Source organism: Pelophylax lessonae, assembly GCF_965119305.1.
Source record: "Pelophylax lessonae genome assembly, chromosome: 2".
In the NCBI taxonomy this organism is placed as follows: Eukaryota; Metazoa; Chordata; class Amphibia; order Anura; family Ranidae; genus Pelophylax; species Pelophylax lessonae.
Genome location: NC_138769.1, coordinates 292,457,548 through 292,529,636, shown reverse-complemented (window position 1 = coordinate 292,529,636; position 72,089 = coordinate 292,457,548). Strand labels below are relative to the sequence as shown.

Sequence of the window (72,089 nt, the reverse complement as noted above, 5' to 3'; positions counted from 1 at the left end):
GAACTAGATGAACCTGTGTCTTTTTGAATGTAACAAATTTTATTTTAGAACATATTTCCTTTAGGGCTTGTTCACACTTATTCAAAATACTGACGCTTATCTAACGTGCCTATAGCATTAATGCAAAATAATAGGTGCTGTTGATAGGCGTTTAATGAGCATTAAAAATTCTCCCCCAAATGCTCTATACATGTTTGGGGCGCCGTTGACATGTCAACTTGGCATGTCAAAACTGCACCACAAACACCTACAATAGCTGGTTGTTAAGGAGCGGGCCAGGAAGCCGGCCGCCATGTCCTTAACCAATGAGTCATTAGCTGTCAGCAGGCTTCCACACTGACAGATCAATGTAAAAATAGGCATTTCCGGCACAAAAATAATCAGCAAAAAAAGGTGTTTTGGGGGGTGACCCAATTCATACTAGGCCCTTTTCTGAAGCCCATCCAGGCCAGTCTCCAGCGGAGGCTGCTGTGTACCGAGAGAAAGCTGAAAATAGCTGCGAAATGCCTGGGAAATTACGTCACTCATAAATGGGCTATGGGGCTTCCGTTGTCGGCTTTCTCTCCTGCACACTCCCACACACTGAAGCCACCCCTGACAGCTCAGCGTGGGACCAGATCAGAGCGGCTGTAGAATAGGTAAGTATTAGTGATTTCTTCTTTACAGGGCTAGATAGATTAGGTTTAGAATGTGGCTGAGAGTAGATTTAGAGTTAGATTATGTTTTGGCTGAACTTCCACTTTAATGTGGTGGTTTGTAAGCAATTAGCAAATTTACTTCTAAATATAAAAGATTTTTCCTTCAGATAGCCACAAGGGCATACTGGCACAATCATAGGTGCTAATTCTGAGAATCATAAACAATACATACAGTATGAGCACTTTCACTGTTTCAGCCAGTAACACACTTCTGTCTTAGTGCGGGTTCACACTGGTGAAATGCGGGAACCCTGTGAATCCACTGCGGATTCCCGCATCGCACCCTACTCGCAGGCAGTTCACACTGCCATATGTGAACTGCTGGGAGTGTCAATACAAAGTTACTAACACCCCCAGATTACTGTGCATATCACAGTGTGAACTTTCAATTGGGACAGGAATCAAATTGCATAGGTGTGAACACCCATGCAATATGATTCTGGCGCGGACCAAAAAAAGGGTCCTGCATGACTTTGGTTCGAATGCGATGCAAATTCAGCCATACAATCTGTATGGCTGAATTGGCATCGCACAACAATCACATGTGATTTGCAGAGCAGTGCAGAGTGAATCACATGCAATGTCTGACATCGCTATACTGTGAACTGGCACTTAGGGTGGCTTCTCTATTAAGGAGCAATTGAGACAACCTTGGACAGCAACACTGTCTGGAGAAAGTAGTGTAAAGCCCCGTACAGATGGGCTGAATGTCGGGTAGCATCGGCTGATTCAATAGAAACAGGCTGACATTTGGCCTGTGTGTACTGCTCCCGTTAAAGAGGAATGACGAAAAAAAGGCTGTTAGTTTTTTTTTCATTAAGCCCGCTGGGTTGAATGGAAAAAGATTTAGATTGACTCTACAGAAGGGACTAACAAATTAAAGCCAAACTCCACTTAACCCTCTTTTAATCAATTACATCATTTTTTTTTTTTTTTTTTTTTTCCTTTTGGGATAAAGTTTTTAAACAAATTAAAAAAACGAATTGTTGTAAGCACCCCTGTCAATGGTAAATGTTTTTTCTCAACCCTCTAATTTCTGCTTTTGCTTTACAGCTTGGTCTGGCAAAGGATCAACCATTAAAATAACTGAAAATTTCCTATTAAATACCTACCATAATTTTCCTTCCCTGATGGTTTGTTAAAGACTAAAACAACTTATAAGAGTTTGAAGAACATGCAGGGAGATGTTGAAAGCCTAAATGGTAGCGCTGAAGACAGTCTTGACCTACGGTGAACAAAAGGAACTTGTGGAAGATTTCCACAATGGGCAAATGCATACATAGTTACATAGTAGGTGAGGTTGAATAAAGACAATAGTCCATCCAGTTCAACCTGTGTAGGTGTGTGTGGCTGTAATCATCTCACATAGCCCTGAATGTTCTGATCCTTGAGATGTAAGTCTAAGAGTCTTTTGAAAGCCACCATATCTTTTGAAAGCCACCATAGATGCAAGTAAGCATCTTCACGTATATGGAAACGAGCCAGTCACCTGGCTTGACCCCCTATGAATTAGGGACAATGTCTCCATATTGAACTTCTCCTTTTTAAATGAAAATGGTTTTAGGTGCGTGAGGTCTAAACCTGACCTCTGCAAATCGTTCTTCTTCTTCATGACCATAAATAGGGGCAAGTACATGCCATTAAATCTTCCGCATTCTGGGACTGGCACAGCAGCACTTTGCGACACCAAAGACTTTATGTAATACAAGAGTATATGCTTCTTTACCTCGGAGTGAGTCAAATCTGTGGAAACGCATCTGAGATGAGGAGGACATCTGAAGGACCATGTGTGTCCTGAAATGACCACTTTGACGTTCCAATAGTCTGAGACCCCGGAACGCTCTGAACTTTGTCTTCTAGTGTCATCTTCTGGCCTAGAAGGTGCTGGTCCTGAGGAAAAATCCCATCTTGCTAACTGGTGCCCGGGTTATGGTGCTATTCAGCTTGTTGCCAAAAGATGAAGCTCCCTCCAAGGCATCTTACACTACGCCTGCTAGAGGCAGGATCAACAAGCCAAAGCCACAGCCATAGCGCTTACTAAGCCGTAACTAACGAGAGCATAACCACTATGCAGATGATGTTAATTGAAGCCTCACCATGGAAACTGCCACCAGCTCCGGCTTCTGAACTACCAAGTTTCTGGCTGCTTCATGTGAAAACGCTCTTTAATACTGTGTGCCCATTCTCCTTCCACATTTTCAACACTTTAAAACATGGCTACAAGAGCCCAAGCCGACTTTCAGGCCATTCACTGCATCTTCCAAGGAAGTGCGACATGCTTACTTGCTTCATCATGGCCTCGACAAATAAGGAGGCAGCATTTAGATACTTTACATCCTTATCCCTAAATGAATAGAACTTGGCCATCATGCTCAGAAGGGAGGTATATCTAGCGACCTTGCTCCACTCATCAAAAATTATGTCCCTTAGTTCCAGTAAGAATGAGAAATTAGAACACTCTCTCTAGAGGTGCTTAAGGAACTTTATCTTGCTTGGCAGGAGTCTCTGCCGGTTCTACCCATATAAATGTCCCCTTCATTGCCTTGACCAAAGTCGTCACAAGGGCAAAGTGACTCTCCTTTCCCTCTGCCTCACTGTCTGAGGTCTTCAAAGATGGATAGCTTGGTTGGGATGGTTGCAGTGCTTACTGGCCATCCTAGTGGGAGAACACGATGTAACGGCGGTTGGACTTTGCGTGTGGCTTGTACCCAACTCTTCAAGGGATTCTTGCACCACGCGCCTCACTAGAGATTTAATTTGCTGGATATCACCATCCCCTTTTCCAACCATCTGCTCACACAGAGACTTTCCCTTTGAGTCCCTCATCCCCAGCAGGCTCCTTCATTGGAGTGGCTGCTGAATTAATTTCTCTACTGTAATGACGCCACCACCACTCACAGCGTGCAGAGCTGAGTGCTGAGTCCTGGGCATAAGTAACCCAGGAACGCCCGGCAAGAAGAGAGAGTGTCGGCTTGGAACGCAAATGCGCTCCAGCCACCATAGGCTGGAAGTCACTAGAGCAAGGTAAGAAAACAGACAAACACACAAAAACTGCTGCCATGGAATATACAATATAAAAGTATACATCAACACACACGGAATCCCCCACAACCACACCTCGATACAGAAGACGATGCTGCACGAGTCCAGGGCATTTTTGCCCACCTGTTAATAGCTAGGACATACTGCCGCTTTACTTGCCAATGGCCAGGCTTAAGCTCTTCATGGCAAGGCATCCATCCCACTTCAGCCCGCAAATAGCTGGAGACTGCTGGAGACTCCGCATGTCTTCTGGGGCACAGCTTGCTGAACATCTAGGCCTCGATCGTGGACACTTTTTTCAACCATTCTGCTCCTTAGGAGGAGGACAAAAAAGGAATGTGGCTCTAAGTAAAAATGTATGGGAGAGGGGTCTTAAAGGAGTGGAGAGAAGGCGGGGTTAACCCATACGTATGCTGCCACGGAGTCTGTCAGGAAAACTATGTTACAAAGGAACTAAAAAAAAAACAAAAGACTGCTTTGTCAATGTTAGTGACAGACTGCATCATACGAGTATATGTCATTTTTTACTTTGCTTTTAGGAGCACTTTAAGGCTTACACAAGGCTGAAGACTCCCCACCCCTATGTTAGACAGCAGGAAGCCCAAGGGGCCAATTACAAATCACCAGTGCTGTCATGAGGAAGAAAGATCCCCAGACTTTGAAGTAATACTCCTCCTGATGGCTGAATGAAGTGGCAGCGGAGTGAAGGGGAAGAGAAGGTATATTTTTTTTTAGTCAGGTAATTATAAAATATCACTTGTGAATACCCCATAATGGCCCATTTTCAAGCCATGTGCTACCTTTTACATGTTTTCTTATCTGTCCTTCACAAAACTTAGCAGCACAAGCTCAAGAAAATATGCGCCACTTTGTAAAAGAACTACCAGATTCTGGTAAAGCTACTGAGGTCAGGCTACTGAAACAGGTGGCAATGATTTTTGAGTCTGGCACAGGCCTTTTAAAGGACCATACCAACAGAAAAGTGTTGTTAGTACTATATTAAAAGGTTCTCCACCTTTGTGGGGAAAAAAATATTGCAAATAATAACAAAAAAAATAATATAGCATATACGATTGAGACACAAGTTATATTATAATATAACATTAAAAATGACCTTTTCTTTTAAATCTGAACTGCTATAATTGTATGTAAAATGCAATGTAATATGGCAACCTGGAGACATTCTGCATAAATGGTGTAAAGAACCTCCCTCAGAAATGTCTTTTCCTCCTTGTGTGATTGGCTCACTGATTTTCCCACAAGTCTGCACTAAGATTTAAATCAGATTTTGGGCATCTTTGCATCCTCTGCAACAAACATTTGCAACAAAGGGGTAATTATGTCTAAAAAGATTCAGACCTTTCCATTTTCCCATTAGAGGTCTCCAAGTGCAGCAGCTGATCAATAATCAAAAGTCACTCCCATTCACATTCACTTGGCAGATGGACACATGGACACAGACAAACAGTTTTTTCTTCAGAATACCAAAAGGTAGCAATCTTCAACAAAGTTTGTTCAAATCCATGCAATGTACGTAGATCACCCAGAGGGGAATGTTTTTTTCTCAACAAAAGTGGAGTTGTCTTTAAATTCCCCAGATAATGTTCTAAGAAACCAGTCATGCCTAGGCCCTGTATTGTATATTTATTTTTTAAAATAAAGATTTTTTTATAAATACTAACAGGGTACCTAGTATAATAGGTTTAATAATTACCGAACCTAAAAATTTTAAGTATATCTAATGCCAACAAGTATTTTATTTTCACTTTGGGTACAGTAGGAAATGGTTAAAACCCCTGTCATTTTTTTTATCTGCGTCTCATTGGAAAGATTTGTCTTCATTTTCTGTTATTTAGACACAACAGGAAGTAAGAAGAAATCTCTCCAGTGTAAAGAAAATGCCCTCTTAGACAGCTATCACTGAACCAATAGGGTTACATAGTTACATAGTAGGCGAGGTTGAATAAAGACAATAGTCCATCCAGTTCAACCTGTGTAGGTGTGTAGGGTTGATTTACTAAAACTCGAGGGTGTCAAATCTGGTGCAGCTCTGCAAAGAAACCAATCAGCTTCAATTTTTTTTTGTCAAAGCTTAATTGAACAAGCTAAGGTTAGATGCTGATTGGCTACCATGCAGAGCTGCACCAGATTTTACCCTCTCCAGTTTTAGTAAATCATACCCAATGTCTCTTTTGGAAGCTTTCCCCTTTAAAAATGTTAAATGTAAAAATGTAATTCAGCCCCAGTAAAATTAATCGACAAAAACTACAAAACCTTTTGGCTTTAGATACATTTTTTTATCATTTTTATTAGTTTTGATCTTTAAGTACATTTTAAAATAAAATTGACCTTTGCCCTCTCGGAAGGCTCCGGGTCCTGACAGACTTCTGTATATATATTACAAAATCTTTTTATCGACTCTGGCCCCTCGTCTCCTCGATCTCTATGCTTCCTTGCTGGAGGGCAGGACACCTCACTCTCACTTTCTCCATTCATATATTTCTGTCATCCCCAAACCAGGTAAGGACGCATACCTCCCGGACAATTACAGACCAATAGCTCTTCTCAACTCTGACTACAAAATTTTTACTAAGATCCTGGCCAATAGGCTAGCCGGTCTCCTGCCTAAATTGATAGATAGAGATCAGGTTGGGTTTGTTCTTTCTCGACATGCAGGAGATAACACCAGACGAGCTGTAGATCTAGTCGCTCTTCTCAATAGGTTCCCATGCCCTGCATTGGTTCTCAGTTTATATGCCCAGAAAGCTTTTGATAGGCTAAGTTGACCCTACCCTTTTTCCACATTACAGAGGTTTGGATTCAAGGGTCCTTTTTATGAGGCTTTAACAGCCCTGTACTCCCCAGCTATGGCACAGGTCCGTATGTCGTCTGCCTTTATGTCGCCTGCGTTCCCCATGTCCAACAGCACTCAGCAGGGCTGTCCCCTCTCCCCTTTATTATTTATACTCTGCCTAGAGCCGTTGGCAGAAGCGATACGCGATCACCCTGATATTGCTGGGGTTAGTATGCGGCATAGAGAATATAAGCTCTCCTTATTTGCAGACGACATATTGTTGACCCTGACAAAGCCTCTAGTTTCCTTGTCATCGTTACATACTCTACTAGACTCTTTTAGTGCTATCTCTGGCTATAAGATAAATGCTTCTAAAACAGAGGCCATGCCCCTTCATGTTTCCCCGGACCTCCTATTCCAGTTACAACATACCTACCACTACAGATGGTGTTTGCAGTCGCTCAAGTATCTGGGGATGAATTTGACTCCTTCCCACCCACAGCTGTATGCTCCTAATTTTGTCCCCTTATTCCGTGAGATATCTATCTCCCTTCAGCACTGGACTGCCCTGCCCCTGTCATTAGTAGGTCGTATAAACGTTTTAAAGATGTCTATTTTACCGAAATTGCTTTATCTCTTTGACACCCTCCCAGTGGCTGTTCCTATGCCCTACCTTAAAATGTTACAGCGTTCTTTTCTACGGTTTATTTGGAATAACAAGGCGCACAGGGTGGCTTCCTCGGTGGTGTTTGCTCCCAGGAGACGGGGGGACTGGGTGCGCCGGATATTGTGAAGTACTATTATGCCTCCCACCTCAGGGTGGTGGCCTCCTGGTCTTCCTGGCTGGCCCCCAACCGGTGGTTGGAGATTGAGAGAGGGGCGATTTATCCGGTGCACCCATGCTCGATGCTCTGGTCGCCGGCCTTGCATGCGGACGGGGTCCTGAGGGGCATGTGTCTGGATTCAATGCTGGTTAGCATGGGTGTCTGGCGTAAATGTATGGCCCAGTACTCTCTCTCCTCGCCATGCCCTCCCCTCACCACGATTTTGTTTAATCTATTGCTTCCTGATGGACTTCGGGTGAGCCGTCTATGGACTTGGACTCAACCTCCACTTTTCCAACTACGCAATCTGGTGCATCTGGTGTCCCACTCCCTCTTTACCTTTGAGAAGCTTCAAGAGAAATTTTCTTTGCCAAAACATTCTTTTTATTTTTATCTTCAAATCCGCAATTTTTTTAGGACATTGACGCCATCACTTGCCCTGGAGAGGCCCACGGCCTTTGAATTGTTGTGTGGTCTGGTCGGGGTCCTCATCAGGGTCATTTGGTGTCCTCAATTTATAATATTTTACACGATGCTGCCCCACTTGCTGAGGACTCCCACCTTTACATGCGTAGGTGGTCTGGGATACTGGATCGACCAATTACATTGCCTATGTGGAATAGAATTTGGACATCTACCTTTAAATCATCTCGTTGTGTGGCTTAGAGAGAGACCGCTCTCAAGATTCTTTTGTTCTGGTATCGGACCCCGGTCCCCCTTCACAGGATGAATCCCTCCTGTTCCGCCCTGTGCTGGTGGTGCAGGGAGGATAGGGGCTCCCTTTATCATATTTTTTGGACTTGTCCCCTGGTACAACCTTTCTGGTCCATGGTAATGGCTACGCTCCGAGATGTGGTGGGGTTGGATTTGCCATTGGATCCTATCCATTGTCTACTGGGTCTACCATTTCCTAGGGTCTCTAAGCCGGCTGCCAAGCTGATATCTTTCCTTCTCTTGGCTGCTAAAAGGGCTATTCCATTGTGTTGGCTACAGCACTCTCCCCCGGATAGAGCTCTGTATTTAAAGCTGGTCTCGGATATTTGGGAAATGGAATCCCTGACGGCAAGGGTACACGATGAGCTCACTAAGTTCTTTGCTGTCTGGGATGATTGGGACTCATATACCTTGAACTCCACCTGATCCTGCTGTTCTTTCTCGTTGCTCTACATTATATCTATATTTGTCTGCTACTGTATTTGTGGATGGTCACTTACAGGCTTTGCAGCTCTGTACTGTTTGATTGCCTACATTTGTTGATACACTGTTCTTTGTTTCTGTATTTTTTATGGGGGCACCACTCCCTGTTCTTTATGTCTTCTGCCATTATATTGTTTCTGTAATGTGCTTATTTTTTGTGCAAATAAAAATATAATTAAAAAAAATAAATAAAATTGACCCTTAACCACTTAAGCCCCGGAGGATTTGGCTGCTAAACGACCAGAGGGTATTTTGCGATTCGGCACTGCGTGACTTTAACGGACAATTGCGCGGTCGTGCGACGCTGTACCTAAACGAATTTGGCGTCCTTTTTTTCCCACAAACAGAGCTTTCTTTTGGCGGTATTTGATCACTTGTGCGATTTTTTGATCACGCGCTATAAACAAAAAAAGAGCGTAAATTTTGCAAAAATAGCAATATTTTTCCCTTTTTTTTATATGAAATTCCCCCAGAAAAAAATGTAAAAATCAAAATTTTTTAATATTTTCGGCCAATTTGTTTTATGCTACCTATGTTTGGTAAAAAAAATCGCAAAAAGCGTATTTTGATTGGTTTGCGCAAAAGTTATTGCGTTTACTAACAAAGGGAAAGATTTTTGTCATTTTTGTTGTTTTTTTTTTTAACGCGTAATGGCGGCGATCTGCGATTTTTTTTGCGGTACTGCGACATTGCGGCGGAAAGATCGGACCCTTGACTGACATTTTTGACACTTTTGGGGTTACCAGTGACATTTCTACAGTAATCAGTGCTATATATATGCACTGTTACTGTAAAAATACACTGGTAGTGAAGGGGTTAACTTTATTTGAGAGGGAGGGGCTGTGTGTGTCCCTAGGGGCGTGATTCTAACTGTGATTGGCTGTGGCTTCAACTGTATGCAGAGTGATCAATGGATCTACATAGTAGATCCATGTGATCAGCTCTCATACAGAGAGGAGAATGACAGGCAGCTTGTTTACACAAGCTGCCTGACTTTCTCCCTCTCCCCCGCCTATCGCAGAGTGGCCGGCGGCGATCGGGTCCGCCGGTCACACGCGCGGGGGGGTCCGTGACCACGCGGGAGCGGGAGCGCGCCTCCGGCGGCGCGCGCTCGCTCCCTAAACCCTCACAGGCGAGCGACGTAGACCTACGTCACTTTGCCTGTGAGGGGCTGACCGCCGCCGTAGATAGTCGTGCGGCGGTCGGCAAGTGGTTAAAAAATTCAGTAATGTGTATTTTTTCTGGAAAATTAACACATCATTATTATTTCAGAATAGATAATGTCATGTATACATACAATATTTATCTGGTATATCTCCAGCAAATTGCCACATAATGTGTTTGAAACAAGTGAGCACATGAGATATTGATACACTATATTACCAAAAGTATTGCGACACCTGCCTTTACACACACATGAACTTTAATGGCATCCCAGTCTTATTCCGTAGGGTTCAATATTGAGTTGGCCCACCCTTTGTAGCTATAACAGCTTCAACTCTCCTGGGAAGGCTGTCCACAAGGTTTAGGAGTGTGTCTATGGGAATGTTTGGCCATTCTTCCAAAAGCGCCTTTGTGAAGTCAGACACTAAGTTCTTTGCTGTCTGGGATGATTGGGACTCATATACCTTGAACTCCACCTGATCCTGCTGTTTTTTCTCGTTGCTCTACATTATATCTATATTTGTCTGCTACTGTATTTTTGGATGGTCACTTACAGGCTTTGCAGCTCTGTACTGTTTGATTGCCTACATTTGTTGATACACTGTTCTTTGTTTCTGTATTTTTTATGGGGGCACCACTCCCTGTTCTTTATGTCTTCTGCCATTATATTGTTTCTGTAATGTGCTTATTTTTTGTGCAAATAAAAATATAATTAAAAAAAATAAATAAAATTGACCCTTAACCACTTAAGCCCCGGAGGATTTGGCTGCTAAACGACCAGAGGGTATTTTGCGATTCGGCACTGCGTGACTTTAACGGACAATTGCGCGGTCGTGCGACGCTGTACCTAAACGAATTTGGCGTCCTTTTTTTCCCACAAACAGAGCTTTCTTTTGGCGGTATTTGATCACTTGTGCGATTTTTTGATCACGCGCTATAAACAAAAAAAGAGCATAAATTTTGCAAAAATAGCAATATTTTTCCCTTTTTTTTATATGAAATTCCCCCAGAAAAAAATGTAAAAATCAAAATTTTTTAATATTTTCGGCCAATTTGTTTTATGCTACCTATGTTTGGTAAAAAAAATCGCAAAAAGCGTATTTTGATTGGTTTGCGCAAAAGTTATTGCGTTTACTAACAAAGGGAAAGATTTTTGTCATTTTTGTTGTTTTTTTTTTTAACGCGTAATGGCGGCGATCTGCGATTTTTTTTGCGGTACTGCGACATTGCGGCGGAAAGATCGGACCCTTGACTGACATTTTTGACACTTTTGGGGTTACCAGTGACATTTCTACAGTAATCAGTGCTATATATATGCACTGTTACTGTAAAAATACACTGGTAGTGAAGGGGTTAACTTTATTTGAGAGGGAGGGGCTGTGTGTGTCCCTAGGGGCGTGATTCTAACTGTGATTGGCTGTGGCTTCAACTGTATGCAGAGTGATCAATGGATCTACATAGTAGATCCATGTGATCAGCTCTCATACAGAGAGGAGAATGACAGGCAGCTTGTTTACACAAGCTGCCTGACTTTCTCCCTCTCCCCCGCCGATCGCAGAGTGGCCGGCGGCGATCGGGTCCGCCGGTCACACGCGCGGGGGGGTCCGTGACCACGCGGGAGCGGGAGCGCGCCTCCGGCGGCGCGCGCTCGCTCCCTAAACCCTCACAGGCGAGCGACGTAGACCTACGTCACTTTGCCTGTGAGGGGCTGACCGCCGCCGTAGATAGTCGTGCGGCGGTCGGCAAGTGGTTAAAAAATTCAGTAATGTGTATTTTTTCTGGAAAATTAACACATCATTATTATTTCAGAATAGATAATGTCATGTATACATACAATATTTATCTGGTATATCTCCAGCAAATTGCCACATAATGTGTTTGAAACAAGTGAGCACATGAGATATTGATACACTATATTACCAAAAGTATTGCGACACCTGCCTTTACACACACATGAACTTTAATGGCATCCCAGTCTTATTCCGTAGGGTTCAATATTGAGTTGGCCCACCCTTTGTAGCTATAACAGCTTCAACTCTCCTGGGAAGGCTGTCCACAAGGTTTAGGAGTGTGTCTATGGGAATGTTTGGCCATTCTTCCAAAAGCGCCTTTGTGAAGTCAGACACTGATGTTGGACAGAAGTCCTTGCTCGCAATCTGCACTCTGATTCATCCCAAAGGTATTCTATTGGGTTGAGGTCAGGACCAGTCAAGTTCCTCCACCCCAAACTCGCTCATCCATGTCTTTACGGACCTTGCTTTGTGCTCTGTGCACAGTCATGTTGGAACAGGAAGGGCCAACCCCAAACTGTTCCCACAAACTTGGGAGCATGAAATTGTCCAAAATGTATTGGTATGCTGACGCCTTAAGAGTTCCCCTCACTGGAACTAAGGGGCCAGGCCCAACCCCTCAAAAACAACCCCACAGCATTATTCCCCTTCCACCAAATCATTTGGACCAGTGCACAAGGTAAGGTCCATAAAAATATGGATGAGCGAGTTTGGGCTGCAGGAACTTGACTGGCCTGCACAGAGTCCTGAGCTTAACCCGATAGAACACCTTTGGGATGAATTAAGAGTGTAGACTGCGAGTCAGACCTTCTCTCCAACATCAGTGCCTGACCTCACAAATGTGCTTCTGGAAGAATGGTCAACCATTCCTATAGACACATTCCTAAACCTTGTGGACAGTCTCCCAGAAGAGTTGAAGCTGTTATAGCTGCAAAGGGTGGGCCAATTCAATATAAGACCAGGATGCCATTAAAGTTCATGTGCTTATAAATGCAGGTGTCTCAATACTTTTGGTAATATAGTGTATTTTAACCCAAGCTGTCATACATTTTAAGCCAAATAAGTGTTTAAATTTTAAATCTCACAGAGCTAGTCTGTGCATTTCAAGTTTTTCCCATGTAGAATTGTGATATAAATGCATTATAACAGCATTTAATCAAACACTTTACTCTGAAGAATACAAATATATGTATAAATGTCTTAGATTTTAAATTGTTTTCAGCAGCTGAATACTTTCCTAGTTCTTCACAAGCTTCTTGAGTCAGACATAATGGCTCAGAATATGGTTACTTTAATTGGCTCAGACCAGTCCCATTTCACCAAAAGTCCTTGGTTTACCAAATCCATTCATTTTTAGAATTTCTCTGCATCTTTAACTTTAGTCTCTATATGGACGGCAGCATATTATTCACATTGTATACAATCTTTTCCCAGCTCTATAGTGCCCTCTTAAGAGGAGAAGCATAGACCACAACATTCCATGCAGATTTCAAGGCAGTCAGCGGATTCACAGCAGGCATCAACAATGCCACAATCAGTGCTACACGAGTCTGCACAATCAGGACATCCACCAATAGAACAGCATGAGCAGCATATCCCAGCAGAGTCAGGCGAACATGAACCACATGTTAGAAGGTCCAGAAGAATATTGCACAGGGAAAGAAACTGACAGAACAGCAGAGCCAGGGTACAGTGTACACAGCAATCTGAAAAATAGTAAAAGTGCTTAGTAAGATACCAGAATTAGTATTAAACATCTGTCTACTGAAATCCTTCTTAGATAATCTAATTTAAATTTTACTATTTCTAAATAAGCACTTTGTGTAGACTTAATATGATTATCTACCCCATGGTGACATAGTGAACCCATAAGATTGTGAGTCACTCCATCAATAAAAGATGCCCAAGATGCGCGTTGAACCATATGAATGATATCGAATGTCCTTATCTGTTCCTCTTGATTGACTCATTCAAGTTGCAATGTATTTTTTATGACAATATCTGATATGTTTTTATCCATTATAATAATAACATTTTGAATGTTTTAAAAAAAAATAAAAGATGCACAAGGCTATTGGCACAATTTTTGTCAGATGCCGGCATAGGGCCAAGTGGATGGGGGAGTCATGAGAGTAAGGGAAACTCACACTCTGCAATGGATTATGAGATACACACTGACTGGTAAAGGATCCCAATCGCTGGGGATTTGGAAAAATACTAATTTTTATTGGTATAGCGAGGAATAGCAAATTAACAACTCACTTGCCTCTAGCCATTGCCATGTGCCCAAATCCTGGGAATGAAGAGTTGGAGTACCTTCAAGTGCCGACCTCTGCTTTTCAGCACTGTGGACAGGGCATACATGCTTCTAAACATACATTTTAGTTTTTTTGTAAATATTGAATCATGAGCAAATTTAGAAACTGTTCCATGCACACTGTATTTTTTTTTTAATTACTAAGATTTTTTTATTAGTTGTAAAGGCAGTAAAATGTTTTAAGGGATATAAATAGATATAACAAAATTACTTGGAGCATACAATTTCTGACACAATTTTGAGAGGGGGGACAAGACAGGGGAGGAGTTAGAGAGGCAGGGTTTATAGGGAACAACTTGAAAAAGGCAATTCCAATTCCATTCAGCTCAACCATGAATTCAACCTGAACTAAAGCTGTTCACAGCTAACATCGGCCAGAATTCCTGACTTGTTTGCTGACATTTAGCAGCCAGTCTGGGAGCTGCCATTGGAGAGTGCAATGGGAGATGATTGTCCTGACATCCATGGCCTAATGCTTGTGGGGGTCTTTGGGGAGGGGACTTAGAATCTGGAACCCCCTTTAAAATGGATGTGTCCCCTGGCAAAGCACCCTGTCCCCATGTTAATAGGGATAAGAGCCTCATCCCCACTTTCCCAACCCCTATGGATGTGGGGGTCTGCTGGGGTGTACTTATTGGAATCTGGAGGCCCCCAGATATCTGGCTCTCCTTGTATGTAGATGAGTACGCCTTACTACTCATCAACTATAAAAGTTAGTCAGTAAATAAAAACAGACACCTATAGAAAAAATATGGTATTACAAAAAAAAAAAAAAAAAAAGTCCCACATCGTAAATCCAACAATAATCCTGTCATCCAGCGATGTAGATCCATCATCAATCATGATAAGTGGCAACCTGAACGCAAAGACCAACCCATGACAATTTTCTCTCACCAGACTCCTTTTGCAAACAACGGTTTCCAAGCACTACTGCAATGTTTAACAGCAGTACCAGGAAACCTGGCTGAGATCATTGACCAGATATCATCAAGACAACTAGATCTCTTGTAGCTTGCAAAGACATTCATAATGACTACTAAAACAGGGTCCATTCAGCATTATGTCTACTTTTGTTCATTAGTTTAAGGTATTTTTTAAATTTCACTGGGTCACTTGTACTAACATGAATGCATACAATTATTTTATTCTGTAAATAAAACAAAATGATGGTTCATAAATACAAGAAAAAAAGTAGTTGCAATGAGTAAAATTACATAGAACCAGCATACCCTCTTGTGCGCCAGGAGGGAGGAAAGGAGGCTCAGCTCCATCTTTACTTGCTTGACTGCACTGTTTTTCTAGATGTGGCTGAGAAGACTTTTTTTTCTGAGAACTGTTCTTGGGAATATTATCCCCTGAATAAGGATGACTGCTGCTTCTTTTGGGAGCTTGTGTCACAGGAGGAACTATAGCAGAAATACCTGCAAGAGAAAGCTTTTTGAGAGTTACTTCATAATAGAGTATAAGCTGATTACTATCACAACCAAGAGTAGATTTACATTCTTGCTTACTTAAGCGATTTTTGCAAACATACAATATTTTCTAGGTAACCCTTTCAGAGTACCTGCATCTACAGTATGTAAATATAAGATGATCATAAGAACCGTTATCCAATGGTTCTGATACAGATAAACTGCAGAAAAAAAAATAATTAAGCTAATTAATAAGGAACTTTAAGGGTTTGTTCACATATTAGGGTTCCGGGTCATGGCAAATACTAGTGATGGACGAACATCGGCCGGGGCAGTTTGCGAACGCCAGCCGCAAATTTTCTCAAAAGTCCGCGAACCGTGAGTTTGCGGCGGGCCCCATTGACTTTAATGGGAGGCGAACTTTAAAAACCTTTAGGTCATATTTGCAGCCACAAAAGACGTACTAGCTGTGCACAAATAGTCCCAGCACATGGACAATGTCATAACAGAAGTATTGCAATTGAAAAAGTTGCCCTAAATATTTTTGTTTTTTTACAGCAAAAAATATATATTTTTTTTTCATAAATCTGCCAGAAATGACAGCAGCCAGTAAATACATTGTCTAATACATATAGGGTCCATTCACACATCTGTAAAATGGGTCTGCATCCATTCCACAATTTGGCGGAACTTTAACAGACCCATTGATTTTCATTTCCAGTCTGAAAAATTTTGCATTCACAGGATAAAGTAGTAAGTGTCAGCCATTCCAGGTCCCAAACTTAGCCCACATGCGTTTACCTGACAGCTAAAAACATAGTATTCTGTAGCTGAAGGTACATTAGGCATTCACAGGATAAATAAGTAAGTGTCGGCCAGTATAGGCCCCAAAAATTAGCCCACATGGGTTTACCTAACAGCTAAGAACGTAGTGTATTTGATGGCTGGAGGTACAGTAGGCATTCACAGTATACAGAAGTAAGTGGCGGCCTGCTATTAGCGCAGCTTCCCTCACCTATAGGCTCCAAAAATTAGCTCACATGGTTTGAACTGACAGCAAAAAACTTAGTTTTTGATGGCTAGAGGTACAGTAGGCGTTCACACAGTATACAGAAGTAAGTGTCGGCCTGCATAGGCTACAAAAATGAGCTCACATGGGTTGAACTGACAGCAAAGAACGTATTATATGATGGCTAGAGGTACAGTAGGTGTTCACACAGTATACAGAAGTAAATGTCGGCCTGTATTGGCTGCAAAAATTAGCTCACATGGGTTTAACTGACAGCAAAGAACTTTGTTTTTGATGGCTAGAGGTACAGTAGGCATTCACAGTATACAGAAGTAAGTGGCGGCCTGTATAGGCTCCAAAAAATAGCTCACATGGGTTGAACTGACAGCAAAGAACATAGTATTTGATGGCTAGAGGTACAGTAGGCATTCACAGTACACAGAACAGTAAGTGTCGGCCTGTATAGGCTGCAAAACTTAGCTCACATAGGTTGAACTGACAGCAAAGAACTTAGTTTTTGATGGCTAGAGGTACAGTAGGCAGGGCCGCTGATAGGGGGGGACCACCAGCCCTCTTGTAGGGGGCCCGAGCACACAAGGGGGCCCACACAGAGAGGGGGATTTGTGATGGACAACAAATACAGAAATATTCCTCCAGCACCTGAATCTGATCTGTCCCTCTCCCTGGGATCAGCTTTTATCTGCTGAGAAAGAGTCAGTCATCCCTCACTAATCCCCCTCCCTGTGTGGGCCTCCTCCCAGCACTGGCTCTAATGTTATCTCTGCTCAGGAGTTTTTTTGTAACTTTGTTTCTCCCCCTCTGTCGCTCTGATCACTGAGCTCCAACTTCCCAGCCTGTATATTTTTCTCATCTCATCTTCATTTTTATTTAACATTTTTTTTTTTTTTTTTTTTTTTTTTTTAGATTTAGCAGGAATTATGTGAGTTATGTTATATTTGTGTCTGCTAATAGTGATTTTGTTGTAACTTTAGCTAAATATATATCTTTAATATTTTCTTGGGGGGGGGGCCCTGCCAGGTAGTCTGTACGGGCCCCGCGATTTCTAACAGCAGCCCTGACAGTAGGCATGCACGGTATACAGAAGTAAGTGTCGGCTGCAAAAATTAGCTCGCATGGGTTGAACTGACAGCAAAGAACATAGTATATGATGGCTAGAGGTACAGTAGGCATGCACAGTATACAGAAGTAAGTATAGGCCTGTATAGGCTCCAAAAATTAGCTCACATGGGTTGAACTGACAGCAAAGAACGTAGTATATGATGGCTAGAGGTACAGTAGGCATGCACAGTGTACAGAAGTAAGTGTCGGCCTGTATAGGTTCCAAAAAATTAGCTCACATGTTACATAGTTACATAGTTAGTGAGGTTGAAAAAAGACATCAGTATATCCAGTTCAACCTATGATGTGTGTGTGTGTTTGCTTTTAACCGTACATTGTATACCCCTGTATGTTGTGGTCTTTAAGGTGTCCATCTAATATTTTTTTGAAACTATCAATGCTCCCTGCTGATACGACTGCTTGTGGAAGAGAATTCCACATCCTTACCGCTCTTACAGTGAAGAACCCCTTACGCAATTTAAGGTTAAACCGCCTTTCTTTAAGTTTTAGTGAGTGGCCACGTGTCTTATTGTATCTCCTTTCTTTGAATAGTTTGTTCCTTATGCTCATGCTCGGGTCGCCAGTACAGTATTTGTACATTGATATCATATCCCCCCTCAATCGTCTCTTCTCCAGAGAGAATAGGTTCAGTGCTTGTAGTCTTTCCTCATAACTGATGTCCTCCATTCCCCTAATTATTTTTGTTGCCCTTCTCTGGACTTTCTCCAGTTCCAGCACATTCTTCCTGAGGACCGGTGCCCAGAACTGGACAGTAGGGCTGCGCATCTTCACTTACCTCATGATTCGATGCGATTACGATTATTAGGGTCGTGATTCGATACGATTCGATTCCGCGATGCATCGCGATGCATCACGATTACCATGGGGACCCTTTTCTAAAGGGGGATCTATGGGGACCCTGCTCTAAAGGGGGATCTATGGGGACCCTTCTCTAAAGGGGGATCTATGGGGACCCTTCTGTAAAGGGGGATCTATGGGGACCCTTCTCTAAAGGGGGATCTATGGGGACCCTGCTCTAAAGGAGGATCTATGGGGAGCCTGGGCCTGCCCTAAAGGGGATCCAGGGGAACTGAGCTCTAAAGGGGGATCTATGGGGACCCTGCTCTAAAGGGGGATCTATGGAATAGATCCCCTTTAGTGCAGGCAGGTCTCCCGTAGATCCCCCTTTAGTGCAGGCAAGGGCAGGTCTCCTGTAGATCCCCCTTTAGTGCAGGGAAGGGCAGGTCTCCCGTAGATCCCCCTTTAGTGCAGGGAAGGGCAGGTCCCCCATAGACCCTTCTCTAAAGGGGGATCTATGGGGACCCTGCTCTAAAGGAGGATCTATGGGGAGCCTGGGCCTGCCCTAAAGGGGATCCAGGGGAACTGAGCTCTAAAGGGGGATCTATGGGGACCCTGCTCTAAAGGGGGATCTATGGAATAGATCCCCTTTAGTGCAGGCAGGTCTCCCGTAGATCCCCCTTTAGTGCAGGCAAGGGCAGGTCTCCTGTAGATCCCCCTTTAGTGCAGGGAAGGGCAGGTCTCCCGTAGATCCCCCTTTAGTGCAGGGAAGGGCAGGTCCCCCATAGATCCCCTTTAGTGCAGGCCAGGGCAGGTCCCCCATAGATCCCCATTTAGTGCAGGCCCCCCCTTTAGCGCAGGCAGGTCCCCCCATAGATCCCATTCCCCTTTAGAGCAGGCCAGGGTCCCCTACCAATAAAGCCCCCTTGGAGCAGGCCAGGGTCCCCCTTCCACAGACCCCCCCTTAGAGCAGGCCTGGCCTGCTCTAAGGGGATCTATATGGGGACCCTGGTGGTCTTGGCCTGCTCTAGGGGGATCGATGTGGGGAGGACCCCTGGCTTGGTGACTGGTCCCAACCCATAGACCCCCACCTCCCTTAGAGCAGGCCAGGGTCCCGACTCCCAAACGACCCCCTCCATTATAGATCCCCCTTAGAAGAACACTGCAGCAGACCAGGGCCCAGCCCAGTCCCCCCCAGGGTTGATCCCCCACTCCCCCCAGGCCCCCTCCTCCATAAAGAACCCTTAAAACAGGCTAGGCCCAGGGCCAGAGCAGGTCCCATCCCTTCCTGAGGTGGCCTACTGGCTACTGCCCCCCCCCCTCCCCCAAAGTTAAAACTTTAAAAACTTCTTCTGTTACTGTACCTTGCGTAAGTTGTGTCTCCCCTCAGTCTCTGGTCCACTGGTCAGTCCGACTCCGGCCTCTCTCTCTCTCCACTGGTCCAGCAGTGGGGCCCCCCAGCTGCCTGCAACAACACGATTCTTCCAGTGACCACCGGAGTCTCACCGCCGCACCAATTCCACAGTCCATCCCCCAGCCAGCAGAGAGATAATCTCACTGGCCAGCAGGATTCGGGAGGCTGAGCGGGACTGTCTGCAGGGGGGAGCGGCGGGCGGCGACTCCGGCCGGCGAGGCAGTGTCAGTGAGCACATGATCATCTCTGGGTGTAAAAAAAAAATCAATGATGGCAGGGCAGCGTGGCGGACCCGGCAAGAACCACTCACGGACAGCGGTGTCCGCGAGCGGACACCTTGCCGACCCCTGATCCTGAGGCCAGAGAGAGCACCGATAGCTCCGCTCTCCTCTACCGCGCCGCAAGCAGAAGCTCCGTGTTCCACAAGCCCGGCCAGCGGCCCAGCGCCGCCATGTCACTTCTGTCCCCGCCCCCGGAACTGACGTCATTAGTAATCGATTTTTCAATCACCCCGAATCAATGCAGAATCGCGAAGGGTCGCATCGCGATGCATCGATTCGGCGATTATATTCAGCAGCCCTACTGGACAGCATACTCCAGATGTGGCCGGACCAGAGTCTTGTAGAGCGGGAGAATAATCTCTTTATTTCTGGAGTGAATCCCCTTTTTTATACATCCCAGTATTCTGTTGGCTTTGCTTGCGGCGGCTTGGCATTGCATGCCACTGCCAAGCCTGTTGTCTACCAGTACCCCCAAGTCCGTTTCCATCCTATCTCGGCCCCTTTTTAAATATTGGTACCACTTTGGCTTTTTTCCAATCAGCTGGCACCATACCCGTCTGTAAACTATCCTTAAAGATCAAGAATAATGGTCTGGCAATCACCTGGCTGAGCTCATTAAGAACCCTCGGGTGCAAGCCATCCGGTCCCGGGGATTTATTTATGTTAAGTTTCTCTAGTTTAGTTCTAAGTCTATCCTCTGTTAGCCATGGCGGCACTTCCTGAGGTGTATTATTTAGTTCGGCCTTACAAGCAAGGTTCGTGTAGCCCCCCGATTCCTTTGTGAAGACTGAAGAAAATAAATTATTTAACACTTCCGCCTTTTCTCTGTCCTCAGTGGCCATTTTTCCTTTATCATCTTTTATGGGGCCAATGTGCTCTGGCCTCGCTTTCCTACTGTTTATATACTTAAAGAACTTCTTGGGGTTCTTTTTACTCTCCTCTGCTATATGTCTCTCGTGTTCTATTTTAGCCGCCCTGATTTCGTCTTTACATTTCTTATTACACTCTTTGTAGTGCTTAAATGCTGCCAATGACCTCTCAGTCTTGTATTTTTTGAAGGCCTTTTCTTTAGCTCTAATATACATGTTTATGTACATGGGTTTAACTGACAGCAAAGAACGTACTATTTGATGGCTAGAAGTACAGTAGGCATTCACAGTACATAGAACAGTAAGTGACGGCCTGTATAGGCCCCAAAAATTAGCCATTCAATGGACATGAAATGCCTTTTATGCCGCTGTATTTAGACAAGGAACAGGAATTGTTGTGGGTGGATGGCGGTCTGGCAGATATTTGTGGCCTGTGATGAGGAATTTCAATGAAACATGATCTACTGGTGGTCACATGTGTTGAATTCATCAGAGATCCATGCCTCATTTATTTTTATAAATGTGAGGTAGTCTACACTGTCATGAGCTAGGCGAGTGCGCTTATCGGTCACGATCCTCCCTGCTGTGCTGAACGTCCTTTCGGACAGGACACTGGATGGGGGGCAAGCCAACAGTTCCATTGCAAATTGTGCAAGCTCTAGCCAGAGGTCAAGCCTGCCCACCCAGCAGTCCAGGGGTTCATTACTCCTCAGAGCATCCACATCGGCCGTTAACCTGATGTAGTCGGACACCTGTCGGACACCTTTTTTATGCTCCAACATTTGAGCCACAGAAGCCTGCCTTTTTCCAGAACAACGTGACGACGGCATCAGGGAAGGTGGAGTGTTGGACAACTGTGAGGAGACAGGAGAAGGAGAAGAGGCTGGACGTTGAGAGCATGGAGTGTGGCTTTGTGGGTTGTGACGGTGTTGCTCCCACTGGGCTTGGTGTTGGGATTTCAGGTGCCTTCTTAAGGCGGTTGTCTCTAGGTGAGTGTTGGGCTTACCACTACTTATGCGTTGACTGCAAAGGCCGCAGATGGCAACACTGGTGTCAGCAAGGGACACATTAAAAAAAGCCCACACTGTGGAGCCATATGCCAGCGTCCTGGGAGCGCCAGATGTGACTGTACATGGTTGATGGCTCGCTCCTGATACATTTGCAGTCTGCTTTGTACCTCTTGTGCAATGCAAGTTCTGCCTGCCTCTCCTCCCTATCTGCTGGTCCGTCAGTCCGCCAGTTCTACAAATAATTGGCCAGTAACTGTTGTCACCATGTGTAGCACTGTTTACACAGCAAGAGGCCACATTTTTGCAGGACTAAAATACACTCTTAGAAAATTATACTGTTAAATAACACCCCACTTCAATATGTGGTATTGGGGGAGGGGGGGGGGGCATTGGTGTATCACACCAGTTCCAAAAATTGGCCAGTGAGTTTGGGGCTGTGTGTACCAGACTTCACTCAGCAAAGAGGCAATATTGTTGCATGACACAAATACACTTGAAAAAGTTTACTCAGATAACACCCCACTTCAATATGTGGTATTGGGGGGGGGGGGGGGCATTGGTGTATCACACCAGTTCCAAAAATTGGCCAGTGAGTTTGGCGCAGTGTGTACCAGACTTCACTCAGCAAACGAGGCAATATTGTTGCATGACACAAATACACTTGTTAAAGTTTATTCAGATAACACCCCACTTCAATATGTGGTATTGGGGGGCATTGGTGTATCACACCAGTTAAAAAAATTGGCCAGTGAGTTTGGCGCTGTGTGTACCAGACTTCACTCAGCAAATGAGGCAATATTGTTGCATGACACAAATACACTTGTAAAAGTTTACTCAGATAACACCACACTTCAATATGTGGTATTGGGGGGACACAGGTTTATTGCACCAGTTCTACAAATAATTGGCCAGTAACTGTTGTCACTGTGTGTAGCACTGTTTACACAGCAAGAGGCCACATTTTTGCAGGACTAAAATACACTCTTAGAAAATTATACTGTTAAATAACACCCCACTTCAATATGTGGTATTGGGGGGGGGGGGGGCATTGGTGTATCACACCAGTTCCAAAAATTGGCCAGTGAGTTTGGTGCTGTGTGTACCTGACGTCACTCAGCAAACGAGGCAATATTGTTGCATGACACAAATACACTTGTAAAAGTTTACTCATATAACACCCCACTTCAATATGTGGTATTGGGGGGACACAGGTTTATTACACCAGTTCTACAAATAATTGGCCAGTAACTGTTGTTACTGTGTGCAGCACTGTTTACACAGCAAGTGGCCACATTTTTGCAGGACTAAAATACACTCTTAGAAAATTATACTGTTAAATAACACCCCACTTCAATATGTGGTATTGGGGGGGCATTGGTGTATCACACCAGTTCCAAAAATTGGCCAGTGAGTTTGGCGCTGTGTGTACCAGACTTCACTCAGCAAACGAGGCAATATTGTTGCATGACACAAATACACTTGAAAACGTTTACTCAGATAACACCCCACTTCAATATGTGGTATTGGGGGGGCATTGGTGTATCACACCAGTTCCAAAAACTGGCCAGTGAGTTCAGCGCTGTGTGTACCAGACTTCACTCAGCAAACGAGGCAATATTGTTGCATGACACAAAAAAACTTGTAAAAGTTTACTCAGATAACACCCCACTTCAAAATGCGGTATTGGGGGGACACAGGTTTATTACACCAGTTCTACAAATAATTGGCCAGTAACTGTTGTCACTGTGTGTAGCACTGTTTACACAGCAAGAGGCCACATTTTTGCAGGACTAAAATACACTCTTAGAAAATTATACTGTTACATAACACCCCATTTCAATATGTGGTATTGGGGGGGGGGGGCATTGGTGTATCACACCAGTTCCAAAAATTGGCCAGTGAGTTTGGCACTGTGTGTATCAGACTTCACTCAGCAAACGAGGCAATATTGTTGCATGACACAAATACACTTGAAAAAATGTACTCAGATAACACCCCACTTCAATATGTGGTATTGGGGGGGCATTGGTGTATCACACCAGTTCCAAAAATTGGCCAGTGAGTTTGGCGCAGTGTGTACCAGACTTCACTCAGCAAACGAGGCAATATTGTTGCATGACACAAATACACTTGTAAACGTTTACTCAGATATCATCCCACTTAAATATGTTGTATTGGAGGAACACAGGTTTATAACACCAGTTCTACAAATAATTGGCCAGTAACTGTTGTCACTGTGTGTAGCACTGTTTACACAGCAAGAGGCCACATTTTTGCAGGACTAAAATACACTCTTAGAAAATTATACTGTTAAATAACACCCCACTTCAATATGTGGTATTGGGGGGGGGGGGGCATTGGTGTATCACACCAGTTCCAATAATTGGCCAGTGAGTTTGGCACTGTGTGTACCAGGCTTCACTCAGCAAACGAGGCAATATTGTTGCATGACACAAATACACTTGAAAAAGTTTACTCAGATAACACCCCACTTCAATATGTGGTATTGGGGAAGCATTGGTGTATGGCACCAGTTCCAAAAATTGGCCAGTGAGTTTGGCGCTGTGTGTACCAGACTTCACTCAGCAAACGAAGCAATATTGTTGCATGACACAAATACACTTGAAAAAGTTTACTCAGATAACACTCCACTTCAATATGTGGTATTGGGGGGCAATTGGTCTATCACACTAGTTATAATACATTACAAGTGCTTTTGTCACTGTGTGTAGTGTTGCTGCAGAAACGCTCAATCTCACCACCACACCTGTCACAATGCTGCACAGTGCACAATAATACTACTAATCCACTACAATATTCTTTCTACAAAGTATATTATACTATGGATTACCCCCCTCCCCACCCCCCCCCCCTTTTTAGTGCACTGCACAGCAATACCAAAAAATTTGCAGCCCTTGCAGAGCGATTTGTGTCAATGCTGACGGCGATCTCTAACTGCCCCTACAGCAACCACTGGATACCTGCCCCTATACTAAAGAGACTGTAATAGACCCTATAATGACATTGCAGCACTTTAAATGACTTTTGTGGACATTAACAGAGCGATTTGTGTCACTGCAGATGACGATCTCTAACTGCCCCTACAGCAACCACTGGATACCTCTCCCTAAACTCAAAAGATACTAGTAGACCTATACTGAAATACCAGCCCTGAAAAGGACTTTTGTGGATCTTCACAGCGCTATATGTGTCTAGCAAACTCTCCCTGATGAGCACAGCAGACCTCTCCCTACACTGGCAAAAAGCGGAATGTGAAATGGCCGCCAGGTAAGGTCTATTTATAGGGTAGGGGGACTGTCCATGTGCTGGAATGTTTCAATTGGCTGTCCCGTTCCACCTGACGGCTGTGTCATGGGTCAAAGTTCTCCCCAATGTAAACGAATATGGCCGCCGCAAACGACGCCATGTGTTGGCAAATTTGGCGGGTAGCGAACAAGCAAAATTCGCCGCGAACCGACCGCCGGGCAAACCGCAAGGCCATCTCTACGCAGGACACCCAAGCAGTTCCTACTACTTCCAATGGCCCCCTAAACACGGTGCAATTTTGCCGAAATGAATCGCGATAAAATCGCAAAAATCAAGATTGTGGGACGCCTGTCACCCAAAAGAAGTACAAGAACTTTTTTTGGGCCACAGTCATCCCGCAATTCTGTTTGCGTGATTTTACCGTGATTCGTCAGGCGTGGCAAAATCACGCCGCGTTTGGTGTGCCATTGGAAGTGATAAGAATCGCACAGGTGTCCCGCGATTTGCCATGGTTTGGGATTACAGGCAGAATCGTTGCGATTCTGCCCGCGATCTGGGACGCCAATATGTGAACGGAGCGGTTGTGATCTGCAGCAGATGTCAATGTTATTGTAATGACACCCCAAATGTAGGATGCAAATGCAGTGCATTTGCCTGTAGCAGATCGCGTGGTACAGTGGCTGAGCATTTTAAAGTAGTGCATGCACCTGCATCGCATGTGATGTGAATCCCACAAGAACACACAGCAAATTCCTGATTGATTCATGGTTTGAAACTGCCCTAAATCAAGGGAAACAATGTGTATAGTAATATGTAGGGGGCTCAACTTGTAATTAACTGGATTTAAATTTATAAAGTGTCCCACATGGGTATTAATTGATACCAACACATTTAGGTCTTTGCAAAATGTGTGCACCCTAGGCAAATAACATATATACTGATTTTCTATTTTCCTGGGTAAAAAGTTTTATCTCACCCAGCTGGGTCTTTTTGTGGAACTGCTGGGTTCCAATGACATTTGGGGTCCTGTGCTGAGCACAGAAGCAGAATTGAATAACTGTTGGGCTTACACCAAAATAGAATATATTATAATTACAGATTACTGTAATTGTGAACCTTTGCTGGCTGAAAGCAAACAAATAAATAAATAAATAAATATATACAGTATATATGTTACATATAACAAATAAATATATAATAAAATAAATCATAAAAAAATAACCTTTCAGTTATTTAAAGTGCATGTCAAGCCAAAAAAAACCCTGAAAAGCCTGTTTTAGTAGATAGGAAGTAAAGAAAAATCTGCAAAAGGAACACAGGCAGAAATAAAAATCTGATATTGGCTTTAGACATACCCTACTCTACTAAAAAGAATGGAAAACTGAATCAAATGCTTGCCTTAATTTTCCTTTCCTGGCACCAATGTAGTTGGAACCCCAGCCTACTTCCGCCCACAGGGCTAGTGCCTAGACATAAAGAGTTGACGGACACTTTACAACCCATTCCCTGTACATTAATAGGAACAAACTGGGTAGGTTTAATATGCTGCTGTGGATTTGCACCAAGAAAGGAAAATTACAGTAAGTATTTGATACAATTTTCTGTTCTTCTGGTGCCAGCATGGCAGCATACATGTGGTAGGCCAATAACTAGCTACCAGGGGGATGCTTAACCACTTAAGCCCTGGAAGATTTTACCCCTTCCTGACCAGGGCCTATTTTGCGATTCGGCACTGCGTGACTTTAACGGACAATTGCGCATTAGTGGGACGCTGTACCTAAACAAATTTGACGTCCCTTTTTTCCCACAAACAGAGCTTTCTTTTGGTGGTATTTGATCATCTGTGCGATTTTTTGATCATGCGCTATAAACAAAAAAAGAGCGTCAATTTTGCAAAAATAACAATATTTTTCACATTTTTTTATATAAAATTCCAAAAAAAAATTTAAAAATCTAAATTTTTTAACATTTTAGGTCAATTTGTTTTATGCTACCTATGTTTGGTAAAAAAAATCACAAAAAGCGTATCTTGATTGGTTTGCGCAAAAGTTATTGCGTTTACTAACTAAGGGAAATATTTTTGTTGTTTTTTTTAACGAGTAATGGCGGCGATCTGCGATTTTTTTGTGGTACTGCGACATTGCGGCAGACAGATCGGACCCTTGTCTGACATTTTTGACACTTTTGGGGTTACCAGTGACATTTCTGCAGTAATCAGTGCTATACATATGCACTGTTACTGTAAAAATGACAATGACAGTGAAGGAGTTAACTTTATTGGAGAGGGAGGGGTTAAGTGTGTCCCTAGGGGCGTGTTTCTAACTGTTATTGGCTGTGGCTACTAGTGTAAGAACAGAGATCAACGGTCCTACATAGTAGAACCGTGTGATCTCCATTCTTACACAGGGAAGAATGAAAGGCGGCTTTGTTTACATTAGCCGCCTGCCTTTCTTCCGGTGTAACGGACGATCGCGAGAGCCTGGCGGACATCGGGTCCGCCGGGCACACGCGCGGGGGGGTCCGTAGAGCCTCACAGGCTAGCGACGTAGTCCTACGTCGCTTTGCCTGTGAGGGGCTGACCGCCGCAGTAAATAGTCGTGCGGCGGTCGGCAAGCGGTTAAGCAAATCCTATCTTATAAGTGAGTAAGCTACCGCCTTCCTGGCAATGTCAGCTGAAGTGAGGACTACTGAGCACATCAGCAGTGCTGAAGGAATGTGCCATTAAAGGATCTATTTGGCTGTCCTGCCTATAATGTTGGTTGACATCTCTGCATAAGATGTCCACGATGTTCATATGCTGCTAGTCAATTGTGCAGCAATTATGTCCAGTGGCTGCAGCCCAGCTGTATAGTGAGGTGATTGTACACTAGCACATTCTACCTTTGTTGGTTTCTCAGGAAGTTTCTAAGCTGTTCTGGCTACTTAAATGACTGTTGTTTGCAAGTGTGCTATCTTCAAACTGGATGTATTGAGGGAGTACTTAACCTAAAGCCAGGTACACCCTATAGTTTTTTTTGTGTAACCCTGCAGTTTACACAATAAAAACTGTGAGCTCATGCGAGGTTAGTCCAGCGATCTCCCCCCATTGAGCTGTTGTATTCTGGCAGAGGGACAGCCCCTCTGCCAGAACCCTCTGATCACTGATCAGTGCTCTCTGCTGTTAGTCGGATGCTGGTTTTCCAGCATGCACGTCTGACAAAAGTCAACCAGCCAACAGACTGACATACATATGGGCAGAATGTCTGCTGTTATTTTTTTTTTTTTGAACCGGCAAATGTCTCCCAACATTCTGCCTGTGTGTACGGGACTTAAGGCTGGTCAAAGCAATCACACTGTGGGATAGGCAAACAAATACCCACACACATTGAATGCACCACCAATAGCGAAGCTGTGAACTGCCTGCAGCTCACTGTGTCTGCTCAAGAGTTCTAATACCAGAAGTTGGCTTCAAATAAGGCCAAATTGCCAACAATTGCGCACCATTGGAAATACCCTCCGCATCTGCACCAACATCCAAATCCCCAGGGAAAACCCCTCAAAAGGGGCACACCGCAAAAGCCCACCCTGAAAACCAGGGCACCACGGACAGAACCCAATCGCCCCTGTTGCAAGTGCATAGCTACATTCCCCTCAAGCCCAGGGTAGGACATAGAGAAAGTGAGGTTATAAGCCTAGGAGGCAGCTTTGCAGATCTGAGAAACAGTTGTCTGCAGCCGAAGCACAGAAAGCATACATAAATTTAGTAAATTGCATAAATTTGCACTTTGTCAGGAAGGGATGGAACCTAAACCTCAGACTTTGAGGTTGGATGAAGGTCTACTGAATCAATTCGACATGGTGAAAGTAGAAACTGGAGCAACAGTACGGGGACTATGTTGAAGAACAAGAGGAAAGTAGATGCTGAGAGATAGGCTCTCCATCCCGACCACATCCAACCAATAGAAGGAAATTTTATTTGGGTGAACTGGAGGGAGACCGAAGAACTGCATAAGGATGCCCTGTTCGGAGGGACATATAGAAACTACCCAAAGCAAAACACAGAACTGGATCTCAACATCCTTGTCTTATGCAAAACATGTGAAGGGTTACATAGTTACATAGTTAGTGAGGTTGAAAAAAAAACACCAGTCCATCCAGTTCAGCAGTTTAGGGTTAAACCAGTTCTCTTCTAATTTTAGTGAATGGCCGCGTGTCTTTTTAAATTTCCTTTGGCTGAAAAGTTTGTTCCCTATGCTAGGGTCGCCAGTACTGTATTTGTACATTGAAATCATATCCCCTCTCAAGCGCCTCTTCTCCAGAGGGAATAAGTTCAATGCTTGTAGTCTTTCCTCAAAGCTGAAGTCTTTTATTCCCTTTTCTTAGCTTTGTTGCCCCTCTCTGGACTCTCTCCAGTTCCAGCACATTCTTCCAAAGGACCAGTGCCCAGAACTGGATGGCATACTCGAGATGCCGCCAGACCAGAGTCTTATAGAGTGGGAGAATTATCGTTTTATCTCTGGAGTGAATCCCCTTTTTTTATTCATGCCAGTGTTCTGTTGGCTTTGCTTGCAGCAGCTTGGCATTGCATGCCATTGCTGAGCTTGTCGTCTACTAGGACCCCAGGTCCTTTTCCATCTTAGATTCCCCCAAAGGTTCTTCCCCTAGTGAGTAACTTACTTTCTTATTTCTGGCACCCAAGTGCATAACCTTACATTTTCCAACATTAAACCTCATTTGCCATGTAGCCACCCACCCCATTATTTTTTTCAGGTCTTCTTGTAAGGTTTGCACATCCTGTGTAGAAGTTATTGCCCTGCTTAGCTTAGTATTGTCCACAAATACTGAGATTGAGCTATTTATCCCATCCTCTAGATCGTTTATGAATAAATTAAACAGGATTGGTCCCAGGACAGATACTAGGGGACCCCACTTTCCACACCCGACCATTCTGAGTACTCGCCATTTATCACCACCCTGAAGCCAGTTTTCAATCCAGGCACTCACCCTATGATCCATACCTACATACCTTAGTTTGTACAGTAAACATGTGTGGAGAACTGTATCAAATGCCTTTGCAAAGTCCAGATACACCACATCCACAGGCCTTCCTTTATCTACATGGCAGCTTGCTTCTTCATAGAAGGTTAATAGATTGGTCTGGCAAGAACGAATCTTGATGAATCCATACTGATTACTACTAATGATACCGTTTTTATTACTAAAATCTTGTATATAGTCCCTTATTCTATCCAATGGCTTGCAGACTATTGATGTCAGGCTAGCTCCCTTGCTCTAGAGCTGGACCCCTGAGCCATACCGATAGACAAATCACCTGTCCAAAGACTGAATCAACTTATCCCCAGAAGAACAAAGAAATGTAAAGGCCTGGGGGGAAACTAAGCCAAAGGAATTGCCGCACATGAAGCTACCCTTAATTCTAGATCTCTCATAGAATAGTTTAGAGCAAGATCCAGGTCCAGAGACCTTGAATATGAGACCAGAGTGTGTAAAGTTAACAATGATGAAAAGATCTCTGGGGGTTCTGGACCCATCAAAATGACTGGAATATCTGTAGGATCATGTCAGGTTACTCAATAGAGCCTCCACCAATTATTCCCTGAACAGGAGGTCCTTTTAAGATCCCACCATGAGAATGTTTTAAGATGGCAATAAGGCTAGTATTGGGTCTAGCATCCTAGAACATGAGGCGCTGATGAGAGGACAAGGACAATACCCCAGGTTGGTAGAGCATGGGCCCTATAGCAATGCACAGAAATTGATGGAGGGATGGGAACATTTATTATCTTTAATGCCCCCAAAAGCCAGAAAGTCTCCCAGGTGAAGGGAAGCAATGAAAATGGTTTATATTTCTATGGAAATCATAAATATAAACCCAGCCCCCTAGAGTTTCAGGATGCAGAACGGTAATGCCCACCATGGGCTTTAGAAGAATTAACTGTTTGCCACCAGAACTGGGGCAAAATACCTTGACACAGAAACTCTCAGAGAATATGCAGAGACCACAATTGAGAAAAGATGCTTCCTAACAATTAGAGGGAGAAAAAAAACCTTGCAATCTGTACTTTGGGCTCTTTCACCTGGGAATGACAGGTGTTTAACCTCAGCAGCAATGATGTTGTTTTCCTCAAAGAGACTTGGAAATCATGAAGGTTACTTCATCTGCCCTGGGAAATGCTGTAGCAAGTTTCTTATCTAGAGTTCTCTGGCTCCTCTGGTTCTTTTTCACTCATAGTGTCATGGTCTTACCTTCTTGCTGTTCTCCTTCGTTTGACATGTGCTGGCGGCCATCTTGGTTTCTGGGTTTCTTGTAGCCTCCCACCCTGCGGCTCCTCCTTCCCACTGGGAGGAGCTGGATGCCTAGCTCATATATATAGGAGGTCTGTGGCTTCAGTTCCCTGCTTGGTCCTCCTGTGTTCACATGCTTCTAAGACTGCTGCTGCTTCTGATTCCTGTTCCTGGCTTCGTCTGACTACCCTGCTGGTTCCTGATCCTGGCTTCGTCTGACTACCCTGCTGGTTCCTGATCCTGGCTTCGTCTGACTACCCTGCTGGTTCCTGACCCCTGGCTTCGCAAAAGACTCTGCATCAGTTTCGCCATCCGTTTGGACTTTTGCTTTACAGCTTGTTTTTCAATAAAGCTTTCTTATTTTCACTTATCTGTTGTTGTACGTCTGGTTCATGGTTCCGTGACATTAGGACCAAGCCATGAATTCTGACGGTACAGGGCCATCCTCGCTACCCACGCTGGTTGCCAGACTTGATCAGCAGGATCACCTGTTGGGTCGGTTCGCCGTGGCGTTGCAAACCCTGCTTGAACGCACGGTACCACAGGCCATGAATTCTGACGGTACAGGGCCATCCTCACTACCCTCGCTGGTTGCCAGACTTGATCAGCAGGATCACCTGTTGGGTCAGTTCGCCGTGGCGTTGCAAACCCTGCTTGAACGCACGGTTCATTTCGCTCCCGTTGCCGATGGGTCGGTTGTCGCTCCTGGGCCCGCTCCTACTGCCGCTCCGGTTGTTGCGCCAGAGTCTACCCCGACATCTGTTGTTGCGCCTGCGGTGTTTCGGGGTATGTCCGGTTCTGCCCCCCTTCCACAGCACTTTGGGGGAGAGCCAACTCAGTGCCGAGGTTTCCTTAACCAGGTGGGCATTTATTTTGAGTTGCTGCCACATGCCTTTCCTACTGAGAGATCAAAGGTGGGCTTCTTAATCTCGCTGCTCTTGGACAAGGCCTTGGCCTGGGCCAGCCCTTTATGGGAGAACAACAATCCGGTGGTTGCCGAGTTTTCCGGTTTTGTTGCTTCTCTTCGGAAGGTATTTGATGTGCCGGCTCGTGCTGCCTCTGCTGCGAAGCTCCTTATGTCCATCAGACAGGGTTCACGATCCGTAGCTGAATACGCCATTGAGTTTCGTACCCTGGCAGCAGAGGTGGGCTGGAATAATGAGGCTCTGGTCGCTGCTTTCTCTCATGGTCTCTCGGATGCCTTGAAGGATGAGGTTGCAGCTAAGGACCTACCAGTGGAGCTCGAGTCTCTTATTTCTTTCCTGATTTTGATTGACACCAGACTCAGGGAGAGACCTTCCTTTAAGGAGAGTCTGCGGAGGCCTCCTAACAGATTGGCGCCTACCTTTGTTGTCCCACCCGTGCCTCCCTCTCCTCCCACGCCTCCTGGGGATGACTTGTCTGGGGGTGAACCCATGCAGCTGGGGTTTGCTCGCCTGTCCGAGGGGGAGAGGGTACTCCGGAGACGCGAGGGCCGATGCATGTACTGTGGTCTCGGTGGGCATTTTCGGTTGGCATGTCCGAACCGTCCGGGAAACGCTCACACCTGAGATCCTGTCGGGGGCAGATCTTGGGTGGAGTCTCCTCGTCCCCGGTTTCCCGTGTTGACAAACCACTGATCACTGTTGTCCTCTCCTGGGTCGGGGGCTCGGTGACGACCCAGGCGTTGGTGGACTCTGGTGCTGGTGGTTTGTTCATTGATAGTGTGTTCGCTGCCGCCAATTCCATTCCTCTGCAGGCTCGAGGTTCTCCTCTGGCTCTTGAGGCGATAGACGGCAGACCCCTTCTGCCGCCACACGTGACTCATGAGACCCTTCCAGTGGGGTTAGCCATTGGTGCCGTCCACAGAGAGTCGGTCTGCTTCCAGGTTATTTCGTCTCCACACTACTCGGTGGTCTTGGGGTACCCCTGGCTCCAGAAGCATAATCCGATTTTCAATTGGAGATTGGCCGAGATCCTCTCGTGGTCACCGCAGTGTGGGGCTAGTTGCATCCATGGGCCTGTCAAGTTGCTGTGTACTTCCTCGGACTCTCTGTTGCCCCCTGAATATGAGGAGTACCGGGATGTATTTGATAAGGTGCGCGCGGTTGCCCTACCTCCGCACCGCCCATACGATTGTGCCATCGAGTTACAATCTGGTGCCGTTCCTCCTCGTGGCAAAGTCTATCCACTGTCGGTAGCGGAGAATGAGGCCATGGAGGAGTACGTGAGGGAGGCGCTTTCACGCGGACACATTCGCAAATCCTCGTCCCCGGCAGGGGCTGGATTTTTCTTTGTGAAAAAGAAGGGCGGTGAGTTGAGGCCTTGCATCGATTACAGGGGTCTCAATCGCATCACGATCAAGAACGCTTACCCGATACCCTTGATTTCCGAGCTGTTCGATCGCCTTAAAGGGGCCACGGTCTTTACCAAATTCGACTTGAGGGCGGCATATAACCTCGTAAGGATCAAGGCGGGCGATGAGTGGAAGACCGCGTTTAACACCAGGACCGGTCATTATGAATCCTTGGTTATGCCCTTTGGGTTGTGCAATGCGCCCGCAGTCTTTCAGGAATTCATCAACAATGTTTTCCGTGACCTGTTGCAGCAGTGTGTGGTGGTCTATTTGGATGACATCTTGGTATATTCTGAGTCCATGGAGACCCACATTCTGGAAGTCAAACGAGTGTTGCAACAGTTACGAGAGAACAAGCTGTTCGGTAAGCTTGAGAAATGCGAATTTCACCGATCCCAGGTAACCTTCTTAGGTTACATCATTTCCGCTGAGGGGTTCTCCATGGATCCTGAGAAGGTTTCGGCTGTCTTACAGTGGCCCCAGCCCAGTGGTCTTCGCTCCCTGCAGCGCTTTTTGGGTTTCGCCAATTATTATCGGAAGTTCATCAGGGACTTTTCCATGCTAGCCAAGCCTCTCACGGATCTGACCAGGAAGGGCAGTAATTCCCAGGTCTGGCCGCCCGAGGCCATCCGAGCTTTTGAGGCTCTAAAGTCCGCCTTTGTGTCAGCTCCGATTCTGTCGCATCCCAACCCTGGGTTGCCCTTTGTCCTCGAGGTGGACGCGTCTGAGACGGGAGTAGGCGCCCTTCTGTCTCAGCGTAGAACACCAGAGGGTCCTCTGCTTCCTTGTGGGTTTTACTCCCGGAAACTGTCTTCCGCGGAGTGCAACTACCAGATTGGTGACAGGGAGTTATTGGCCATCGTGCAGGCTCTTAAAGAATGGAGGCACTTTCTCGAGGGTTCGGTGGTTCCGGTCCTCATCCTGACGGACCACAAGAATCTGACCTACCTCTCTGAGGCCAAGAGATTGACACCACGTCAGGCCAGATGGGCTCTGTTCTTGTCACGTTTTAATTACGTGGTCTCCTACCTACCCGGTTCCAAGAACATCAGGGCGGATGCCTTATCACGGCAGTACTCCGACCTGTCCAGGGAGGAGTCGATTCCGACTTCGGTCATACCTCCGAATCAGATCCTGGCCGCCATTCGCACCAGCCTGACCTCTACCCTGGGTGAGCAGATTTTGGCAGCTCAATCTGGTGCTCCCTCTGGGAGACCCAACGGCAGATGTTTTGTGCCTGAGGAGTTGCGCACTCGGTTGTTGCGAACCTACCATAACTCCAAGACCGCGGGGCATCCTGGAAAGAATCAGCTGTCCTGGGCTGTTTCACGTCTGTTCTGGTGGCCTTCCCTACGTTCCGACATCGCCGCATATGTAGCGGCATGCTCCGTTTGTGCCCAGAGTAAGTCTCCTCGGCACCTTCCGTTGGGCCTTCTGCAACCCTTAGACACCGGGGAGCGCCCATGGTCACACCTGGGGATGGATTTCATTGTGGACCTCCCTGCATCCCGAGGCCATACGGTCATTCTCATGATTGTGGATCGGTTTTCCAAAATGTGCCACTGTGTTCCTCTCAAGAAGTTACCCTCTGCACAGGAGTTGGCCACGATTTTTGCCAGGGAGGTCTTCCGGTTGCACGGTTTGCCCAAGGAGATTGTGTCGGATCGGGGGAGTCAGTTTGTGTCCAGGTTCTGGCGCGCCTTTTGCTCCCAGTTGGGGATTCATCTCTCCTTCTCCTCGGCCTACCACCTTCAGTCCAATGGGGCCGCAGAACGATCCAATCAGGCCTTGGAGCAATTCCTTCGTTGCTATGTCTCCGATCACCAAGACAATTGGGTTGACCTCCTGCCTTGGGCTGAGTTTGCCAGGAACACGGCGGTGAACTCTTCCTCTGGGACGTCTCCCTTCATGGCCAACTATGGGTTCCAACCTGCCATGTTACCGGAGGTATTCTCTCCCCAGGATATTCCGGCTGTGGAGGATCACCTTTCCGTCCTACGTGCTTCTTGGGTACAGATCCAGAGGTCCCTTGAGGTCTCTGCGCAGCGCCAGAGACTCCAGGCTGATCGCAGACGAGCGCCTGCTCCTTCCTACCAGGCCGGAGACCGTGTATGGTTGTCCACCCGCAACCTCAACCTTCGAGTGCCCACTCCCAAGCTGGCGCCTCGCTTTGTTGGTCCCTTCCGAGTGCTTCGCAGGGTAAACCCGGTAGCCTATGCCCTTGCGCTTCCTCCTGGCATGCGGATCTCCAACGTGTTTCATGTCTCCCTGTTGAAGCCACTGGTGTGTAATCGTTTCACTTCCTCGGTTCCTCGGCCTCGTCCGGTCCGAGTGGGCAATCGTGAGGAGTATGAGGTGAGCAATATCCTGGACTCACGCCTGGTCCGCGGTTGGGTGCAGTTTTTGGTTCATTGGCGTGGTTATGGTCCAGAGGAGCGTTCCTGGGTTCCCTCCGCAGATGTTAATGCTCCTGCCTTGCTCCGAGCCTTCCACGCACGCTTCCCTCAGAAACCGTTCTTTACTCCACGGAGGAGGGGCCCTTGAGGGGGAGGTACTGTCATGGTCTTACCTTCTTGCTGTTCTCCTTCGTTTGACATGTGCTGGCGGCCATCTTGGTTTCTGGGTTTCTTGTAGCCTCCCACCCTGCGGCTCCTCCTTCCCACTGGGAGGAGCTGGATGCCTAGCTCATATATATAGGAGGTCTGTGGCTTCAGTTCCCTGCTTGGTCCTCCTGTGTTCACATGCTTCTAAGACTGCTGCTGCTTCTGATTCCTGTTCCTGGCTTCGTCTGACTACCCTGCTGGTTCCTGATCCTGGCTTCGTCTGACTACCCTGCTGGTTCCTGATCCTGGCTTCGTCTGACTACCCTGCTGGTTCCTGACCCCTGGCTTCGCAAAAGACTCTGCATCAGTTTCGCCATCCGTTTGGACTTTTGCTTTACAGCTTGTTTTTCAATAAAGCTTTCTTATTTTCACTTATCTGTTGTTGTACGTCTGGTTCATGGTTCCGTGACACATAGTAAACTTACCTGCCTTAAAGAAAAATGCCCAATACGGACGAAGCCTCAGGCTGAATATAGTACCAGCTAATCCATTCTGCTCTTCCTTACCAGCAAAGGATAGCTTTCTCTCTGTTGTAGGAAGCTTTATGCAGTTGGTAGCAACAGTATTGTAATGCAGCTTCAGTTATTTACCACTTTGAGGCAGGCTTGACACACTCTTTGTCTTGTAAAGGCAGCTTCACCCAGGGCTCACAACAATTCTTTGCCGCTATGAATAGTGGGCAGAAGAGCTTCCTTCTACCTTTTTAACAGCTTGTGGACAGCTTACCACAGGTTTACTGCGACAGAGCGGCCCGCTGCTCTGAATCACATACATTAATTTGATCCAGCATTTCTGGTTAGGGTACATTCTCGCACGCCCGCCGCCCCAGCTATGTTGCTTTTTGCTGCAGCACAAGCCAATAAGCAGGTCCCGGCCAATGATTTACGATAAGCGAATGACAGAAGAGAACCCTGTGTAAGTAAACAACGCAAAAGTAGAGTAAAAACTGGCACATTGCTTAGTAAAACAGAAACAGTAACATTGTTGGACACTCATTTGACCCCTTGATTTCTCTAGATGTGAACCCCTTCCCAATCAGTGTCATTAGTACAGTAACAGTGCAAATTATTAGCACTGATCACTATATTAGTGTCACAAGTGATGTCAGTGGCAGTTAGTCAGTTCCCCCTCATCATCAGTGTCCGATTGCCCGCCTCAATATCGCAGTACTATTATAAGTCACTGATCACCACCATTAGTAGTATAAAAAAAAAAACGAAAAAAATCCATTAAATATACCTTAGTTTGTAGATGCTATAAATCTCGCGCAAACCAATCAATATACCCTTATTGGGATTTGTTTTTACCAAAGACATCTAGCAAAATACATTTTGGCCAAAATTCATAAAGAAATGTATTATTTTTTTTTTATTTTTTAATTGGATATGTTTTATAGCAGAAAGTAAAAAGTTGTGTTTTTTTTGTTAAATTTATGGTCTTTTTTATTATATCGTTAAAAAAAAAAAAAAAAAACAGTGGTGAACAAGTACCACCAAAGAAAGCTCTATTTATGTGAAAAAAATTATTTCAATTTTGTTTGGGTACAACATTGCATGACCATCGCAATTACCAGTTAAAGTAGTGCAGTAAATGTGTGTAAATCCTTGTAGAAAAAACTGTGTAAAACGTGCAACTTCATCACTTATGGACAAAAATCTTTTTCTCACGATGGTCATACTTATCTATTGGACAACTTTTTTAACTGCTCTACGGATCACGTAGTGTACTGCTTTACTTGCCCCTGCAAGTTATTATACGTGGGCCGCACCATATATCCCCTTCGGCAACGTTTTGGCAAACATTGTTGGCTTATAGAGGAAGGCTCTGATAAGCATAGTGTCCCTAGATATTTTCTAGAAGCCCATAATAGGTCCACTGAGGGGCTGCGTGTCTGGATCATTGAGGCTATAACTGGTAAACTCTCAGAGGCCCAACGTTTTTCCAGATTATGTCAGCGTCAGAGACCTTCTGGATTTATACCCTCAATACTCTTAAGCCATATGGTCTCAATGAGGAGCTGGAAATTAGTACTATTTTATAAACATAATTGCCACACATTGTATATATATTTTCCTTTTTTTTTTTTTATCCTCTTTATCATTTATCCTCTTTTTTCATTTATCTTTCATTTATTTTTAATTTATTTTTACGCACATTATATTCATATTCTTTATTTTATGACTACGTATACAAACACTATACATATTCTCTTGTATTTATTTCTCACTTCTATTTATGGGTGAGGTTATACTGTGTACATGTGTATATATATAAATATACCATTTTTATATATTTTTTTATATATCTTCTAATATTAGTCTATGTCTGTATATGTGTTTTCCATATCAGTCTAGACATTACTGTTGCTTTTATATAATTCCTTCGTCTAGCACGGCCGCCAGCTTAGTTTATTGGTAGTTCGTTCCAGAGTATACTCCCACTTATTTGTTTCCATGAGTATAAATATGGCTCCCTCTGCTGTTTCCCCATTAACACTTGAAAAAAGAGCGTGCATGCTTACTGTGAGCTTGGCGCATGCTCTGAAACGCGTCGTGTAATCCCTGTGGTCTTGGTGACGTCACGCGGCAGACGCTGCGTTCCAGCTTGATACGAGGAGATCAGTCGGACCCGGTGTTCCGTGAAAAAAACCTACCTGTGAAAATGTCATACCCTCGTCACTTCCAGTCAGCGAACAGCTGAGGAGCTTACTAGTGCGCATGCTCGGAGGGTATGGAATGTATGGAATGTGTGCTATAACGTTACACCGCATCAGCTGTTGCGGCGGTTACATTAAAACATCTCCGCTTCAACATCAATCATCTTCGCTCCTACCCCGGTCACTTCTCTGATGTCGGCTACTAAATGTAAAAGCGGATCACGGAGCGGAGATCTCCGTGATTCACATTCCATACACCCGCCGCCACTTTTACATTTAGTAGCCAAGATCAGGGAAGTGACAGGAGTAGGAGTGGAGATGATGCATGTTGCAGCCGAGCTCTTTTAATGTAACAGCTGGGGCGGTGTAACGTTACACACACTACCGTGATAATTTCATACCCTCCGAGCATGCGCACTAGTCTGCTCCTCAGCTGTTCCATTACGTTTCTTACAAGAAGTGACGTGGGTATGGATTTCTCACGGGGTATGGTTTTCTCACGTTACACCGGAAGACAACAGCCGGCCTCCTTGTCCTCCGATACCATCTACCGGCTTCAGTCCTCTCTCCCTCCGGATTCTGGACATAGGACTTTACCACCATTTCCCAGTATCAGATCGAGCCTACCATTATGTACATCATGTGAGTTGCTATACGTTGTATGCCTGTTGGATTAAAAACTTACTGCACTTAGAGGCGCTTCGCCTGTTTGTTTTTGTTCATGAAGGGGGTAAAATCGTGACACACTATTTATCTTGTGAAAGCAACTTTATTCAGAGTTTACAGCAATTGTTTGTGTCTAAGCATACAGTAGTGGGCAGGAGAGCTTTTTTCTGCCTCTTTAAGGCAGGCCTGATACACTCTTCAGGTCATAGTGCTAAGGTTTGCAGTCTTGGATTTTCTATACCTTTAACTGTATTTCTATGGCTTCTCTCACACAATATTCCTGCCCGTAGCACAGACTGGGCTCTTTAGCTGAGAGAAAGGCTTGTTAACCACTTAAGCCCAGGAGGATTTGCGCGGTCGTGCGACGCTCTACCCAAATGAAATTGACGTCCTTTTTTTCCCACAAACAGGACTTTCTTTTGGTGGTATTTGATCATCTGTGCGATTTTTATTTTTTGCGCTATAAACAAAAAAAGAGCCTCGATTTTAAAAAAATAACAATATTTTTCACATTTCATTTTATTCATTCACATTTCACATTCACAATTTACATTTACATTATATGAAATTCCCCCCCAAAAAGATCAACATTTTTTTAACATTTTAGGCCAATTTGTTTTCTGCTACATAAAAAAATCGCAATATTTTTTGATTGGTTTGCGCAATAGTTATTGCGTTTACTAACTAAGGGAAAGATTTATGTAATTTTTATTGTTTTTTTTTTTAACTAGTAATGGCGGCGATCTGCGATTTTTTTTTTTGCGGGACTGCGACATTGCGGCAGACAGATTGGACCCCTGACTAACATTTTTGACACTTTTGGGGGTACCAGGGACATTACTACAGTAATCAGTGCTATACATATGCACTGTTACTGTAAAAATGACACTGGCACTTTATTAGTGATCAAGGGGTTAGGTGTGTCCCTAGGGGCGTGATTCTAACTTCTAACTGTCAAGGGGCGTGGCTTGTGATGTAACCACAGAGACATACGATCCTACATAGCAGGATCGTATGCTCTCTGCAGTTACACCAGCTGAGAATGACTTTCTCCCTCTCCAACGGGAGATCGCGAGTGGCTGGAGGATATTGGAGCCGCCGGTCACTCGCGCGGGGATGGCCGAGAGATGGTGCTCGCCCCCTAAAGGCTCCTGGGCGAGCGACGTAGTACTACGTCGCTTTGCCCAGAGGGGCTGACCGCCGCAGTAAATATACTGTGGGCGGTCGGCAAGCGGTTAATGCCTGAAAGCACTCTCTTAGTAGCAAAATACCTGTCTATCTGATGACTCCTACCTATAGGAACAGTGTGGATCTTTGTTATGCAGTGAGCTCATAGTGCAGGGCAGCTGCAACACTGACATATAGCTGAATCTATATGATTTATACAGAAAATAGTGCTTAATGCAGGGTTTTCAGCTATGGGCATGATGACTTGCAATCCTAGCCCATGGATGCCTTATCTGTATGCCACTGGCTCTTTAAACCATTTTCCTTTGCTATTCTGTCTGCCTCCAACTCATAGCAATCTTCTCACTTTGCCCTTTTCCAAGATGGCTTTCAGGCAGTTTTGCCTAAACCCAAGATGGCCCCCATGTGAGAGCTATTCACTTTAAATGGAATTATCCACCTGCTTAGCTTATGTATCATTCCCTTGACTGTAGTAGACACTTAGCTTTTCATTATGGCCACTAGAATACATACTGGAACACAGTGCAGCCCTGAGAGGAGATGGAACAAACACAACTTATCAGGACATTAACAGATAAATTCCAAAAAAAGTATAAAAACATAATTGCCTTGGAAATGTGGTGTCACAGTTCCATGGATTTATTCACTTCTTGAGAGTTTGGGCTCCATACAAGGAGAGCACTTCTAAGGAAAACAGCCCTGGCTTCATTGCCTTATGGGGTCTACTTAGCACCCAGTTTTTCACCCCAGAAGATCAGTCGAAGGAGTTCCCTACCTTATCAGAGCCTTTAGTATTCCAAGGTCAGGGACTGCGCTATAGGGGAGGCTGAACCTGTGTGGAAAACCACCAAAGGTGGCAGGTAAGGGTTTCTTCTCTTCAGATTGAGTTCTGTGAGTACATGCACTGGTTCTGTGAGCATAAGTAGGCGGGGCTACTACCACATGTATGTTGCCTGGTTGGCACCAGGAAACAAATTTTTACTTATTTTTATGTTGCTGTTGGAGAGTATACCTCACTTTCCTTCTGGTGAAACATTGTCAACAGGACAATAAATCTCTCTAATGAAGTCCCCATAATCAAAAAGTTAAAACCTAACAGGGGTTTCGATTCTTCCTCATCTAAAAATAATCAAAAAAACTTTTGTTTGGGAATACACTTTAACCCTGCAAAGCAAAAATCACTTTTTTTTTTTTTTTTTTATGAATAGGTAATTCTTAGAACAGAATGACTCACAGTCTGTATTTTTATGTTAGCACACCCCCATTTACTGAGCCCAACAGAAAGAAAATAGGACTTAAAGCAGAGCAAAAACCCATTGATTTAACTGTTACCAAAACAGTTACATTCAAGGCATGCCGTGAATGATAACTGTCACATTTGCTTGTGATCTCAAGTGAACTTTCAAACTATCAAATGGCTGTTGTCATAACTGATTACAGGTGCAGCACCATGGCAACTTCAGATCAAATAGAGGCTAAGATGATAGCTTCCTTGGCTGTAAAAGATAGAAGGATTTATTCCACTTTAAGTAATTTTGTTATTTAAATCTGAACACTGTAATATGGTAATACAACAAGAATGTGCTTGGTAAATAAACATTTTAAAATCTCCACACTTACCTATATTTGGTAAAGGTTCACTCATTTCTGACATTTGTGGTATCCCATTTATTGATGCCTTTATTTTATCCTGCTTCATTACTTCCTCCTCTTCCACACAACTGGATACTAAAATAAAACAAAAAAAAAAACGTAGAGAATAAAGTTTCTAGTAGATTTACAAAGGCATTCAATGGTAAATTAATATCTAGCAGAAGGGGTTGAAAAACTAGTAAATTCATGCAATACTGTAGATGTTGTTGTAACAAATAAAAGCTACAGCAGAGGTATATCATGAAATCAGTGGGCCTGTGTGCAAGATAAAAAGTGGTGTCAGGATTCAGCAGCAACTAGGGAGACCAGACACATGTAACTACACATGGAAACTTAGACCAAACAATGTAGATATCCTTAAAGAGGTTGTAAACCCTCTTGTATAACTTTTACCTATAGGTAAGCCTATATTAAGGCTTACCTATAGGTGCTATAAATATCTCCCAAACTTGCACCGTTTAGGAGATATTTACAGCGCAAACTGCCGATGACGTCATCGGCGCAGGCGCTCTGAGGGAACGGCCACCCGTGCCGTTCCTTCAGAGCTCAGTGCCGTGAACGGCGGCTCCCGCGCGCATGCGCGGGAGTGATGTAATCGCGCCTCCGGCCAATCAGATGGCCGGAGGACGCGAACCCGGAAGCGGGATGGCAGGACATGTCGCCGTCCTGTCGCTGAGGTGGCGGCACGGCGGGGGCTTCGTTTTAAGGTAAGTACTACATAATGAGCTAGTATGCGATGCATACTAGCTCATTATGCCTTTCTCTTTACAGGGCTTTTTTTTTCTCGTTTTTTTTTTTTTACTTTACTTACTCTTTAAAGTGATATTTATTTACAGTGAAACACACAAACACGCATACACAGCAAACAGTGAACATAGGAAACCCCAGCAAACAAGAACTAACCCCAAAGACAAAAACCTACCCCAAAGACAAAAATAACTAATGAACCTAACAACTATTTACAAAGATCTACAATATTAGGGACAAGGGTAACAGGTTAGCAAGGAAGAGGGGAAACAAGACTGGGTACAAGAGCAAGGCAGCAGGGAAGGGTGAAGATAGATCAGGATCTAAGGAACAAGGAGGCAATCAGAATAGTAATGTACTGGTGAAAGGGAGGAGCAGCCTTAAATAGCCACGTGGCAGCTGAACACAGATGTAAGTGATTGTTACAGCCTGCTGGCTTCTGGGAGACACCTGTTGGTGGAACTGTAGCAATCAGCCCAGAGCAACACAGTGCTGTAATTTCTAAGCCTTTGTTTCTAATTTTTAGGGACTCGTTAAGGACTGGAATAGTACCACTGGATTGGCATAGGGCCAATGTGGTGCCTATATATAAAAAGGGATCAAAGTCTTTGCCAAGTAACTATAGACCTGTTAGTTTAACTTCTATAGTCGGGAAGATATAGGAGAGTTTAATAAAAGCCCACATAGATGAGTTATTGCTGGAAAAAAACATTTTAAGCAACAGACAGCATGGATTCATGAGAGACAGAAGTTGTCAAACAAACCTGATTTCTTTTTATGAGGAGGTAAGTAAAACCTTGAACAGAGGGGTGGCTGTGGACGTAGTATACTTGGATTTTGCAAAAGCGTTTGACACAGTTCCCCACACAGCTAATGTGTAAGGTAAAGTCTACTGGCTTGGAAAGATCAGTTTGTAATTGAATAGAAAATTGGCTAAAAGATAGAATTCACAGAGTAGTGGTTAATGATTGAATGATTGACTCTGATTAATGATTGACTCTGAATGGTCCAAAGTTATCAGTGGTGTACCCCAAGGTTCAGTGTTGGGACCCTTACTTTTTAATATCTTTATAAATGATATAGGGTCTGGGATTAAAAGTAGCATTTCAGTCTTTGCAGAAGACACCAAGCTTTGCAGTGGAATAACTTCTTTACAGGATGTCTCTAACTTACAAGCCGACCTCAATGCACTGTTTCATTGGGCAACTATGTGGCAAATGAGGTTTAATGTTGATAAATGTAAAGTTATGAACTTGGGGGCTAAGAATATGCATGCATCATCTATCGGCATAGTATGTAAAATATGATAAAATAAAATTACCGCATGGTGAGCCCAGCGTCACGATAGTGTGCAGCCTAATGCACCACGGGGAGGGCACTCACTCTCTTTCATTTTGCATTCCCATCACACTCCACTCAGGAGTATTATGACACCCTTAATCGTATACAACCATTTTTATTTTTTATTATTTATTTATTATTTTTTATTTTTTTATTTTAATTTTTTTCTTACGATTTTTACAATTTTACTCATATATACAATATATATTTTTTTCTACAGATATCGTATGCGCCTACCTACTTATGGGTATTCATTTCATACATCCTAGCAAGTTTTCATCATGCTATAACGTGTCCCTCTTGCCCGCCTGCTGGTGCGCTCTCAGCTCCCATGGGGGACATACTAAGTCCATACAGTTTCAGGGCCAAATTCAGAACCATTACGTAAGTGTCGGGGTGAAATTGGGTTTTTTGGTCCCCCTGCTTCTTCCCCCCTCTTCTTCTCTTTATTCAAAATTGGCATTTATGATCCTTTTTTCTTACTCATATTTTTCTTAGAAATATACACACATCTACTCCTGATGAAGTGGCAATGTGCGTCCACGAAACGTGTTGAGGTTATGATGTTTAATACACACCCAACTATCTATTACTTGGAATTTTAACATTATATAATGTGAACCTATTCAATATTGTACCATTTTCTGGAATCAGCATTGCTGTCTGTCAATATCATGAATTTGGAGATGCCTTATCAACTTGTCAATACTTGTATAATACCTATTTATTTCATGTTGTTTTTACTGTAGTATTTTACCCATTACCATATGTATGTACCTATGCCCTATGTGGATATTTGTATGATTGATGACCTACATCATTAAAGTGCTTTTCTTTGCTACTATGCCGTGGACCCAATTTTATATTCAATATAGCCATGTTACACATCCCAACCATCTCTGTGCACTTCATTTAAAGTCCCAACTGCCCCCCCCCTTTTTTATCCTTCTCCCCTATACTTAGGGATGCTAGGGCATCGGCTTTCTGTATTGTATTACTATGTTGTGGAATGCTCACACATTATTTATTTTATTATATTTTACATACTATGCCAATAGCCCTATTACATTTCATTTTTACTCCCCTTAGCCCCAATTTCTTCATGAATAGGGATGGAGGCACACAGCTCTAATTAGGCGATGCCTCATTTAAAGTCCCAACTTTTTTCTTTGTTTGCATTGATTCAGGGATGGAAGTGCTCACATGGTTGGTCACACGGCCAATATTCAATTTCATTATTTTTGTTTTTATATAATATGTTAGGTTCCACAGCATGCTAGTAGTGTCATCACCTGTACCTTACCATGGCCAATGGGTCACTCATAGGTCTTGGAATATTGCCTACTACTCTTTATTAATTTTTATACTTTGGATGGTTTGGCCAGTCCCCTGTATGGCTTTTGGTTTGCTTCCCGGGAGCTGCGATGCGTGCTGTGCATCCTCCCTAATCTCCCTCTGCTCCTCGGCGTAGGGGACTGGGTGGGCGGTACCACCACGCATCGGCGCCACGTCTCCCGCCGATGCGTGACGTCAATTGGCGCCATTGCGCCGGCGGAATGAATTGCTGTTGTCCAATGACCGAAACATTAATAAATGTAAAAAATGGATCGATTGAATTGGTCAAATCTGCCAACTGAATCTCCTGTTTTTGTTCACATAATAGTAGCCAACACTGGAATTTGTACCATTCCTGTAACATGTTCATTATCGCTTCTTTCTTTTATTTGTTCACCTCTTGTTATCTGTATATTGTAAAACTTCAATAAAAATCTATTGAAACTAAAAAGAAATGCCCATGAGCTGTGACCCTTGAAAGAGAAGAAGATTCCCGGGCCACAAAAATTATTTTCTGTAGCAATAAAAGATAAAATTGAAGGCTTGGTTGGTTGAATTTCGAAATCAATGGCACCCATCGAATCACAAAACGCAGGAAATTTCAGATTTAAAAAAAAAAAAAAATTGTTTGGAATTTGCCCCATGTATGGCCTGCATTAGGCTTTAACTTGAAATCAGCCATCATGATGAATTACCAGTTCCATGTGTAAAATGCAGTGAGCTACAGACCTTTGTAAACTGGAGGATGTTTATTTCAGATTGTTAAGCAGTCTCTTGAAAAGTCTCTACCTGCTGGATAAATAGAATTAACAATTTCCTTCCCTGGACCCTTTCTAAGGCAGTAGTGAACAAGAGCCCTAAATCTATGAATGCTCTGGCTTCTGATTTCTCTCCTCCCCAGGAAGGGGGGGGGGGGGGGTGGTTGCAATAGTTTCAGCACAGCAACATCTTCAGAACATGAAAATGAGCTTCTGTCCATAAATCGCCTTCAGTTTTTAAACCATCTGTGGACATTCAAGGGGTCTGTGTCATGGCTGTTGAGTACCCATGAATTCCCCTCCCTGTCTCAACCTTCCAGCCTAATATATCTCTCATTCTATATCCCACTGACATATATACCATATTCAATTGACACCACAGATGCAGGTACATTTTTTTCTTTTAGTGAACAGAAGCAGGGATGTTTTTTATTTTTTAGCTACACCAGCAACACAGACACATTTGTTTTCTTCCAATGGCACCACCAACATGGGGACAACATTTCTTTTTCAACACCACCGACAATAAAACCATTGACACAGGGACATTTTCAGAACAGGAAAACTGTTAGCCCAACACACTTTTGTACCCAGAAAGTGGGATGGGGGAGGTGCAGTTTGGCACCTTTGCCCTGGGCACCAGATTATCACACTTACCTGACTCCAGTCTTGCTGTGCAGGTATGTTCAGGAGGCAAAAATGACTCCAGGGACATCAGTGAAATTTGTGCTTTCCTGGCTTCTGTTTTCTGATAAAGAAAAGATAGAGTGAAGCAAAAAAAAAAAAGAAAAAAAAAAAAGAAAAACCCAATAAACACAGCACATAGTTCCATAAACTTAAAGTGGTATTAAACCCAAAAGCAAAAATGTATTATATTGCAGCCTTTAGATGTGATGGCTGTATTTTTTTTTAAGCTTTTTTTCTTTTATTTTCATCTGGTGATCTGTTGTTTTCCAGATTACCAAATAGGCACAGTAGACACCTGCCTATAGGCTCAATGCCCTTAAAGGACCCCGCTACAACAGATCTAAATAATTAATAATAATAATAATTTGCTCTTAAAAGAAAATTACAATGAAGCTTTCCTTGTTTACATAAAAATGGGTCAAGTCTAAGGAACAAAAACTTTACATTAACCACTTCTGGACTGAAAGGCACTGCGTTACTTTAACTGGCAATTGTGCGGTCATGCGACGCAGTACCCAAATAAAATTGATGTCCTTTTTTTCCCACAATTAGAGCTTTCTTTTGGTGGTATTTGATCACCTGTGCATTTTTTTTTCACTATCAAAAAAAAAAAGAGCGTAAATTCAGAAAAAAAAAACAATAATTTTCACTTTCTGCTATATAACATTCCCCCCCAAAAAATGTAAAAATACAAATTTTTAACATTTTAGGCCAATTTGTTTTCTGCTACATATTTTTTGTATAAAAAAAAATCGCAATAAGCGTATTTTGATTGGTTTGCGCAAAAGTTATCGTGTCTACTAACTACGGGAAAGATTTATGCAATTTTTATTGTTTTTTTGTTTTTTTTTTTACTTGTAATGCAGCGATCTGCAATTTTTGGCGAGACTGCGACATTGCAGTGGACAGATCGGACCCCTAACTGATATTTTTGACACTTTTTGGGGGACCAGTGACATTACTACAGTACAGGCATGTACAGTAATCGTGAGTAGGAGTGCTGGGACATCCGGCTGTTCCGTCTTCCACGGCGTGGAGCGTGGAGACCAGTGGTGGCCGGATCATTTTAACCAGGCCCACTCTGCCCATAACGCCAAATGGTAGCCGGGCCCAAGTTTGTGTTTTAGTCTTAACCAAGGCAAAAAGGGATTCAATGTTTAAGGAAATATAATCCGGGGGATGTCGAGACACCTATACTCCCAAGTGTTTAAATGTGGCAACCCGTGAGAGAGGGAGAACCGCCTGGTCCGCTGACGGAGGAAAACTGTCAAGCGGGAGAATAAAGGGATTTATCCCAGTTAACTGTAAGTCCCGAAAAGCTACCAAACTGCTGTATCACTAGAAGGGCCCGTTGCAAGGAAGGACCAGGGTCCGCCAGGTAGAGCAACATATCGTCTGCGTACAGTCCAATGCGTTCCTCGAAATCCCCCGACACAGACCGCGAATAATCGAGCCAGATCATAGGGCCATCGCAAGGGGCTCAACCGCGAGTGCATAAAGGAGCAGGGAAATGGGACAGCCTTAGATAAAGGAAACTGCCTAGAAGTCCAGCCGTTAGCAACAACTCTAGCACGTGGTTGGTTGCAAAGAACAGTAAGCCATTTAATGAATTTCGGACCAAAGCCAAACCCTCGAAGGCATTGCATAGGTACAGCCACTCAACAGAGTCGAAGGCTTTGGCAGCGTCCAACGTCACCACAACCCTTGTACGCACACGGTCATGAGAAGTCTGAAGGTTCATAAACAGTCGCCTAGTATTAAAAGCTGTCTGATCGGGGTGTACGAGGGATAGGATCACCGTGTTGAGCCTCAAACCTAGCACCTTAGCCAAAATCTTTACATCGCTTTGAAGCAAAGATATGGGCCTATAGGACTCCGGGTAATGGGGATCGTTGCCCGGTTTAGGGATCAGAACAATCAGGGCCTCACGCATGGAGTCAGGTAATATGCCTTCTTCAAAGGCAGCCTCATATACCCTGAGCAAATGGGGAGCCATGGTCTCAGAGAAGTGGGAGTAAAACTCCACTGGTATGCCATCAGAACCAGGAGCCTTAGCCTTCGCAAATTTTGAGATGGCGGTAACAATCTCCTCTACCGAGATAGGGGCCTCGAGCATCTCAACCTGTGCAGGGGTCAGCGTAGGGAACTCGAGTGTATCCAACAACCTGGTAAGATCGGAGGGAGTATAGTCAACCTTGGAGGAGTATAGCTCACTGAAATAGGAGGCAAACACCTCCACCATGGCTGAAGGATCAGACGAGTCCCCCAACAGCGAGGGATGGAGTGTGATAACCACGGGCGGTCCGGCATCCATATGTGGTAAGTAAGCCAGCAATTTGCCTGCCCGCTCACCGTGTTCAAACACCCGCTGTCTGCTGAAAAACAGTTTGCGGTTAGCCTGTTCCTGGTAGAGATGGTCAAGAGCCCGTGTCTGAAGATGGAGGTGGGTCAATAGATTTGACGAGGAAGACTGAGTATATCTGGCTTCCGCCTCTGCTAGCTGTTTTTCGGCATGTCGCAGATCAGCTTTTGCGGGAGGATAAGAGTAAACGGGCGTGTCCCTTAAAGGTTTCCCAGACAGCAAGAGAGTCAAGGTCAGAAACAGTCTTGAGCCAGAATGGGTTCAGACGCCAATGATGTCGTGGAGGGTCGGTAAACTGGGTTAACTCTATGAGGTATGGTCTGACAAGAGGCACGGACCAAAGCAGGCACTGCAAATTCTGGGCGAGAGGGCCTGTGAGATCCATATAGAGTCTATCCTAGACATGGTGTAGTGAGTAGCCTAAAAGCAGGAGTATGCTCTAGTAGTAGCGTGTAAGCATCGCCAGGAGTCTAGAAGTTGAAAACCACTAAGGAGTCTGCGAAAACGAGTGTCTCGGTCAGGGCAGACTGGGGAGGAGGGTGGGCCCATTCTGTCCAGATGAGGGTTGGATACCATGGTGAAGTCCCCTATCCAGATAGCCGGGACGGATGGGATCTTCTGCACCCAGAAGATCCAGCTATAGTCTTCTTGTCTCTTATGGTTGATGGAGGCTAGAGTGAGTTGCAAAAGGCCTTAAGGCCAGGCCAAGTGTTCTCTGCAGTGAGTTCTATCCCCTGGAGCACCTGGGAAAAATGTACTGAGAGGTGCAGCTGCAGTCATCTTGTCTCTTTAATGACAAGCAGGGAGTCATAAGCTAGACACATAGCCTCTGGCAAGTCAAAGCCCTCTGATTGAATACTAATGACCCTGGGAAGGAGAAAGACTGTGCAAAAAAGATGGCTTATGAGTGCTGCATATTGTGTACTGCTTTCACATAATGACTGCTGCAGTTCGTCTAGTTCGTGATTGACCAAGTAATGTCAAGTGATCCTGTAAAGTGCATTCACTGGGCACTTTATTAGGTACACCTTGTAGTACCAGGTTGGACCCCCATTTGCCTTCAGAACTTCCTAAATTCTTTGTGGAATAGATTCAACAAGGTGTTGCAAACATTCCTTAGAGATTTTCATCCATATTAACATGATAGCATCACGCAGTTTCTGCAGATTTGTCGACGGCACATGATAATGATGATCATGATCTTCTGTTCCACCACATCCCAAAAGTGCTCTATTGGATTGAGATCTGGTGACTGTGGAGGCCATTGGAGTACAGTGAACTCATTCTCATGTTCAAGAAACCAGTTTGAGATGATTTGAGCTTCGTGACATGCTGCATTATCCTGCTGGAAGTAGCAATTGGAAGATGGGTACACTGTAGTCATAAAGGGATGGACAAGGTCAGCAAAAATACTCAGGTAGGCTGTGGTGTTTAAACAATGCCTGATTGGTACTAAGGGACTCAAAGTCTGCCAAGAAATAATCCCCCCTCACCAATACACCAACTAGTCTGAACCATTACAAGGCAGGATGGATCCATGCTTTCATGTTGTTTACTCCAAATTCTGACCCTACCATCTGAATGTCGCAGCTGAAATCAGGGCTCATCAGGCCAGGCAATGTTTTTACAATCTTCTTTAGTCCAATTATGGTAAACTTGTGCGAATTGTAGCCTCAGTTTCCTGTTCTTAGCTGACAGGAGTGGTACCTGATGTGGTCTTCTGCTGCTGCAGCCCATCTGCTTCAAGGTTTGATGTGTTGTGCATTCAGAGATGGTATTATACATACCTTGGTAGTGACCAGTGGGTACTTGAGTTACTGTTGCCTTTCTATTATCTCAAACCAGTCTGCTTATTCTCCTCTGACATCAGCAAGGCATTTCAGTCCACACAACTGCCACTCACTGGATATTTTCTCTTTTTCTGACCATTCTCTGTAAATCCTAGAGATGGTGGTGTGTGACAATCCCAGTATATTAGCAGTTTTTAAAATATTCAGACCAGCCGGTCTGGCACCAACGACGATGCCACTTTTAAAGTCACTTAAACCCCCTTTCTTCCCAATTCTGATGCTCAGTTTGAACTTCAGCAAGTCGTCTTCACTATGTCTAGATGCCTAAATGCATTGAGTTGTTACCATGTGACTGGCTGAATAGCAATTTGCGTTACCAAGCAATTGAACAGCTGTACCTAATAAAGTGGCTTGTGAGTGTATGTCTATTTGTGATGTGTCAATGCCATATTCTGAGGAACACCAGTAAAGTGCGTAACCTATTTCTTTTGTCTGGACATTCCTTTCTTTGAATATAAAGGCTAAAGGCCTGGGATATCTTAGGAAGGACTCTGGCTAAAAGATGGGCACAATGTGGCGGAGTAGAGGGCTACAAGCTGGTGGATTGTTGTTCTATCCTAGAAGAAGAGAGCTGGGGAATTGTACCTGTTGGCCCCAACACCTAGCCAACAAGTTTATTATACACATGTAAATCGAATGTAATGCAGTTAGAGCAGACTTTCTTAGGGTTCCTTCAGAGGTTGCTTGGGCTTCTTTGAGCAGTGGTAGATTGGTCTCTTTACTGACCAACAATGCAATGGGTGCTGCACTGACCACCAATTTAAGTAGGGTCTTCTAAATCACCAAGTGGCTTGTCTTCTGCTGACCATAAATATAAAGAAGCACTATACTGATCAACAAAGTAAGGAACCAATACAATTTTTTTAAGCTTTATCATTTTTACTGAAGATTTCCATATAAGACATATACAAAACATTTAGGGACACAGTAGAAAAAAAAAAGTAGGACCTAATGTCCAGATATCGAACAAAATATTGACACCCAGTAATATGTGACATGTTATGTGAATAAAACCAGAAAAACCTTTTTAATCGCTTGGAGCCGGCACCTCTTGGCTTATGATCATATTACTGCTGTGATTGACTGTCACGGCGGTCACATGATCGGAAATCTACTTGCGATTGGGAGCTTTCTGTTAGCCGCCAGTAACTGTATGCCGATCAGCGCATGCGCACGCAGCCAATCGGCGTATTCTGACGGTGGGAGAGCCCCACTGCTAGAATATGACAGAGAAGGGAAAATGAAAATGAAAAACTATATCATGTATGGCCAGCTTTAGTAATTGCATTCACACTAATTTAAATAACCCTGTTAGTATGTGTTTTAAAAAAAAGGAAGAATAGGAAGAATAAAGAAAACAGTGAGATGTACGGTTTCCTTTTCCATTGTATAAAAGGACAGATATGTGCTTATAAAAAAAAGCCAGTATATGGGAATCAAAAATTAAAAGACTGGAGATTGAAGGGTTAATGCATGTACTCTCATGACTGATCATCAAGATTGAGGAGTTAAAGTAGAACTGAAGATAGCTTATTTTTTCCCCTATCTGTTTTTTTGCCCTGTGTTCAACTGGGTCTGGTATGAAGTCTAAGGGGAACCTCCATCAAAATGTAAAATGAAAACTGCTTGAGGTCCCCTCCCAAATCCATACCAGAACCTTTGCTGAGCATGCAGTCCTGTAGGTCAGGAAAGGAAAGGGGGGAAGGGCAAGCACTGATGGGGAGGGCACTGGCAGGCTCCCTGAGCCCTGATTGCCATCCCTGGTGGCCATGGTGGGCATCCCTGGGGTCATGGGTGGGCATCCCTGGTGGTTCTAGTGGCACCCCCCAAGGGTCTGCACTGGTAATCAATGCTCTGATTACCAGTGCAGATCCCCCCTGCCAGGAGAGCCGCAGATCGGCTCTCCTCTACTCGTGCCTGTCAGGCACGAACTGAGGAAAGCCGATCAACGGCACTTCCTATTTACTATGTTACCAGCTGTGATTGGACACAGCTGGTCACATGGTAAAGAGCCTACGTCAGTCAGAGTGACACACCACAGCACCGATCGCCACTCTGCGACCGTCATATGACGTTTGGTCAGGATAATGCAACCACTTTCCCGCCGTCATTTGCCTATAGGGCGGGCGGGAAGTGGTTAAACCCCCCTCCTGCCCAGGCCTATTTTCAACTTTCGCACTTTGAATGACAATTGGGCGGTCATGCTACACTGTACCCAAATGAAATTTTTAACATTTTTTTTAAACAAATAGAGCTTTCTTTTGGTGGTATTAAATCACTACTGGAGTTTTTATTTTTTGCTGAACAAACAAAAAAAGACCAAAAATTTTGAAAAAAAACAAACTGTTTTTATAGTTTATTATTATTATTTATTATTATAAATTTTGCAAACAGGTAATTTTTCTCCTTCATTGATGTGCGCTGATGAGGTGGCACTGATGGGCCCTGATAGGCACTGATAGGCTGCACTGATGGGCACTGATAGGCTGCAATGTTGGGCACTGATAGGCGGCACTGTTGGGCACTCATAGGCAGCACTCATGGGCACTGATAAGGTGGCACTGATGGGTGGCACCGATGGGCAATGATGGGCACTGGTAGATGGCGCTGAAGGGTACTAATAGGCAGCACTCTTGAGCACTGTTGGACACTAATAGGTGGCACTGATGGGTGGCACTGATGGGCAATGATAGGCACTGCTAGGTGACACATGTTGGGGCACTGATTGGCACTGATAGGTAGCACTGGTGAGCACTGATAGGTTGCACTGGTAGGTGGAGCTGGTGGACATTGGTGGGTACTGGTAGGTGGCATTAGTGGGCACTGGCAGATGGCAATGGTTGGCACTTGTAGGTGGCGCTGGTGGGCACTGGTAGGTGGCACTGGTGGGCACTGATGTGTGACACTGGTGGGCACTTGTGGGCATTGGTAGGTGGCACTGGTGGGTGGCACTGGTGGGCAAAATTTGCCCTCTCCTCTTCTGGACCGATGTCCCTCTGACAGCAGTCGGCGATCGTTTTCTTTTTCTCCTCACACTATAGTGTGAGGAGAAAAAAAACAGCTGATCGCCAGCTGCTGTTTACATCACATGATCAGCTGTCATTGGCTGACAGCTGATCACGTGGTAAGGGGGCGGGACCGCCCCCTTACTCCGATCTGTGATCAGGCGAGTATCATGCACTCACTGATCACAGAGCGAGCCGGGCTGCTCTGCAGGGAATGCGCAGGCCGCTCGTGCACGGGAGGACATCAATGTATGCCCTCCTGGAAATTTAGGTCAGCGCTGTAGCCGTCTTTCGGCTATAGTGCAGGCGGGGGTAGGTTAAAGGCCCGTACACATGTACCGATTGTCGGCCGTAAATATTCGGCCAACGTCCGATCGGCCGATTGTCGGCTTGTTAGTATGATGCTTCCGACAATCGACTGCGACTTTTCGGCCGAACAAAATCTGGTCTGCATGCTATAAAATTTTTGTTGGCCAACACCAGAACGGCCGATTGTTCGTCAGTCAGTACAGATTTCGGCAGATAAAAGCCAGATGAGCAAGACTGGGCATGCTCAGAGAAGAAAAAACACACGGAAAGCTAACCATCACATAACATCACTTCTGAAGTTGGTTGTTGTTGGCCGACAAAATTTGTGTGCAGTCTTGAGCACTTTTCAACCAACACGACAGCACTGGACAAAAGACGGCCGATCGTTCGGCCGACAATCGGTGTGTGTGTACGGGGCTTTAGGATGCAGCGGCTGGCTTTCTAAGCCTGCTTCTTAACAACCAGCTATTCTTCACACATACTGTAATTCGAATTGTTCAACCATTTTTCGACTAATCAGAATTCGAATCGTTATGAAGATTGGAATTTGTTAGTAAATTAATAAACTAAACAAAATTAAATGAAAATAATTCTGAAACAATTTAAGGAAACTAAATTACTAATATTAAGAATCTATCCGAAATGAAACTATTTTTTTCATTCTGCATGTCTAGTTTATTTTCAGTGCTCCAACTCAACGCACCTACAAGCACATGCGTTGCAGAGCATCATGACACATGGTAACATACTACGTGCATCCTGGTACACTGTGCTAGACACAAATGCTCTATGTCATTTTTTTTTGTATGTTCTGATGGGTTGATAACTCATTTTTTTCAATTGGCTACCTTAACACAATGCATGTTAACTTGCAATTTATCGCAGCAGAACAGCAAAGTGTAATTGACACCTTCAAATTCTTGATTTTCAACAGGAGCTTCCTACATTCTATTCAATCCTTCTATCTATGTGAAACCTGCCAAATGTGACTTACTTGATCCTCTTTGTAGTTTGATCTTCAGTCATCCATTTAATCTGATCAGTCCATTTTTGATGGGCAATACATAATGGCTTGTAGTCTGGCATCCTTGTATCAATGTAATGTGTCTCTGGTATTGCTGGCTTAATTGCTCAGTTGAAATCTTCTCCCTCTGACCCCCTTCTCCCTCAACCACCTTAATATTCCCTGTGCATTGGGGGTTAACAACCATGGGACCTGTCATATGCATTTATCAAGAGTGCTGTGTCATTGTTCATTCAATTTCTTAACTTTGGAGTTTTGTGTCAGTAAATAGTAGCTAATACACCGTATCACTGTGAAAAGCAAGTACCAAGGCGAGAACAATTATCCTTTGTCTCTTTTTGTATACGTTCTTTCCCAACATTTAAATCATATAGATTTCCAAACTGGGTTCTAAGATTCCCTGTAATTATTATGCCTTTTTAAAAGCTTCTCTGTAGCACGCTATAGAAAAGTTAATTTTCCTTTGGTGGCTTATCATCTGTTGGCGTATGTACATTAATGATACTAATTTTATAAAGCGTACTTCCTATTCTGGTTACATATCCATGAAGAAACAAGGATGAATCTGATGTCTTTCTGATGAGTCACTCCCTCAGTTTTCTTATCAAACCATTCCTTTCTATTCTTTTACTTCTCCTTCCTAATAATGCAGTTGCTGCCTGTTATAAAATACCCCCAATCACCATGTCATTAGCAAGCAAAAGCAAGTACCGCTTTTGTCTCCTTATATATACTTTCTTTCCCAACATTTTGCTAATATAGACTTCCAACCTGGGCTTTCAGATCCCCTATTATTTAGAATATAGCTTGCTATATTCTATACTGATACTTTATTAGTTAGTTTTCCTCATAGTCCTGGTTTTAAGTTGGAGTATGTACATTAATGATACTCATCCCTTACATAGTTTGTAGTTATAAGGTTGAGTTGAGGTGTGTGTGTGTATATGTGTGATTTTTATTCTCTAACAATTCCCATAGCCCTCTATTAATTCTGCTTTCTGAAAAATATGTCTAAATGTTTTTTGAAGTTGTCAACACTCTCAGCTAGTACTACTTCCTAGGGGAGGGAGTTCAACATTTCTACTGCTTCAACAGCAAAGAACATGTATGTATGTTCTTTCTTACATGCAGGGCCGGATTAAGAGCATCATGGGCTTGGTGCTGAGGATTTTGAAGGGCCTTAAGGGCTGTGCCTTGGCATGCACCCAGAGGAGGAAGGGTGCAGCCATGCATGCCTAATTCAACATGGGATGCTGTCTCTGAAGCCCATAAACACATCCATGCATCGGCAACTGTCCCTCCTTGTCCGGCCTTCGTGCTGTGTGGGGAGGTTCTGAGGGAGCTGCCTGGGGAAGCGAGCATAGAAGCCAGACTTCTGTGTTTACAAGTGACAGAAGAGCGGTAACAGTAAATATGGCCAACCCGGGGCCTATATAAAGGTAGGGGCCTGGAGCTGCAGCTCCAATAGCCCCTACGTTAATCTGGCCCTGCTTACATGTATGTCAAGAGTGATTTGATTTGAGTGAATATGGAGCATGACATTCCTAATAGGGCAGGGGAAGAGGTGGAATCCTTATGGCTGAAGCTTCAAGGGGAAAAAACAAATGGAAAATTAATAGCGGGTGTATGCTACAGGCCCACTAATCTGAAGGATGAAGAGGAGACCGATCTCCTCTCACAGACAGAAATAGCGGCAAGGCCGGGCAATGTCATTATCATGGGGTACGTCAATTATCCAGATATTGGCTGGTCAGATAAAACTGATAACTCATCTAAGGCTTGCCATTTCTTGCAGGACACAGTTATGTGTCAGTTTGTGGATGCCCCATCTAGAAATAAGGCTCTGCTCGACCTACTAATTACAAACTACACAGAGCTGTTTGGTAAGAGTAACTTAGGAAACCGTGTTTACCGGGTAATTACGTTCACCGTAAACCATAGGAAAAGGAGACACAAGGGTAGGAAAAGAACTTTAAAATTTTAATAGAGCAAAGGTTACCAAACTGGACTCCATACTTCACGACATCAAATGGGAGGATATTCTAGACACAAATACCACAAGGAAAAGTAGGAGTGCTTTAAGAACATATTAATTAATAGTATCAGCCAGTGTATTCCAGTGGACAACAAATATAGAAGAACTAAAGTCAAACTAAATTAGAGTAAAGAAAAAAGGCATTTCAAAAACAAAAAACCCAAATGGGTCACCGTCAGTATTCCAACACTACAAGGAATGCAATAAGAAAATGTAAGAGAGCAATCAGGGCAGCAAAAACTGACCTTGAGAAACAAGTAGCAGAGGACAGTAAAAAAAAAATCCCAATATTTTTTAAAAATATATTTACTTTATCATACATCGCGGGACACAGATCAGCCATATTCATTACTATATGGGTTATATGCCACCTATAGGTGAATGGACACTGGCAACCAATCAGATAGGAAGTCCCCCCATATAACCCCTCCCATGCAGGAAGTACCTCAGTTTTTTTGCCAGTGTCTAAAGATGATGGTCACGGGGGAGAAGCTCTCCACATTTTTATGTTTTTTTTCAAAGAAGAAGAAAGAAGATTATGCTACAAACCCAGATCAAAGATATCTGAATCTAGCAATCAGATCCATCCAAAAAAGTCAAAGACTAAAAGGAGAAAGGAGATACAAGGTTTTGCCTGTAATGTTGTTCTTTTTAGGCACTGGACCCTGAGATCCGGACCCTTGGTAAAACCAAACCCCAAAGGCACTCTACAGGTCCAAGGGAGTGGCCCCTCAAAACAAGGGGACCCAGTCCTTGAAGGTCTGCAAGTGACAGAAACTCACCGTGATGGGTGAAGATTGGGTTCTTGTTACAAGACAGAATCCTGAGGTGGGACTGGTAAGTCCACTTTAAAAATATTTGTAAAAATATTTTGATGCACTGTTCCCTTTTGGGATAACATATACCAAGAGTAATGTTGGGTCTCTACAAGAGACAGTACTTGTATTAGCTATGTGAAAGCACACCTTTTTGTTTAAACATATTTTGCTTTGTCCCTGTGCAAAACAGTAGGTGTATCAGCTGTGTCAAACACACCTTGTTTATTTAAACACATTGCTCTCACCCTATGTTGTTCACCTGAATCAGTAGATGTATCAGCTGTGATAAAGCGCACCTTGCTTGCTTAATCTGCTCTCACCCCTTGTTTGGCAGGCAGGTTTTCGCCTTGGAGCGAAAGCGCCCGCGTATTCGTCTCTTCGGAAAGCTCCAGATCAGGCAGCGCCTCCAGTGGTGTGTCTGTGGCGAAGGGCATGTCATGACGCGATTGGCATGCACGTGGATTCAGTTGTGCATGTAGGACGCCGCACATGTGCAGTACAAGTGCAAACTGTGTGATTTCTTAAAGAAGCGTCAGAGGCTGGAGGGGATGCAGAGCAGCAGCAGCTGGGTGCGTGAGTCACTGTGGGTGCATGTTTACAGGCACAGACAGTTTCTGTTACTGTGGGATAATCAGTGCTGTGTGTAATAAGCTGTATAGCTTGGCACAAGCCTTGAGTACACTAAAGCTAGTTCCTCAAGCTTGTCTTGCCTAAGAGGAGTCGGTGGGGGGGGGGGGGACTATGGTGCTGCTGTTAGGACTAGAAGGTCCTAGCCAAGCCTCCTCTGTGTTTACCTCCCCTGAAGGGCCAGAGGCGACTAGCCAATCTGAGCCATTGCAGTTGTCAGGCATAGTAGCTACATCCAGTTCTTCTGTCGCAGCCTACGTCACTAAGGACGATTCGGCATCGGCTTTGGCCAGCCTTGAGGGTAAGATTGCTGGCATGATTGCAGCATCGCAAGGAGGGAGGAAACATGATAGATCCCCCTCACCTGAGCCACCCCCTGATTTAGTTCAGGATTGGGCAGAGGATGTGGAAGAAGTAGCTGTAAATGACCTTGTAGAAGGTCAAGCTGAGGTTTCCACTTCTGGGGAGTCAGGATCTGAGGAGTCATTCTCGGTCTCTCAGTCCCAGAGATTGTTAATTCAGTCTCTCACTGAAAAGGTTCGGGCTGGATACAAATTACTTCCCGAAGAGATGTCTGAAGTCTCTTTTTCCTTTCTAGATTCATTGCGCCCTTCTCAAAGTCCTCAGGTTTCTCCCTTACATCCGCTCTTGGAGCATGTAATGTATACTGATTGGGATAATCCTGATAGGATTTTTGTTCTTCCCAAAAGGTTTTCTTTATTGTATCCTATGGAGGAAAAGTTCACAAGAAAATGGAGTATACCTACTGTGGGTGCTCCCATTTCTTCAGTTAACAGAAGTTTAACTTAACTTTTACATGCCCAGGTTTTTAAAGATCCAGCTGATAAGAAGTTGTAATCTTTGCTAAAAGCCTCCTTTGCTGTTGCAGGGTCTGCATTACAACCAGCAATGACAGCTATAGGAGTTTGTCAGTCTTTAAAAGACCGAGTTTCCAGGGTGGTTCCTTCTCAAGGGGAGTCTGTGGAAGATTTGGCAGATCTACCTAGAACTTGATGCATCGCAGTAGATGCTTTTAAAGACTCCATACAACAAATGTCACGGGTTGCTCTTTTGCCAGTTCAAAAGTGCAGAATCCTGTGGCTAAAAAGCTGGTTTGCGGAATGACCGTGAAAAAAGTTGCTGGCTGGTTTTCCCTTTCATGGAGAACGCCTATTTGGAGATGATCTGGATAAATATATGTAGCTCACATGGGCTGGAGAGAGTACCGGTACTAATGGCAGACCCACATCAGGCCACAGGCCTGGAAACCTTGCTACATATATCCAAAAATTTTCAAGGGGGGGGGGGGGGGTGTTAAAAGGAAAAGCAAAAGTCCTCCTTTTAAGATTCCCAGCACTCAGATTCCCAGTGCTTCTAATCCCAGGCAGTTGCGATGGCCTCAGTCATCTGGATCTAGAACCAAGCCTTCAGGGCAAGGGCAGAAGAAACCCTGGGCCCAGAGACCTACCACTAGGGATGATCGAACGGTTCGGGTCCACCATCGGCTCGGCCCGAACATTGGGTGTTCGAGGTTCGGCCGAATTTAGAACTTTTTGCCCAAAAAGTTCGGAATTCGGCAACCAGAACCGCCCAAAATGCAATGCTTCAGGAAATGGGCTTTAAAAGCCCGTGATTGGACCAGAACCATTAGCAAAAGCCAATTGAGGGGGCAGAAGAATGCTAGGAATGTGATTGGAGTGACTAGGGGGTCCCTAGACCAATCATTAGTGAATACGCCCCCCAGTATATAAGATCGCCCCCGCCATATTCCCAGCATTGTTATACTGGACATGGAAGAGAGTGGAAGCAGTTCTGTTAATTTTACTTTAAAAGTGTCATTTAGCTATTTTTAGTGTGAGGAAAGGGATATCTAGTGTAGTTAGAGTGCTCCTTTACACTTAAGTTAGCTTCAAAAATTTAGTTTCTGTAGGGAAAGTGTTAAGTGTCAGGGGACCGTAGTGTAGTGTAGGGTTAACTGACAGTGACTGCTATGGAAGGGTGACAAAACCCTTCCATAGCAGGGTGACCGCTATAGAGAAATGATCATTTCTCTGCTTCGGGACAGGAATGTGGCTTCTCACCAGCAAGCATTTTTTAATGCTGCAGGGGCTGCCACTGCCAGTGCTTTTTTGAGGACATGTTTGATGTCAGACATGACATCTGAATATGTGTATAGGGGGTATATATAGACATATATGTCTGAATATATACCCCTAGACATATATAGGTGTGATAGTAGCAGAAATAAATGCTTGCGCTAATGAAATCATTTACAGTAATATATTTCTGCTACTATCACACCTATATATGTCTAGGGGTATATATTCAGACATATATGCCTATATATACCCCCTATACACATGTTCAGATGTTTTGCCTGCCTCAAAAGAACCCCAAAAAATGCCAAAAAAACGCTAGTGTCAAAAAAAAAAATGCCCAGGTGTGTTTTTGCTGGCATTTTTTGGGGGGTTTTGGAGGCAGGCAAAACATCAGAACTTGTGCACAGTACCACTATACACAAGTTCAGATGTTTTGCCTGCCTCAAAAGAACCCCAAAAAATGCCAAAAAAAAGCTAGCGTCAAAAAAAAAATGCCCAGGTGTGTTTTTGCTGGCATTTTTTGGGGGGTTTTGGAGGCAGGCAAAACATCAGAACTTGTGCACAGTACCACTATACACAAGTTCAGATGTTTTGCCTGCCTCAAAAGAACCCCAAAAAATGCCAAAAAAAACGCTAGCGTCAAAAAAAAAATGCCCAGGTGTGTTTTTGCTGGCATTTTTTGGGGGGTTTTGGAGGCAGGCAAAACATCAGAACTTGTGCACAGTACCACTATACACAAGTTCAGATGTTTTTCCTGACTGCAAAGAACCCAAAAAAATGCCTGCTATTAAACCGGCAAGGTGTTACAGCAGAGAAGCCATATTCCTGTGCTTAAAGTTTTCTAATACAAACGATCTTTTTTTTTATGGTTCTGGACATGCTACAGAGCTGAAACTTCACAGGTACACCTTTTAGACCCCCCAGACACAAAATCACACAAAAAAAAGTTCTTAAAAATTGTCATTTTTGATAAAAAAGCCAATTATTGAAAAATTAAAAAAAAAAAAAAAAAAAGAGATTTTTTGATTTTTACTTTGGATTTAGTATCTGGGGGGTCTAAAAAGTGTACATGTGAAGTTTCAGCTCTGTAGCATGTCCAGAACCCCCCAAAAATTAGCATTTTCTTATAATTTTTATTAGAACAGGAATACGGCTTCTCTACGGCGCTTTTTCTTGCATTTATCGGGCATTTTTGGAGGCAGGCATGACTTTTTTTGGATTTAGTGTCTGGGGGGTCTAAAAAGTGTACCTGTGAAGTTTCAGCTCTGTAGCATGTCCAGAACCAGAAAAAAAGATAATTTTTCAGTAGAGCAGGGATGGTGGGACCCCTCTTTTACACTTATATGATCTTTTTTTGGGGTTCTGGACATGCTACAGAGCTGAAACTTCACAGGTACACCTTTTAGACCCCCCAGACACAAAATCACACAAAAAAAGTTCTTAAAAATTGTCATTTTTGATAAAAAAGCCAATTATTGAAAAATTAAAAAAAAAAAAAAAGAGATTTTTTGATTTTTACTTTGGATTTAGTATCTGGGGGGTCTAAAAGGTGTGCATGTGAAGTTTCAGGTCTGTAGCATGTCCAGAACCAGAAAAAAAAAGATCGTTTGTATTAGAAAACTTTAAGCACAGGAATATGGCTTCTCTGCTGTAACACCTTGCCGGTTTAATAGCAGGCATTTTTTTGGGTTCTTTGCAGTCAGGAAAAACATCTGAACTTGTGTATAGTGGTACTGTGCACAAGTTCTGATGTTTTGCCTGCCTCCAAAATCCCCAAAAAATGCCAGCAAAAACACACCTGGGCATTTTTTTTTTGACGCTAGCGTTTTTTTTGGCATTTTTTGGGGTTCTTTTGAGGCAGGCAAAACATCTGAACATGTGTATAGGGTGTATATATAGGCATATATGTCTGAATATATACCCCGAGACATATATAGGTGTGATAGTAGCAGAAATATATTACTGTAAATGATTTCATTAGCGCAAGCATTTATTTCTGCTACTATCACACCTATATATGTCTAGGGGTATATATTCAGACATATATGTCTATATATCCCCCCTATACACATGTTCAGATGTTTTGCCTGCCTCAAAAGAACCCCAAAAAATGCCAAAAAAAAACGCTAGCGTCAAAAAAAAAAATGCCCAGGTGTGTTTTTGCTGGCATTTTTTGGGGAATTTTGGAGGCAGGCAAAACATCAGAACTTGTGCACAGTACTACTATACACAAGTTCAGATGTTTTTCCTGACTGCAAAGAACCCAAAAAAATGCCTGCTATTAAACCGGCAAGGTGTTACAGCAGAGAAGCCATATTCCTGTGCTTAAAGTTTTCTAATACAAACGATCTTTTTTTTTCTGGTTCTGGACATGCTACAGACCTGAAACTTCACATGCACACCTTTTAGACCCCCCAGATACTAAATCCAAAGTAAAAATCAAAAAATCTCTTTTTTTTTTTTTTTTTTTTAATTTTTCAATAATTGGCTTTTTTATCAAAAATGACAATTTTTAAGAACTTTTTTTGTGTGATTTTGTGTCTGGGGGGTCTAAAAGGTGTACCTGTGAAGTTTCAGCTCTGTAGCATGTCCAGAACCCCAAAAAAAGATCATATAAGTGTAAAAGAGGGGTCCCACCATCCCTGCTCTACTGAAAAATTATCTTTTTTTCTGGTTCTGGACATGCTACAGAGCTGAAACTTCACAGGTACACTTTTTAGACCCCCCAGACACTAAATCCAAAAAAAGTCATGCCTGCCTCCAAAAATGCCCGATAAATGCAAGAAAAAGCGCCGTAGAGAAGCCGTATTCCTGTTCTAATAAAAATTATAAGAAAATGCTAATTTTTGGGGGGTTCTGGACATGCTACAGACCTGAAACTTCACATGCACACCTTTTAGACCCCCCCAGATACTAAATCCAAAGTAAAAATCAAAAAATCTCTTTTTTTTTTTTTTTTTTAATTTTTCAATAATTGGCTTTTTTATCAAAAATGACAATTTTTAAGAACTTTTTTTGTGTGATTTTGTGTCTGGGGGGTCTAAAAGGTGTACCTGTGAAGTTTCAGCTCTGTAGCATGTCCAGAACCAGAAAAAAAGATCATATAGGTGTTAAAGTTAAAGGAGGCTCCCGAACCACATCCCTGTTCTACTGAAAAATTATCTTTTTTTTTTCATGGTTCTGGACATGCTACAGAGCTGAAACTTCACATGCACACCTTTTAGACCCCCCAGATACTAAATCCAAAGTAAAAATCAAAAAAATCTCTTTTTTTTTTTTTTTTAATTTTTCAATAATTGGCTTTTTTTATCAAAAATGACAATTTTTAAGAACTTTTTTTTGTGTGATTAATAGTCCCTGGGGCATGACCCAGAACCCTAGGCACTTTTTAGGGGCATTTATTGGGTTTTAGGGCTTAAAAATGGTGTTTTTTGATTACAGAAGTTCGGGTCCCATTGATTTCAATGGGGTTCTGAAATCCGAACCGAACTTTCGTGAAGTTCGGGTGTTCTGGTCGAACCGAACTTTTCAAAAGTTCGATCATCCCTACCTACCACGTCTAGCTCTAAACCTACCTTGTGAAGGGGCACCCCCACTCAGTCGGGTGGGGGAAGGCTGCTATGGTTCTCGGAGGTCTGGGTAGAAATAACTCAAAACAACTGGGTTATTTCCACTATCTCGCTATCATTTAGGATCCCAAAGAGTGTTTACAGAGGTTCTAGAGGACGAAAGATTCAGGGTTTTTTACTCAAACCTTTTCATAGTCCCCCAAGCCAAACGGAGACGTGAGACCAATTCTGGATCTCAAAGCTCTGAACCTCTAAACATTTGTACTTTCTGAATGGAGTCAATTCGCTCAGTCATGGCCTCCCTGCAGGGAGAGGAATTTCTAGCATCCATGGTGTGCATCGCTGTCCAGGGTGCACCATCACTGCTGCATATCAGCAGTGCCAATAGCCATATCGATAGAGTCATCTGTGTGCAGAGCAGAGAGTGAACAAATCGCTGTGTGTGTGACCAGATGGTAAATGGCAATATCACTAGAGCTGGTGAGCTGCTGTTGTGGGGATTTACTATCTGCTGCTAGAGAAAGAGACTAAGCCCTTTAGGAACTGACTAGACATGAGTGATTTGTTTAATTACAAATCGAAATTCAGATGAAATTTGCATGAATCTGAGATTCCGCAATCTCCGAATCACAGTAGTAGTGAATTTCAATGAATCTGAAATAAATTATAGCAAAAACAACTAATTCCTTCATATTCAATCCTTTCATTTGGATGGAATGATGCAATACTTTATGTTATTTTGGTTGCTTCTGACATAGCAAATGGTCTAAATCGATTCAGATCCATTATTTTTTATTCTAGTAAGCATAGCATGAAGATTCTAATAAGATTCTTTTTGTATTGGGGTTGAACTTGAGAGATATTTTCTGGTTATACATGAATGATGAATATCTGCAGAGGAGTCTATTTGGGTCCAGGTACATCCAGAGGAAGACCATCCCAGTGAGATCCAGAGGGACATAGTTACAGGGAATTGAGGCTCTGTAGTGGGGCCATTGCTTGGAGGTGAGCAAGCATTCCAGCCACAGGTGGTGGTCACTGAAGTCACTGGATTATAGAACTGTAGAACACAATTGATTATTGCACCGTGGTAGATTTTTGTGTATATTTATTTGCACTATGCACAGTTGATGTGATTTTTTAATATCGATTTAAAGTTACAGGTGGACACCTTTTGATAAGTGCTGGCAGCAATCACAAATATCTATATAATTTTGCATGTATATATTGTTTTGCTCTGAGTTTTTGACCTTTTTAAGCAGTTGTGATTAGGTGTGCGTACTGAGTTGATCACGCAGTTACGCAGTTGGTATTAAATTGTAATAATTTTGAGCACTGATTTTCTACTCTAAGTTTTATTTATTTTTGCACTGATTATACACATTGGGTATTTTCAGTCGGTTACCAGCTCTTTAGTAGGGACGGGCTGCACCTTAATGGGAAGGGTGCAGCTCTGTTGGGAAAAAAGGTGGCCAAAAAGTTGGAGGGGCTTTTAAACTAGGTGGGGGGGGGGGGGATTCAGAAGAAGCGATAGGCGGCAGTGATCAAAGGACAGGTGGTAATAGTGGAGGCACTAGTGATAATATATCCATAACATCTAATCCCCTATGTGAATGAGTTTACAAATCAAAAACAAAGCCTGATAAAACATAGGGAGAAAATAATATGCATCCGTACAATACTGAGAGGTATTTACACAAATGCCAGGAGCCTAGTTAACAAAATGGAGGAACTGGAGCTGCTATTACACCAGGAGTATTTAGACTTTGTGGTTTGAAATTTGGTTTGACAGCTCACACGACTGGCTGGCAAATATCCAGGGGTATTCCTTGTATTGGAGGACAGGGAGGGTAGAAGAGGGGGGTGTCTATATATCAAGAATGATTTACGGGTGGAAGAGAGGAGTGACACTGTAAACTGGGCAAGGGGGGAGATGGAATCCGTCTGGATGGAACTACAAAGAGAGGAAGTACGTGGAACGTTAATAGTGGGGGTATGCTACAGGCACAGCAACCTGAAGGAGGAGGAGCTTGACCTCCTATCACAGTTAGAAATAGCAGCGAGGCAGGGAAATATCATCATAATGGGGGACTTCAACTATCCCGATAATGACTGAGCAGAAGGGACAGCTCATTCATCAAAGGCCCATCATTTCTTAAATGTCTTACAGGACAACTTCATGTCCCAATTGGTGGTTTCCCAGACTAGAAAGAATGCATTACTAGATCTATTAATTTTAAATTTGATCACAGATGTGGAAATACGGGACAACTTGGAATCTAACGATCACAGGATGATCAAATGTAGCGAAAATCTTTGGAAAAGGAGACACGAGGGAAGTACAAGAGTACTAAATTTTATACGAGTAAACTTTTCTGAACTGCGCTCAATACTACAAGACATCATTTGGGACCAAATCCTAAAAACATTGAACACAGAGGAAAAATGGGAATGCTTTAAGAACATGTTAAACAAAGGTATTACACAGTACATTCCGACGGCAATACATATAAAAGGTCAAAGTCTAAACCTGGGTGGCTAAACCAAAACAAAAAGAGTCTTATTAAAAGAGAAAAAAAATGACCTTTAAAAAATATAAAGGGGATAGGTCATTGTCAGCATTTCAACACTTTAGGGAATGCAATAGGAAGAGTAAAAAAAGCAATCAGGGCAGCTAAAGAAGGCTATTAGAGACACATAGCAGAGTAGAGTAAAAAAAAAATCCCAAGAAATTTGTTTAGATATATTAACAGTAAAAAAGCAAGGTCAGAGCACATTGCCCACATAAAAGGCAATGAAGGGAGGATGGTTCCAGATGACACGGAGAAGGCAACTGTACTAACTGCTTTCTTCTCCTCAGTTTTTACACAGGAAAAGGAGGGATATACCGACCAGTGGCGACCTGTCTATAGGGGGCGCAGGGGGCCGCCCCCCCCAATCTGTGGCCGCAGAAAAAAAAGATTAACAAAAAAAAATTCAATTTTTCAGCCCACTAGGGGCGCCGGACTAGTGGTGGGTATGGGGGGGCGGTGGGGTGTAGAGGCGCCGATTGGCGTCCTTCTGGGGGTCATCGGGGCGCAGAGCAATGCGCCCCGACACTCCAAACTTTTGTGATGTCCTGGCTGTGATTGGTCCAGACTCCAGCCTGGACCAATCACACAGGAGGACATGATTCCCGGGACCTGGTGACGTGACACGTGGGGGCGGTGTGTGCGCCAGTCCCGCCCGCCCGCCAGCAGAGAGGAGAGCCGCGCGCACGTGAGGAGAATCGGAAGTCAGAGAGTCCGCAACTCCGCATCCCATCCGCATCCGAGAGTGAGTAGTCCCGCCGCCGCCCCGGGGCCCGACTCAGAGCAGCAGTGCACGCAGGTCACTGTCCGTGAGTGAGCCGACTAACTGAGGTAAGTTCAAGCGATGCCTCAGGGGGGGGGGCTGGCCCACACACTGTCACTGACACAGTACTGTCTGCTTTGAAGGGGGCACGCACGCACGCTGATCTCTGCATTGGGGGCATGTATGCTGGTCACTACATTGGGGGATCGCACGCTGATCTCTGCATTGGGGGAATGTATGCTGGTCACTACATTGGGGGCATGCACGCTGATCTCTGCATTGGGGGCATGTATGCTGGTCACTACATTAGGGGCACGCACGCTGATCTCTGCATTGGGGGAATGTATGCTGGTCACTACATTGGGGGCATGCACGCTGATCTCTGCATTGGGGGCATGCATGCTGGTCACTACATTGGGGGCACGCACGCTGATCTCTGCATTGGGGGCATGTATGCTGGTCACTACATTGGGGGCATGTATGCTGGTCACTATATTGGGGGCATGTATGCTGGTCACTACATTGGGGGCATGTATGCTGGTCACTACATTGGGGGCATGTATGCTGGTCACTGCATTGGGGGCATGTATGATGATATCTGCATTGGGGGCATGTATGCTGGTCACTACATTAAAAGGGGGCATGTATACTGGTCACTACATTGAAAGGGGGCATGTACACTGGTCACTACATTGAAAGGGGGCATGTATACTGGTCACTACATTGAAAGGGGGCATGTATACTGGTCACTATATTGAAAGGGGGCATGTATAGTGGTCACTACATTGAAAGGGGGCATGTATACTGGTCACTACATTGAAAGGGGGCATGTATACTGGTCACTACATTGAAAGGGGGCATGTATACTGGTCACTGCATTGAAAGAGGGCATGTATACTGGTCACTACATTGAAGAGGGCATGTACGTTGGTCACTACATTGAAGGGGGCATGTACGCTGGTCACTGCATTGAAAGGGGGCATGTATACTGGTCACTACATTGAAAGGGGGCATGTATACTGGTCACTACATTGAAGGGGGCATGTACGCTGGTGACTGCATTGAAAGGGGGCATGTACTCTGGTCACTGCATTGAAAGAGGGCATGTACGCTGGTGACTGCATTGAAAGGGGGCCTGTACTGTGGGGTTTGTGTTAGGGGGCCTGCACTGTGGGATTAGTGCTAGGGGATCTGTACTGTGGGGTTTGTGCTAGGGGGCCTGTACTGTGGGATTAGTGCTAGGGGGTCTGTACTGTGGGGTTTGTGCTAGGGGGCCTGTACTGTGGGATTAGTGCTAGGGGGTCTGTACTGTGGGGTTTGTGCTAGGGGGCCTGTACTGTGGGATTAGTGCTAGGGGGTCTGTACTGTGGGGTTTGTGCTATGGGGCCTGTACAGAGGTGTTTGTGCTAGGGGGTCTGTACTGTGGGATTAGTGCTAAGGGGCCTGTACTGTGGGGTTTGTGCTAGGGGGCCTGCACTGTGGGGTTTGTGCTAGGGGGTCTGTACTGTGGTATTAGTGCTAAGGGGCCTGTACTGTTGGGTTTGTGCTAGGGGGCCTGCACTGTCGGATTGGTGCTAGGGGGTCTGTACTGTAGGGTTTGTGCAAGGGGGCCTGTACTGTGGGGTTTGTGCTAGGGGGTCTGTACTGTGGGATTAGTGCTAGGGGGCCTGTACTGTGGGGTTTGTGCTAGGGGGCCTGTACTGTGGGGTTTATGCTAGGGGGCCTGTACTGTTGGATTAGTGCTAGGGGGTCTGTACTGTGGGGTTTGTGCTGGGGGGACTGTACTGTGGGGTTTGTGCTAGGGGGCCAGTACTGTGGGGTTTGTGCTAGGGGGCCTGTACTGTGGGGTTTGTGCTAGGGGTTTTGTGCTTGAGGGGTTTGTGTGGGGTTTGTGCTTGAGGGGTTTGTGCTGGGGGGTTCTGTACTGTGGGGTTTGTGCCACTCTCAGTCAGTGTATCCCATAATAGAGTGTCTCTCACAGTATATCCCATAATAGGGCCCCTGTTCCCTATTATGGGATATACTAGTACTGATGGACCCCTTAATATGTGATATATTGGGAGAATTTGTTCACGCAAGCAAAATACAGGGGACAAAATGGATGGAGTATATAAGGGGTGTGGCTTCTGAGAAATGGGAGGGGTCAAAATGGAAGGGCGGGTTCTTGCGCCCCACCATCTTAAAACTTCACCAGCCGCCACTGATACCGACCACAACTATATTGTTAGTAACATATCGCAGGACGTACCCTTGTGGCTAACAGAGACCAAAGTCCAGAAAGGACTAGAAAAGCTTAACACAAATAAATCACCAGGACCAAATAGCTTACACCCAAAAGTCCTCTAAGAACTCAGTCGGGTTAAGGCTAGACCATTATTCCTAATCTTTAAGGACAGCATATTGACAGCAATGGTACCGGCTGAATGGAAAAAAGCCCATGTAGTACCAATATTCAAATAAGGGCAGACATATACTTGGAAACTACAGGCCAGTCAGCTTAACATCAGTAGTATGCAAACAATTGGAGGGGATGATAAGGGACTATATCCAGGAATTTGCTGATGAAAACAGTATCATTAGCAGTAATCAGCATGGGCGTACAAAGGGTCATTCCTGCCAGACCAATCTGTTAACATTCTACCAGGAAGTAAGCTGCCATCTAGATAGGTGAAGACCTGTGAATGTGGTGTATCTGGATTTTGCATTTGATACAGTTCCCCATAAACATTTAATCTACAAACTGAGGTCTGTAGGCATGGACCATAGGGCTTGTTCTTGGATATAAAACTGATTACAAGGGCGTGTCCAAAGGGCAGTGGTAAATAAATTGTACTCAGACTGGTAAGCGGGGTATCCCAAGGCTCTGTCTTGGGACCAATTCTGTTTAAGTTATTCATAAATGATACAGATGTTAGTATAAATAGCTCAATCTCAGTTTTTGTGGACGACACAAATTAGCAGGGCAATAACTTCATATCAGGATATAGAAATTTTACAGAAAGACCTGAATAAAATAATGGGGTGGGCAACAACATGGCAAATTAGTAGGAATATTGTTAGTGCCAGACTCCAAATGTCGATAAACCAAGCGAACTCTCGCCACATCCCTAATATATATAGAGTTTAGAAAAAGAACAGGTGTTTCCAAAACAACGGACCCTGAAATGGCCCCATAGGACCCGTATATGTGAGCAGGATACACCCAAATGGGACTTTAAAGGCGGGGTTCACTTGGCATATATAGATAAATGATAATGAAAAACAATAGGATAAAATACAATAATTTTATTGATACACGAATAACATGAAATAATGATCAACAGAGATGCAAAGCATCAATACAAATGTTTAAAATTGTCGGACCTGTGTGTCCCTGCTGCTTTAGGATATGGTTCTTTAATTCTCTTTTTTATTGCACAATTTTAAACATTTGTATTGATGCTTTACATCTCTGTTGATCATTATTTCATGTTATTCATGTATCAATAAAATTATTGTATTTTATCCTATTGTTTTTCATTATCATTTATCTATACATGCCAAGTGAACCCTGCCTTTAAAGTCCCATTTGGGTGTATCCTGCTCACATATACGGGTCCTATGGGGCCATTTCAGGGTCCGTTGTTTTGGAAACACCTGTTCTTTTTCTAAACATGGCAAATTAGGTTTACTGTTGAGAAATGTAAAGTGATGCACTTGGGAGCTAAAAATATAAACGCAAACTACCCTCTGGGGGAATGGAAGACTGAGAATATATAGCCAATCTTCTGAAATAGGAAAAGAATAATAGAACTAGAGA

At 44.0% G+C, this 72,089-nt stretch overlaps 1 protein-coding gene across 1 annotated transcript; it reads right to left on the bottom strand.

Moving 5' to 3' along the window:
- Window positions 1-12,864: 12,864 nt before the first annotated feature.
- Window positions 12,865-47,287, bottom strand: MDFI (MyoD family inhibitor; the record flags this gene model as incomplete). The annotated part of the gene is made up of 4 exons (XM_082247628.1): window positions 12,865-13,215; window positions 15,056-15,247; window positions 42,359-42,466; window positions 47,230-47,287. 4 exons carry the CDS (start codon window positions 47,285-47,287, stop codon window positions 12,959-12,961), a joined length of 615 nt encoding a protein of 204 aa, XP_082103754.1. The 3' UTR covers window positions 12,865-12,958.
- Window positions 47,288-72,089: the final 24,802 nt, after the last annotated feature.